Source organism: Corythoichthys intestinalis, chromosome 14 (genome assembly GCF_030265065.1).
Source record: "Corythoichthys intestinalis isolate RoL2023-P3 chromosome 14, ASM3026506v1, whole genome shotgun sequence".
NCBI lineage: Eukaryota > Metazoa > Chordata > Actinopteri > Syngnathiformes > Syngnathidae > Corythoichthys > Corythoichthys intestinalis.
In genome coordinates, this window is record NC_080408.1 from 14,646,765 (window position 1) to 14,718,853 (window position 72,089).

The 72,089-nt window shown below is 39.6% G+C and overlaps 1 protein-coding gene across 2 annotated transcripts; it reads right to left on the minus strand.

Moving 5' to 3' along the window:
* Window positions 1–6,445: 6,445 nt before the first annotated feature.
* Window positions 6,446–53,779, minus strand: LOC130929344 (neurturin). Of its 2 annotated transcripts, XM_057856439.1 has the most exons (3): window positions 53,469–53,779; window positions 17,456–17,741; window positions 6,446–7,565 (listed from the first exon to the last, which is right to left on the minus strand). In XM_057856439.1, exons 2-3 carry the CDS (start codon window positions 17,712–17,714, stop codon window positions 7,135–7,137), a joined length of 690 nt encoding a protein of 229 aa, XP_057712422.1. In that variant the 5' UTR covers window positions 17,715–17,741; window positions 53,469–53,779; the 3' UTR covers window positions 6,446–7,134. The 2 variants fall into 2 exon arrangements, with proteins under 2 accessions (XP_057712422.1, XP_057712421.1); XM_057856438.1 differs by lacking the exon at window positions 53,469–53,779 and having other exon boundaries at window positions 17,456–17,862.
* Window positions 53,780–72,089: the final 18,310 nt, after the last annotated feature.

The window sequence follows — 72,089 nt, forward strand, 5'->3', positions numbered from 1 at the left end:
CAGAAAACGGATCCTGTTTCGAGAAACCAGCCATGAAGAACGTAAATTCTGCTATGCCTTGTAGCAATGAGATGACCATAACATTTCTGAACTGTAGTTGACCTCAAGTCACGGATAGAAAAATTCCTTTCTAGCACTTTCAAAATGCTGCTTTAGTGTCAATTGGTGAGATGATTGCAATGAAATGGTTTGCCCTCAAAAACTGCAAAGCCCACACTGTCAAATGATTGGCTCGTGTCTGTCAGAATCATACCAGGAAATAAAATAGAAGTAACTTTTGGGACCCTTGTATATACAGTGGGGCAAATAAGTATTTAGTCAACCACCAATTGTGCAAGTTCTCCTAATTGAAAAGATTAGAGAGGCCTGTAATTGTCAACATGGGTAAACCTCAACCATGAGAGACAGAATGTGGAAAAAAAAAACAGAAAATCACATTGTTTGATTTTTAAAGAATATATTTCCAAATTAGAGTGGAAAACAAGTATTTGGTCAACTACAAACAAGCAAGATTTCTGGCTGTCAACGAGGTCTAACGAGGCTCCACTCGTTACCTGTATTAACGGCACCTGTTTTAACTCATTATCGGTATAAAAGACACCTGTCCATAATCTCAGTCAGTCACACTCCAAACTTCACTATGGCCAAGACCAAAGAGCTGTCGAAGGACACCAGAGACAAAATTATAGACCTGCACCAGCCTGGGAAGACTGAATCTTCAATAGGTAAAACTCTTGGTGTAAAGAAATCAACTGTGGGAGCAATTATTAGAAAATGGAAGACATACAAGACCACTGATAATCTCCTTTGATCTGGGGCTCATGCAAGATCTCACCCCGTGGCGTCAAAATGATAAGAACAGTGAGCAAAAATCCCAGAACCACACGGGGGGACCTAGTGAATGACCTACAGAGAGGTGGGACCACATTAACAAAGGCTAATATCAGTAACACAATGCGCCGCCAGGGACTCAAATCCTGCACTGCCAGACGTGTCCCCCTGCTGAAGCCAGTACACGTCCAGGCCCGTCTGCGGTTCGCTAGAGAGCATTTGGATGATCCAGGAGAGGACCGGGAGAATGTGTTATGGTCAGATGAAACCGTAGAAACATAGGTTCTCGTGTTTGGAAGAGAAAGAATACTGAATTGCATCCGGATAACACCATACCCACTGTGAAGCATGGGGGTGGAAACATCATGCTTTGGGGCTGTTTTTCCACCATGATTTGCAAATAAATTCTTTAAAAATCAAACAATGTGATTTTCTGTTTTTTTCCCCCCACATTCTGTCTCTCATGGTTGAGGTTTACCCATGTTGACAACTACAGGCCTCTCTAATATTTTCAAGTGGGATTACTTGCACACTTAGTGGTTGACTAAATACTTATTTGCCCCACTGTATACTGTATCGTAATTACTCTAATTCATACAGTTTACCATTCAGTGGCAAGTCAAATCTTGAATCGCCCTGAGTGGCTGACCGTCAGCTCATCAATGGGTATTTTTTTGTCAACTTCAGACATGTTACGGCGGTTTTAAAATTTGTAATTAACGTTAGGATTGATATTTGGATTAGGACTAGGATTGTAATATTGTAACAAAAACAAAAAAAATAACGTTCCACATCCCTTCTTTGTGTATGTGAATGCATGCGAGGAAGTGGAAGCAAAGCCTCATAGTCATCTAAACGAAACATAATAAATAACAGTGTAATCAAGTTGAATATAGCTATGGAATTCATCAATAATACACGTTTTTCCCTGTGTAATAACACTGCAGTCAGCATTATGCATGCAACAAAGCAATGAACAATACATTTACCCATTGAACCTAACAACGGTTTACAATTAACCAATTTGATAACTTATAAGGTGACTTAGCGTCCATGTTGTGTTTATGTAATCTGGAGGACTGCAGTCCACAGAGGTCTGATGCAGACACAATGGGAACGTCGACAGAATTCCCGTAACAAAAAAGAACCGCAACAATTCCCGACAGTACAGCAGGGCTCGGGAGAACATGCGGCAAATTGGGACAAAACAAACCAAAGTAAACACAAGTCGTTTGCTGAAGGAGAGACCAACAAGTCTGGACAGCATCTTTCCTGCAGTCTTCCTCTCGTTTTTTTAGTGTTTTCTTTTAATTGATGCCAAGCGAATGAGTCACGCACTTGTAACGATGAGGCGCCAATCGTTTTAATTGTTTCTTCCGCGCATTCCTTCAATGTCATCTACACTCCACGCTCGATGTGTCAAAAAACACAACTCGCTTGTACCAGCATGATGTTCTCTTCCAAGTACTACTTGTGTACATAAGGTAGAAATAATATTTGGAATCGTTTGAGGAATACGAGGTGACATGAAATATGTGATTTTGTTATTTTTGGATTCTTGCACCGAAAAGGAAGTGAAATAGTTTGACAAATGAGCAGTGATGAGTAATAGGTGACTAAATTTCTTTTAGAATGTTGTGTATACTGGATTGACTATGACTCAAAAGAGACATTTGCTTGCTTGGCCACAGTAATAAAACAGCAGTAAAAACAAACCAAAAAAACCCCTTTAAACTCAACATATACTGATTCCAATACCATTCAAAATAGTAAATTTTAATTAAATAGCATAATTTAAGCAGTCTACCACAGTCCCTGACAAAAGTCTTGTCGCTTATCCATTTTGTAGAAACAATTGCTAATAACTAGGGCTGTCAAAATTATCGCGTTAACAGGAGGTAATTAATTTTTAAAAACTAATCACGTTAAAATATTTGACGCAATTAACGCACATGCCCCGCTCAAACAGATTAAAATGACAGTACAGTGTAATGCCCGCTTGTTCCTTGTTTTTTGTTTTTTGGCGCCCTCTGCTGGCGCTTGGGTCTAACTGATTTTATGGGTTAGTACCATTAGTGAGCATGGTATAATTATTGACATCAACAATGGCGAGCTACTAGTTTATTTTTTGATTGAAAATTTTACAAATATTAATAAAACGAAAACATTAAGAGGGGTTTTAATATAAAATTTCTATAACATGTACTAACATTTATCTTTTAAGAACTACAAGTCTCTCTATCCATGGATCACTTTAAGAGAATGTTAATAATGTTAATGCCATCTTGTTGATTAATTGTTATAATAAACAAATACAGTACTTATGTACCGTATGTTGAATGTATATATCCGTCTTGTGTCTTATCTTTCCATTCCAAAAATAATTTACAGAAAAATATGGCATAGCTCATAGATGGTTTGAATTGCGATTAATTATGATTAAATTTTAAGCTGTAATTAACTGGATTAAAATTTTTAATCGTTTGACAGCCTTACTAATAACCTGACATTTAATTATGCAACTGGTTTCAGAAATGGCTCATATGGAAGCTAAGACCCTCCCAAATGATGTTGAATGTACAAAAATATATTTGTTTTACTGAAAAAAGATTTATCATTTAATGAAGACATAAAGGTCAAATTTTGGCAAGACAAAAGTTTTGTCGCCGACTAAAAGTAGTGTGAAAATTGAACAAAAAATGTACTTCAAGTACAAAAATATGTTACATAAGCGAATTAGTTAGTGGTGCTGTGAGATCCAAATTTCATATTTTGTATGACTTCCATGGGCTTCGGCAAGGATTCATACACTTTATTGATGAAGTCATCAGGAGCATCAAAGAAAGCAGTCTTGCATGCCTCCCAGAGTTCATCAACATTCTTGGGTTTCGTCTTCCATGCTTCCTCTTTCATCCTGTTCATGTCTGGTGACTGGGCTGGCCAGTCCTGGAGGATCTTGACCTTCTTTGCCTTGAGAAACTTTGAGGTAGAGATTGAAGTATGCAATGGCGCACCATCCTGCTGCAGAATTTGTCCCTTTTTATGGTTAGGAATGTAAGAGGCAGCGAAGAGTTTTCAGACTATTTATGTTGCCTTCCACCCTGCAGATCTCTCGCACACCCCCATACTGGTTGTAACCCCAGACCATGATTTTGCCACCACCAAACTTCACTGTTTTCTGAGTGAATCTCTGATCCATGCGAGCTCCAGTGGGTCTCCTGCAATATTTGCGGCGACTGTGGTGTAATTCAATGGAAGATTCATCTGAAAAATCCACCTTTTGCCACTTTTCCAGCGTCCATCCTTTTGACAGGCTGTGGGCCTTGGCAAATGCCACGCGATTTTTTTAAGTGTCTGCACCCTGAGAGATATGCAGGCTGCCTCTTACATTCCTAACCATAAAAAGGGACAAATTCTGCAGCAGGATGGTGCTCTACCGCATACCTCAATCGCTACCTCAAAGTTCCTCAAGGCAAAGAAGATCAAGATCCTCCAGGACTAGCCAGCCCGGTCACCAGACATGAACATTATTGAGCATGTCTGGGGTAGGATGAAAGAGGAAGCATGGAAGACGAAACCCTGAACTCTCGGAAGCATGCAAGACTGCTTTCTTTGATGTTCCTGATGACTTCATCAATACATTGTTAGGAATCCTTGCCGAAACCCAAAGAAGTTATACAAAATATTAAATTTGGATCTCACAGCATAAGCGACAAGACTTTTGTCAGGGACTGTAGGCCTAAGGCATGGTTTACAGTGATCCCTCATATCTCGCGGTTAATGGGGACCGCCACCCACCACGCGATAATCAAAATCCGCGAAGGAGAGGTGTAGCTTTTTTACATTGCAAAACAATTTTTTTTGTGTGTGTGTGTGTGTTCAATGTATAATTCAGATTTAGCATTGGAAAGAGATACATATAAGACATGTTTTTTCCCTTTTTCCCCAAAGAATAATATGTATATTTTTTATTTTCTTTTTTTAATTTATAATAATTATTTATTAGTAAATGCTCCATCAGCCCTTTCCACACAAATATCCAGGGAAATTCTTGTGTAAGGTGACGCGGGATTTACTCGCGTCATTACTTTCACGCCAGTAGAGATGTCCCGAGAATGACGCGGGTTAGACACTTTCACAGACTTGTCCCTTGTTGCCCACTGGCGCTCTCTGTGCGGGGAGGGCTGCTGGCGCGATTTTATAACCCGGACATTACGTCATTTTTGGTCGGTATCGGCTACCACAATGTTGGTCAAATCGTGTTTTGTTCCAGAGGGAGCGTTCCCGACGTCGTAACGGCAGTCAATTCAAGATAATCAAGACTATTTAAGCCAAGGCGATCCAAGAGAAGGGTATCAAGATATTAACTTGCTGGGCGCCATTTGACACCTCTGCCTCCCTTGTTTTGATATCCCCTACGTTGTGCTGGTATTTGATATTGGCTCTCTGCCTACCGTTTAGGTTAGTGTTATTGATCCCCGTCGACCTACTGTTACAGACCCATTGTGTTATTCCCTCTTTTCCGCGATCGCGTGTATTTTTGTTTGTTTGTATTAAATAAACCCTTGAACGCTTCCCTCTGTTGTTTTCTGATTTGAAGTACAACCTTGTTTCCGCAGTAGTGGACCCTAACATCGGCAACAAAATAAACCACACATTTTCTAAAGATGGACGATGGACTCCCTTCCTCGGCTCTACTGTCTCGGACCCATTGTGTTATTCCCCATTTTCTGCGATCGTGTATATTTTTGTCTGTTTTTAATAAACCCTTTTAACGCATCCCTCCGTTGTTTTCTGCTTTGAAGTACAATCTTGTTTCCGCAGTAACGGACCCTAACATCGGCAACAAAATAAACCACACATTTTCTAAAGATGGACGGTGGACTATCTCCCTCGGCTGTACGATCCTGTAGCAATTTGATTTAATTATGTTTTCAGTTTAATTTAGCTATTTCCAGCTTGTTATGTTGATACCGCTTTTTGTCTTACTGCGAAGAAAGAGGAAGTGACGATCGGCCATTGTGTTATGACCCGGAAATTTAACGCCTGGTTTAACGCACAATGCTTCCCAGGAAAGTCCCGAACACTATACTAGGAGGCAACCCATGAAACGTCTGCGTAATTTCCGTGTCAGTCGACCCTGGAAATTGTGTTCACATACAACTGCTCCACGTTTAAAAGATTTCCCCGGTATTTCGGCGTGTGTGAAAGGGGCTATGGAGTGAGTCCTCTCATATCAACTCATGCTGCTTAGAGCAGCACACAACACAACACAATGAGTTGCCATAGCACACTACAGCCAATGTTTAGAAGGTTAAACAAGTCGGCGCCTTTGAAATTTTGCTTCTCTGGCAAGTTCAAAGCAGCTCCCTTGTCACTCATGGTTAAATTTAACAAGCTGCAGCTGCCTGGTGAGAAAGAAAAGCACCAGGAGGGAGAGTGAGAGGCTGTATGTGATCAGATGGGACATTTCTATACAACCCTGCATTTTTTTTAATTGAAAAAAAATTCGCAATAGACTAAGGGTGCAATGTTTGAAGCGCGAAGTAGCGAGGGATCACTGTACACGCATTACACTCCAACCACACTCATTAGCATTTTTTCCCACCCAATTAAAAAACGCTGAATAGTTTTAATAATTGTAATAACATGTGAATGTATCTTTTCATAGTGGAGGTGTATCGGAAAATATTTGAGAGGCACTAAGTTAGAGGTCTGAGCACTAATTTGACTTTGGCTGGCATTACGTTTTTATTGTTAGGGTCTGTGGTTTGCAATGGTATCGGACAGGTATTACGACAGGTTTTAGAGTTTGGATTGAAATATGAATTAGGGACGTGGTTATGATTGATTTTTGCTAAATAAGCAATCCGTAGTCTAATATTCTCTCGTGGATCTTTTCAATGTGCTATACACTATGTTTAGCCTGAATTTGCCGCCAGTTCTCCTCCTGCTTGGGGTCAAAAATGTTGCCAAAGATATTTGGGCTGCGGTCAGAGCGCGAGTTGTCGTGACATTATGAGACTACTTGGGCTGTGACTCACCATTAGTCACAGTTACACGGTACTACGACAACACATTGCACGTGTAATGACACTACTTAGTTGTGACACCATATTTATACAGTGTTACTACGCAGATAGAAAAGAACATACAAAAATGCATTATAGTTATTTCCTGCCCGTGTCTGTTGTTTGTATCCTTCTGAATGTATTCCTGATCTTGAGTTTGTATTCCACAGTTTTCCATGTTGAAGGAGCTTAGAGCAGCATAATCGAGTATTTTTTTTTCTCCCAGGCGGGGTCATACACAACCACAGTTCTTAGCTGAAATGTTCTGTATGGTGTGGTAGCGGCTTCGGTTGTCCAGGAATGAAAAGTCCTTCTCGAAGGCGATGGGCCGGCAGCAGGGGCCGTTGCCGACCTTGTCCTTACGTCCCTTCTTCCGGAAGCCTGTCCGCATCATGTGCTCCATCGTGATGTCGTAGTTGCGCCTCTGTGCCGTGCATTTACCACTGCAATATCGCAGCATCACCGTCTCGTCGCTATCATAGCCAAGGCCCAGCTCGCTCACCGTCAGCTCCAGCTCCCTCACCGAGCAAGGCTTAGCCCGCCGGGCTCTTTTAGTCCTTCGGGTCTGGCTTTGATCATGGCTTTTCCGCCTCTTCCTGTCCAGTAAAGTCCCCACCACATGCTGAAGCTCGCCATCTGTGAAGCTCTGGAACATCATGGACACTGGAGAGAAAATGCCAGAACAACAGGTGAGTTGATGTGTCAGAAGTGTGTGCAAAAAGAACATTCCTGCTAGAGGTTAGGGGTTGATACGGGTTCAATTTGGGGATATGATTGTATGATGGTGTTAGCTATAAGGTTTGGGTATAGCTGGGTTTTAGTTGTTTTTAATCGTTAGAAGAGTCCTATTCTGCTGCTCGTTCTGTTATTTTTCTGTTACATAGCCCAGGTGTGTTGCAGTGGGCTGCACTCCCTGTTTCACACCTTCGTGCAATCTCATCAGCAGAGTATTTAATGTCTGGCAATCCAAAGGCCCTTTCAGACATATGCTGATCTCTGGTTAAATCCAAGGATTTAAACGGATAGCCCTTATGTCTGAAAACAATTTCCTGGGTCGACTGACATGGAGATGACATGGACATTAACCGGGTCGCGTCCTAGTATAATGTCCAGGATTAGGGTTAGGATTTGGGTTTAGGGTTAGAATTTAGGGGTTAGGGTTAGGGCCACATGACATGAGCTCAGCTGCATATGTGAAAGCAGCCATTTAGTTCGCCGGTAAACAAACATCGCAATTATCAACATGGCAAACTGGGGAGATAGCAAAATTAAACTGGAAACATCACGAAATTAAAATCTCGCCGTCTGCCTTCCCCGCACAGAGAGCACCGAGTCACCAACACGGGACAAGTCTGAAAGCGTCCAACCCGGGTAAGTGGCTCAAGGTCTTCGCCAATTTGCAATCTTGTCACCTTTGCTGCTATTCTTGCTATATGCACGTTGGTCATGCTTCGGATTTACTTATTGCAGCTCTTGTTTGGAATCCTCTACCTTGTGCAGGTATTTGAGTGTTGGTTTGCTTGGAATCCTCTACCTTGTGCAGGTATTTGAGTGTTGGTTTGCTTTCAGCCCTTCTGGTGTGGCACTGCCCATCGCTGTGGTTACCCTGCGGTTTGTTTTGTGATCCCCATCGACCTTTTGTCACGGACCCTTTTTGTTATCTCACTTTTCGCGATCGCATGTTTTTTGTGTTAGATAATTTTGTTTTGTCTGCTTTAGAGTCCTACCTTGCTATCTGCAAATCGTAAGAAGAGGTTGCTGGTAATTAGGGTTTTGCATTGTTGTGATGCTCAAATCCTTGTCTGGAACTCGACAAAACATTCTGTAGGTCCTGGTCCATTCTCTGTTTAAACTTATTAAAGTCATTGTCTTGTATCAGAATGGCCGAAACGCCAGACGCTTTGATATGCTATTCTTCATCTTTTTTAATTTGACACTTGGTAAAGCATCAAATGTTTTCAGTTTGATGTTCATAACCTTGCATCGCCCTTTTGAAGGGAAAGACTAGGGTTTTCTCACGTGCATCCCTGTGGAAAGAATTTGCTTTGTGAATTGATAACAAAAAAAATCCTGCCGCGTCACAGTGGAGAAAAAGGTTAATGAAAGTCAGGAAGTGGCAACCCGACATGGAGGCAAACATTTTGTCCATAGAGGTAGTATTTTAGCAAATCAAATGTAACTACAGAATTCCTAATCACCCTTTCTCATCATGTCATTAACACCAGAGTTCTCGATAAAAGCATTTTAAAAATGATAGCGGATAATATCGACTTCGGTTTTTCATGATCGGTTTTGGGCCAATATGCATGTTGCCGTCAACGTGAATGCGAAGCCTTCTGCCATTTGTTACAGCTTAGCACAGCAGTTATGCTTATTGACCAATAGATGTCTCCAAACTAAGATGCTTAGGATTTGTTTTATGAGCAGACCATTTGCATTCATGGTGCAAAAATTGAATGAAAAAAAAAAAAAGCACTGTGTGAGCCATACAGTATGTGCTATGATAGTGCCTTATTGGCAGTTTGCACTTGCACTTGATCAAAAATAAAAAAAAGAAAAGTGGTGGGCCGCTGGGGGTCCCACAACGTGCTGTGCCGGTTGGGGTGCTGCGGCTGTGGCTTGTGGGCCAGGTGGGCGGACTGGGTGGGGGGTGTGGGGTTGGAGGTGCGTCCCCTCTTCCCATCCCTGAGGGCCGGTTGATGGGAGCGCGGGTGGCCCGGGGACCACCCTGGATCCCGGGATTGGCTGTGCTGAGCCCCCCCGACCGGCGCCCTCTCTGGGCTGGCTGGATGGGGGCCATGGGTTGGCGCCTGTGCGGTGTCTCCGCTCGTCTGCGTGGCTGTCACATGTTTGATGGGACTCGTGTGCGGCTGGATGTGATTGGGCGCGCTCGTGTGGAAGGTCCCGGTGCCGGGACTGGCGGTGGGGCGGCGTAGGGTCGGCTGCCAACGGGCTTACGCTCATAAGGGATTCACATGATTACTGGGTTCTAGATCACAGAGCTGATTTGTGTACACTTTTCCGCTGCCAATCACTTAGCTTATAGACTTCCCCACCGCCTCCCCTTTTTTCCCTGGTCAACTGCCCCCCCACATGGTGTCAACCGGGAATACATCTAGCTAACGATAGCACCAACATATTAATAGTGTAGGCGTTCAATGTATTTCTTGTTGTTGTTTGTGTTTCTTTTCTTTCTTTTCTTGTGTTTCTTTTCTTCTCACCCCTTCCTGTTCGCTGCTTTGTCATAATAAACGACATATGTTGAATGATCACAATGGGAGTAAGTCATACTCTCAATGTGAAACATTAAAACTGTTCAGACCAACCGTACGACTTCCATTCTCCGTGTCAAACAGCAGAACAGGACAGGTTTAAGAAAAAAAGAAAAAGAAAAAGTGATGTTTTCACTATTTTGATTTCAACAATAAATATAGTGGTGCAATATAACATTTTTCTTATGATTTCATTTGAGGTTGTTCTTATTTTTCACAGAATGCTTTTTTGGAAAACCTTGAAGTTGTTACATTTATCATTAATAAATCATTCAGTGGGGCACCACAATACAAGTCGCCATATTAAGTCCACAACCGCGTATACTGGTATGGGTTTTGATTTCGGAAGTAGAGTTGGACAATATCGGGATATCAGTTAACAGGTCATTATCAGACGCTGGAGTCTATTAGTCTAGGTTCATACCACAGGTCTCAATGCACAAATCAGATTTTTTTCATGTTTTTCTGACTCAAGTCAGGCATTAACTTGACGGTCTGAACGGGACAGGTCGCATAAAAGCGGACCATTTAAATCCGATCTCGGTCACTTTCAAATGTGGTTAAAATCCGATCTGGGCCAGCAATTACATCAGCAAAGAGCGAGACGCACGGAGGACAGCAGCGATGGAGCTGTACATTAGCGTTAGAGCCTAGCTTAAACTGTACTTTTAGGTAAGAGGCGGGCTTTGCAACAGTCATAAATAAAATAAAATGGGCCGGGGGGTGGATAAGCCTGAGAATACTTGGTTTTCTTTCTGTGCGCCAAACGAGCAGTACAGTGTGTCAATATTGCTGACATGGCGGAGAGTCAGGGCAAAAACTAGAGATGTCCTTTTCAAAGTATCGGAATCAGCAAAAAAAAAATATCGGCCAAAAATGTATCACGTTAAAATATTTAACGCAATTAATGCATGCACTGCACGACCCACTCACACATTGTTGTGCTCAATCTGTAATGGCGCCGTTTTACCTATATAGTGAGATAAAAGGCTGCGTAAAATGAGTAGAGTGAATTTTGGCAGCCTTTGGAGCCTTTTTTTAATTGGCCTTAATTTGCCTTTAAAAGCCTTACAATCCCTCTCCCCACGATTAGAAATATCATGAGAAGCAATGTGGGGAAGCAAGGTAGCAATTGATCTTTTTCTTAACATCTTATGTTATTTCCCAAAGCAGAGAAGATATATCATTTGGTAGCACTATGCACAGACATGGTTCCACTTCCCATCATGCATTTGGGCATGGCTACAGTATCATTTACTGAAAGCTCAACAAATACACTAGATGGCAATATTTAGACACAATATACAAAGTCACAAGTCTTTCTATCCGTGGATCCCTCTCACAGAATGTTAATAATGTAAATGCCATCTTGAGGATTTATTGTCATAATAAACAAATATTATGTACTGTATGTTGAATGTATATATTCGTCCGAGTTTTATTCATTTTTTTCTTGATGCATTGCCAAAATGTATATGATCGGGAAAAATTAGCGGGAATGATTGGAATTGGATCGGGAGCAAAAAAAAAAGCAATCGGATCGGGAAATATCGGGATCGGCAGATACTCAAGCTAAAACAATCGTGATCGGATCGGGAGCAAAAAAACATGATCGGAACAACCCTAATTTAAACTTTAAATATAAACTAAACAGGGATTATTTATGTCTGTTATTTGTGTCCTCTTTTGGGAAATCAAAATATGATCACCATAGAATGACGTACAGCCAGCATGTGTAGTCATTTGTTTTGATGCTTCTGGGCATGCGGGTCAGTTTGCTGAGCGCATGTCAGACTGCGAGTTGGTGCGCATGCGTAATGCTTGAACGGGCTAAATGGACAAAGGCAGTCCGAACGGGCACGACAAAAAAATAAATATGACAAAAAAATCGGAATTGTGCAGTAAGACCTGCGATATGAACCTAGCGTTAGTGTGCATGTGCGTGGGTATAATTGACATAACAGAATGACTGCACCCAAAGCTGTAATTTTTTTGTGTTTAAACTAGGGCTGTCAAAATTATCGCGTTAACGCGCGGTAATTAATTGTTTAAATTAATCACGTTAAAATATTTGGCACAATTAACGCACATGTCCCGCTCAGACAGTATTCTGCCTTTTGGTAAGTTTTACAGCAAGGCTTTTTGTGCTGTCTAACAGCGAACTCTTGTGGTCGCTTTGCGACATGGTTTATTTTTTTCTTGCCCATTCAATATGGCTGCACAACGTCTCGGGCTGACGCCTATGTTGTAATGTTGTGCTTATATGATCCTTGGACAAGATTTGTCCGTAAGTATGGTTGTTGTAAAGAATGTACATATTATGTTAGTAAGCGAAATGTTCTATTTTTTGTATGAGACGCTTTTTGTTTATGTTTAGTGAACCTGTATAGCGTGCTAAGCTAACGTTCTTGCTAATGCAATGCTTGTGTACTTTTTTTTGTAGTTTTACGATGGTCTAAAGAGGACAATGGTTTGAGGCCATTTTATTAATAAATCAGATGAAAAAGGAAGAAGTCTGATTATTAAGGCGTCGTTTGCTAGCTGTCTAGCTTTGGAAAAAGTACACGCTTCGGAGTGAGAACAGCATAGACACATTTAAATGACAGTAGAGTGAAATGCCCACTACAGTCCTTATGTACCGTATGTTGAATGTATATATCCATCTTGTGTCTTATCTTTCCATTCCAACAATTTATTTTACAGAATATATATATAATTTACAAAAAAATATGGCATATTTTATAGATGGTTTGAATTGCGATTAATTACGATTGATTAATTTTTAAGCTGTAATTAACTCGATTAAAAATTTTAATCGTTTGACAGCCCTAGTTTAAACATTTATTATTTTATTAGAAGTCTAGGATATTTGCATACTTTGAGCAACTGTCTTTTCCTTGTCTTTCCCTTTAAATGCTGCAATCCCAAAATGTATGAGGTTTAAGGCTACATTTAAGGTTTTGGGTACATATACAGCATATTCTCAACGTCATGCCTCAATTGGATCTTTTCAAATTATAACTACCCTCAGGCATCAAATTGGCCAAATTCTTACGGTGTGACCCATCGCTAAGGCACAAAATTCATTTCCCTTAAGAGTGCCACTTTGGTGTTGACTGAGATTTCATTTTTGTACCCTGCAGTGTGAAAAGCTAGTTATAAAAAACACCCTGCAGAGTTAGTGAAGATAGTATAAGATGCAAACTATGGCATTAATCGCCTGCAGATTATTGTGGAACATTAAAACCTGCTCTAACGTGCTGCGGAGACTGCTTGTAGGGTGATGTCATGTAGCATAGCTTTCACATGTTTATTTGCCTCATCTGATCAAGTAGGGTAAGGTTTAGAGATACTCTGGGTAGGAATTAACCTGACGGTCTGAACTGGACAAGTCGCATAGAAGTGGACCGTTTCAAATCCGATATAGGTCACTTTCATATGATTTAAAATCCGATCTGGGCCACATTTTTGATGAATTTGGCTGTGGTTTAAACTCTCAATTCTCCTAAATCGGAATTCGGGTGACTGCTGATGATGTTAATTTTTATTGCTTAGCAAGGGTCAATTCGCAAGATGAAGTAGCGCAGGAAATAAAAACAAACGAAGGGCGGAATGAACGGTGGTGTGCCAATACATCGATTATTAGATTCATTGAGATTTGACACTTGACGATTCGATGACATAAATGTTCAAAAACAATGATTTTCCCGAATAACTTAATGACAGCCGCTGCTAGCGGAACGAAATTCAAGACATCTTAAGGGATGCACAAGGATAGGATGGCTGCAGCGGAAGTTACTGAGCGGGAGATTTACTTCTGTTTAAAAGAGAATAAATTTGTGTATGAGACAGGCAAGAACTGGGTCGTGCTTTTAGTCCTCTTCCGTGCGCAAGTTATGTATTAGAGCGAGAGGGGAACAGTGATAGTTCGTTGCCTTTTAGTTGTCCAGCTTTGGGTTCAAAACGTGTTATTTGGAAAACGTCCATAGTGTGTTGCTAAGTCCCTTATGCGTTTATAAGAGGTGAGTAGACGAACCCTCTTGTACTGTTTAGCCTTAATTGTTGTTTTTGAGATATTACTAGCTAGCGCTGTGCTAATTAGCAAATTCGCCAACGTGTATTTCCATGTCCATTTGTGCGTTTTTTGAAAATGTGGAGTTCATTCCACCAGTGTAATTTTTTTTGTATTGTTGAGAGAAATAAGTACTGCTTTTGAAACAACTAATGTTTTTGCTAAGGCTTTAAAATCTATTGTGTTAACGGGCGGTAATTAATGTTTTTTTAATTAATCACGTTAAAATATTTGAAGAAACTAACGTATGGACCGCGCCTTTTATTGGCCTAAGCTTTGGCAGTCACTAACAGTTATGGTTGCCCAATTTCCCATCATACATTTGGGCGGAGCAAGAGACGATCTTTTTCTGAACACGCTTAATTGAACACAACGCAGAACATATTGTATACCATTTGCAGCCACTACTGACAGTCATGGTTGCCCAACTTCCCATCATGCATTTGGGTGAAGCAGGAGACGTTCTTTTTCTTAACACGCCTAATTGAACACAACGCAGAACGTACTGTATACCATTTGCAGCCACTACTGACAGTCATGGTTGCCCAACTTCCTATCATGCAATTGGGCGGAGCAGGAGAAGTTCTTTTTCATAACACGCCTAATTAAACACGACATAGAACATACTGTATACCATTTGCAACCACCACTGACAGTCATGGTTGCCCAACTTCCTATCATGCATTAGTGAAAAAATAATATTCCTATCTCTCAAAAAATAATTTTCACAAAAAGAAAAGCGCTCAATGCAAAGAGAACTGGCATTCACAATCAAATAGCTATGCAAAATACACATAAATGTGAATAATGTTAATGGCATCTTGTGGATTTATTGTTATAATAAACAAATACAGTACGAATGTACAGTATGTTGAATGTTTATGTCCGTCTTGTGTCTTATCTTTCCATTCCAACAATAATTTACAGGAAAATATGGCATATTTCAGAGATGGTTTGAATTGCGATTAATTACGATTAATTAATTTTTAATCTGTGATTAACTCGACTAAAAATTTTAATCGTTTGACAGCCCTAGTTTTTGCACGTAATTGTGAAAAAGAGCAGCTTAAGGTCAGCTTTGTGTTGTATAGGCATGTTGGGCATAAGTACTGCCTTTAAAATGGTTAATGTTTTTGCACATTCTTGTACAAACATAAAACAAAAAAAGCATCTTAACAGCAGCTTTTTGTTGTAAGGGCTTGTTTCCATTGTTCCTGTTGAATCATTCGGATAATTTAAATAAATAATGGAGATTAATTTGTTTGGCTACTTTATTTATTTATAATGTACAATGCATCGATAATCGTGATCATTGTCAAACAACCGTGATCGTCGTTCAATGATCGAATTGTAGCACCCTGAATCATAATCGAATTAAATCGCAGGGTGTCTTAGATGGCACACCCTTAGAGGGAGAGTGAAGCAGGCATTCGGCTACTTCCATCACTCAATAGTTTCAATATAAATCCATGGACAGCAAGTTCACAGACCTCCGGGTAAATTATGTTAGCATAAATTGGCGCTTCTTTGTTGTGATGTATTTTTCTACATCTGCGCATGTGGGTCACTTTACTCCGTGCAATTTTGTGATGTGTCTATTATTGGTCTTCTACACATCCGCGACACTTTTCGGGCCGTGATTGAAAATGGTAGTCTGAACAGGCATTGAAAAAGACAAAAAAATGGATTTGTGCAATAAGATCTGCGGTATGAACCTAGCGTTAGGTTAGGTTTTGAGTTTCTGAATTGTGATCAAGGGTTAGGTTCCAGTTTAGCTTGGGTTGAACACTTTTATATACAGTGGGGCAAATAAGTATTTAGTCAACCACCAATTGTGCAAGTTCTCCTATTTGAAAAGATTAGAGAGGCATGTAATTGTCAACATGGGTAAACCTCAACCATGAGAGACAGAATGTGGATTTTTTAATTGATTTCCAAATTAGAGTGGAAAATAAGTATTTGGTCACCTACAAACAAGCAAGATTTCTGGCTGTCAAAGAGGTCTAACGTCTTCTAACGAGGCTCCACTCGTTACCTGTATTAATGCCACCTGTTTTAACTCATTATTGATATAAAAGTCACTCACACTCCAAACTCCACTATGGCCAAGACCAAAGAGCTGTCGAAGGACACCAGACACAAAATTGTAGACCTGCACCAGGCTGGGAAGACTGAATCTGCAATAGGTAAAACACTTGGCGTAAAGAAATCAACTGTGGGAGCAATTATTAGAAAATGGAAGACATACAAGACCGCCAGGGACTCAAATCCTGCACTGCCAGATGTGTCCCCCTGCTGAAGCTAGTACATGTCCAGGCCCGTCTGCGGTTCGCCAGGGAGCATTTGGATGATCCAGAAGAGGACTGGGAGAATATGTTATGGTCAGATGAAACCAAAATAGAACTTTTTGGTAGAAACACAGGTTCTTGTGTTTGGAGGAGAAAGAATACTGAATTGCATCCGAAGATCACCATACCCACTGTGAAGCATGGGGGTGGGAACATCATGCTTTGGGGCTGTTTTTCTGCAAAGGGACCAGGACGACTGATCTGTGTAAAGGAAAGAATGAATGGGGCCATTTACCGAGAGATTTTGAGTGAAAATCTCCTTCCATCAGCAAGGGCATTGAAGATGAGACGTGGCTAGGTCTTTCAGCATGACAATGATCCCAAACACACAGCCAAGGCAACAAAGGAGTGGCTTCGTAAGAAGCATTTCAAGGTCCTGGAGTGGCCTAGCCAGTCTCCAGATCTCAACTCCATAGAAAATCTGTGGAGGGAGTTGAAAGTATGTGTTGCCCAACGACAGCCCCAAAACATCACTGCTTTAGAGGAGATCTGCATGGAGGAATGGGCCAAAATACCAGCAACTGTGTGTGAAAAGCTTGTGAAGAGTTACAGAAAACGTTTGGCCTCTGTTATTGCCAACAAAGAGTACATAACAAAGTATTGAGATGAACTTTTGGTATTGACCAAATACTTATTTTCCACCATGATTTTCAAATAAATTCTTTAAAAATCAAACAATGTGATCTTCTGTTTTTTTCCCCCACATTCTGTCTCTCATGGTTGAGGTTTACCCATGTTGACAATTACAAGCCTCTCTAATATTTTCAAATGGGAGAACTTGCACAATTTGTACTTGACTAAATACTTATTTGCCCCACTGTATATTAACAGTATGATTGAGATGATGAAAGTGGATCTTACACTCTGAAAGTAGGGAGTTCATGTTGTCTGTTGAGCGTGTCCTCCGATGAAGACCCCCAGTCCAGGTCGCTGTCCGCGAGAGGGATGATGATCTTAAAGATGAAGGATGCTGTGAGTATGACCAGGAAGAGGAAGTTTGGTGTTTGGTCTTTGGTTTTGGGGGACCGGCGGTGGTGGGGGCCATGTTTCTAATGAGGATGATAGACAGGGCGGCGCCACAGAGCATGAAGGCAAAAGTAGCACTTTTCCATAACTTCATCTTAGAACGTGTAGGAGCATTGAGACACTGGTGAGAAAAGAAGGAAAAAATGTCAAACATTACTTAAACAAACAAAATAAATATGTAAATTGAGGTCTCACGGAGATTTGGGTGAAGTTAAGAGTTGGAAGTAAGCTGGGGTTTGGGTCATAATTTGGGTAAGGGTTACGGTTGCTAAATCAAGATATTGGGACACACTTGCATGGTATGGTTTTGTTGAGTGATTTATAACTTTTTTCCCCCTTTTTTTACAACCAGCTCTCAGCAAGCAGAAAGCAACATCTGGATTTTAACCTGGAGGATTTGATCACAAAAAGACAGAATTGAGTCAGTTTTACGAGCCCTATCAGTTACAACAAAGTGTATGCACAGCAAAGACCCCCACAACTTACCACCCACTGAAAAGGCTCCTACTTAGACCTCAAAACATTTTTTTCATCTGTGTTTTTGTATTCTGTTTTCCTTTTACCTTATCCTATTCAGGACATGTTGGGCATAAAGTGGCTTTCCGCTTTCAAAGGAAAACTCAACTTTTTACTAATCATGTCCAAAACATCATGCAAGCTGAATTTCTGTTAGTTTTCCGTAAGTATTGACCTGGGTTGGGTTTTAGATGACTTTCGGGTTGTCTTAGAGATGATGGTTAGAGAAGAGTTGGTGTCATGGTATGTGCAGAATTAAGGTTTTTCATATGGTCTGGTAAGGATTAAGATTTTTGCTTAAAGGTTACTGTTGTCAAGATATCAAAATTTTGTTCTCCAAAAATACGATACTACATATGAAAAACTCAAAATTATTATTAGAGATGTCCCGATCGATCGGGTCCGATCACGTCATTTTCAAAGTATTGGAATCGGCAAAAAAATATCGGCCATGCCTTTTTAAATATATATATATATATTTTAATTAAATCGTTTTCTAATTGTATTTAACGTCACAGACATAATATGTTACACTCATCCAGAGTCTTTAGTTTAGGCTTAAGGTAGAGTTATCAAATTTATCCCGATAACGGCGGCAATTAATTTTTATTAAAAAATGTGTCACGTATTATTTAACGTCATATTTAACGCAATTAATGCATGCGCTGCATGACCCTCTCACTCATTGTCGCGCTCAATCTGTAATGACGCCGTTTTACCTATATAGAGAGATGAAAGGCAGCGCAAAATGAGTAGAGTGAATTTTGGCAGCCTTTAAAGCCTTTTTTAATTGGCTAAAATAATGGCAATCCCTCTCCCTGTGATTTGAAATATCATGGGAAGCAATGTGGGGAAGCAAGGTTGCAATTGACCATTGTCTTATCACCTTAAGTTATTTCCCAACGCAGAGAAGATATAGCAATTGGTAGCACGTTGCACAGTAATAGTTCCACTTCCCATCATGCAATTGGGATGGCCACAGTATCATTTACTGAAAGGTCAACAAATACACTAGATGGCAATATTTAGTCACAATGTAGAAAGTCACAAGTCTTTCTATCTGTGGATCCCTCTCACAGAAAGAATGTTAATAATGTAAATGCCATCTTGAGGATTTATTGTCATAATAAACAAATACAGTACTTATGTACTGTATGTTGAATGTATATATTCGTCCGAGTTGTATTCATTTTTTTCTTAATGCATTGCCAAAATGTATATGATCGGGAAAAATTATCGGGAATGATTGGAATTGAATCGGGAGCAAAAAAAAGCAATCGGATCGGGAAATATCGGGATCGGCAGATACTCCAACTAAAACGATCGGGATCGGATCGGGAGCAAAAAAACATGATCGGAACAACCCTAATGTTTTTTATTAAGGCCACGTTTACACAACAATGATCCCATGCAAAAACGCAAAAGTGGTGTTTTGCCGTTATTTTAATTCCGTGTTTACATGACCTTCTTGTGTGTGGATAACTGCATGTACGCGGACGTGCAAAGTGCTTGAAACCTGCGATTTGCCAATGTGTAGGTGGCAGCACCACCAAAATTTGATTCCTGTGTGTAACCCTTCTCTTCTGCTGTTTCCTCTTTTGTCCTGGTCAAATGACAACATGGCAAAATGCATAAGGCAAAGAAATTTTGTGTGGACTGACGAAGAGATCTTGAATAATGTTGAACGCAGTTAGGAGTGTACAAGGTTGCGACTTTTCATACACTGTCGAACTGATCGCGTGTACTCACGTCATCAGTACCGTAATATAAGATGGCCCTGATTGTAAGACGACACCCTGTTTTTCAAGACTCAAGTTTCAAAAAAGATTTTTTGAACACCAAATTAATTTTTATACAGAAAATACTTACAGTACATCCGAAAAAAAATGATTATAACAATATATTTGAGACAAAAAGCATGTTATTTTGCCTCATTCAAATCTTAATATCTGAACATTTAAATATGTAAACTAAAGTGCAATCACATTCGTAAATGAATGGCTTCTGGTTTTTGAAATGTAAATAAACCAATCTATTGTGATAAAACAACAAAATTGAAATAACTGCATTAACCATCAAAGTGAAGTCCAACTGTAACTGGAGTCTTGAAACAAATCTGAATAAGGAATAACATTGCAATAAAATAATGCAAACTGGTTAAACTTGAGAGTAGCTGGGATCTGTCATGACAGAACATCGCTTCAATGATATCTGGCGCCATCTAGCGTCGTGAATGGGTAAAATGTCTAGATCGCAAATATAAGACGACCCTCTTTTTCAGTCTTATTTCAATGCAAAAAAACACCGTCTTATATTCAGGCCAATACGGAATATTCACCCCGTTCTCTGACGAATATATTGGTGCATTATCGCTTCCTACTGTTCCGGAGTATGGAAGTCAGTTCTCACCCAAAAACCTTTTGCCTTGTCAACTGTTTGGACGCCGATAGCATGGGGGAGTTTTTCAAGATTTCCAGGTGTTTTCAGCCCCCTAAAACTCTCTGGAAAGGTTTTTGTATTGTTACCCCCTATTGTTACCCCCTACCGGATAGAGGGTAACAATGGTGTCGGCAACCCAAAATGTTGAAAGAGCCATACTGGACCAAAAAAACCCCCAAAACACTCCATGTATTATCCTGAATCAGATGCACTTGCTTGAGGTCGATAAAGACACCTGTCCACCCCATACAATCAGTAAGACTCAAATTTGTAACATGGTCAAGACCAAAAAGCTGTCCAAAGACACCAGAGACAAAATTGTTGACCTCCACAAAGCTGGAAAGGGCTACGGAGCAATTGCCAAGCAGCTTGGTGAAAAAAGGTACACTGTTGGAGCAATCATTTGAAAATGGGAGAAGCTTAATATGACGGTCTATCTCCATTTCAGTGGAGCCCCATGTACGATATCACCTCGTGGAGTCTCAATGATTCTAAGAGAAGTGAGGAATCAGTCCAGCACTACACGACAGGAGTTGGTCAATGACCTGAAAAGAGCTGGGACCACCGTAAGCAAGGTAACTGTTGGTAATTAGGAGTGGGAACCTCTTGGTATCTCGCGATACAATATGATTTGCCAGACCCGTGCCGCCCATAAGGCGAGCTAGGCAATCGCCTAAGGGCGCAGCAGCGTCCAAAAGGGCGTCAAGAAACATATTAAAATAATATTTGATGATAGCGGTATTCAAAAAATTATACAAAACAATAAAACAAAAGAACAACAAAACCGTTCGTAGTAAGTCTTCAAATAATAATGAAATCATTTTTCTAGTGTGCCTTCTGCCCGTTTCACTTTTTCCTGTGATGCGATAATTTCACCAAAGACCCTAGTTTCACCACCCAGCAGACCAGCGAGCTACCTGAAGGTGCTATTTTTAGCCCCCGCAACTGAGCGACGTTACGGTGACAAGTCAACTTCATGAAAAGACAAAAGCCCTCCGGGTCAGAAGAAAAAGAAAGAAGAGAGCATAAAGGTGAAGAAAAACAGAGGTTTGTTGTGATGATTTTTTCAACAGCATAAGCACGTATACGTAGCGCAACTGCAAGCTAGCAGTATTTTACATAGAGTTTATATGACTTACTGCTAAAGCTAAATTATACTGTATCATCAGGCAGACTGTTGTTTTAGAAATATTTTCAGTATTCAGCCAGCAGTGGATTAGTTTCAGTTAAACTTACTCCCCCTTCCATTTTAGAGAAATTTGGACAAAGTGTATTGGGGCTAAAATTGTCTTGCTTATTTTCATGTGATGTGAACCACTTTTACCTTGTGTTAAATTGTGCTTTTCAAATAAATTTGCCTCGCCTAAAAGTGCCAAGGTTAATTAAATAAATACACCATTAAATATGCAATTAATAATTTCAAAGTTCTGTGGTATGGGGGACTAAAAGTGCCACGGATTAAAATGCAAACATTTGTTATTAAATGTGTCATTAATTCATTAGAATGGCGATCACGTTCATGTAAAAAAAAAATTCAAATTTAAAAAAAAACTTTTTGTTATCATATATTATTTTATTCATTATTATTGGATAGTCCTGTGTAGTTGCAGTGCTTCAAGAATTTATTTTCTTTTAACTACGCCCATCAAAGATAGTGGCCGGATCCAATAGACAGGTACAGTAGGCTGCAAGAATTTAGGCGCTATTATGGTTATGTCATGCTGGTTTCACAATTGACAGCTATTTGACTAATATAATGTAACATTCCACTTTCTTCTCTTTGTAGATGCTCTTCTGAAACATTTTCCTTCTATCTCTGTACATCCTGGGCCATCTTTTACAGCGAACTTATCCACATCAGCACTAAGTCCAAGCCCACCAAGTCCAGGAAAGAAGTGCACCTTCCAAAACAACTGTCATATGAAAGTGCAATAGATGATTTTGAATCAGTGAAGACAAGGTGAGTAAAGTTATAGGTCAAGGTGAAAAAAAAAGTTGCATTTTATAGTGTTCAGTGTGTCTTTATATAGGTTTGGGTGGGCGTTAATCATATTGTAATAATAATTATAATTCATTAGTTTTTTAAGTGTTTTTTAATTGGTGCTTTTGAATAGTTATTAGAGCTTTTCTCTTTTAATTTCTGCCCTTGTTCGGTGTTATCTTTTTTTTTTAATATATATAATAAATTACAAAGAGATAATGTGCTTTTTCAGTGTGTGTTTAAATATATGTGGTGAAAATGGTGGTGGTGGTGGGGGGGTCGCCAACAAATATGATGCCTAGGGTACCAAACTGGTCAGGAACGGCCCTGCGATTTGCGATACAAAGCTCACGATAACGATGATCTGCCGATATGATTACCGATACATTGGTCACGAAATCATTCTAGGATATTCTACAAACAACTAATAAACAGAAAAACAAGCTTCTGCTGTGAATTGGAATGAGTTTATCATTAGTAGACATCCAATCCATTTGAACTGGGAGGGTGGCAGCGAATGAACGAATTCATTCCCTGCCATCCCTCCCACTTCAAACGGATTGAACGTCTATGGCCGGTAGTGGCAGCCAATGCCAGGCAATGAGGTAATTTTGGGCCATTTAAGGTCATTTACCTGTTCATTTTCAGTTACTTCCTGTTGATTTTGGAGTATTTTTTGGGTCTCTTCCTGTTTATTTTGAGCTACAGAACAGGAAATGACCTGGGAATCACCCAAATGAATAGGCAGTGACTCAAACTCAACAGAAAATGACCTGTAAATGCCCTAAAATGAACAGCAAGGGACCTGTAAATACCCTGAAAATCGGACAGAATGACTGTGAATGTCTTGTTTCGAATGAACAAATGTTCCCAGTCTAAATGGATTGGGCGTTGAGCACTGTCAATGTAGCCTTAGATTTAACTGAGACACTATTATGGTGGAAAATTTTTGGTAGCAACTTGTTGGTTCATTTTTTTATTTTATTTTTTTAGACATTGACACCTTTTCAAAACGATATCTCGATTCTTGGCAGGAGCATATCAATAACCTTTTGGGATACGATATATTACCATTTCGATATTTTGTCACACCCCTATTGGTAATACACTAGTCAGATGAGAGTAAAATAGAACATTTTGGTCATAATTCTACTAACAATGTTTGGAGGAAAAAGAATGATGAGTACTTTCTCGAGAACACCATCCCTTCTGTGAATCATGGGGGTGGTAGCATCTTGGTAGTGACGTATGTGAATGCTGACATCATCGCAGCATTCCATTCATATAGTTGCGGCGCAATCCCCGCAATCGAATTGTTCGGCTTTTGAGGCCAATTCAAACGTTTAAGTCTTCACCCTCCGTTTTCGCCGTCACCGTGTAAAGGCGAGGCCATTCCGCAACACAATCGCTGCGTCTTGGTGTTACAGCCCAGTCCAAATGTATGATTCCACGGCTACTACCTCGTTTCCTCCTCAATCTCACTTGGTGACACCTGGGAATGCAGAGAGAACATCTCCAAGCATTTCAGTCATGCCAAAGTCAGAGGAAGAGGGGGAAAATGCATAGGTAGAATGGTTGAATGTTTTGTAAACCTTTAAGCCCCAAGGCCTTATAAGTACATAAACATCAAACGGGGACATTTTTTGGTTGTTTTTTTTAATGTACTTTCCAAGAAAAATGTGCCTAAAAGCAAAAGCACATAAAACCTCTCCCTTTCAGACTTGTTCAGCCCCCCTTTCATTATCTCCACCCCTCATGTACTTTTTGCGCACTTCACATTTTTCTTATCATGTCACATGCAAAAAAAAACCAAAAAAAATCATTTCCCGCGAGTCGGAAATAAGTAACTGTCTGTCAAGAGTCTAACAGCAAATCCAGACTGGCCCTTAAAGTGTTTTGCCAGATTGGATTGTGTCCACACATGTCTATGTAGAACACACTGAAACATACATGCCCAAGGTTGCCATTAAAATATGAAAATAATGTGAGCGCTTCCCCATCATGGTAATTCTGCACTAGTGAACAGGCAGAAAAATAAGCATCTCTGTCGTTGCCTTGGAAACCTCAGTGCATCTATTTTTGCCGCTCTGTTATTGGTGGAGCAGCCAGGACACTTTTGTCAATGTGATTTCAATAAATAAAGTGTCTTAATTTTTTTTTTTTACAAACAGTAAAAAAAGTTTTAGTTTTATGTTTTGATTAAAATTAATATCAAATTACTGTAATTTTTGGACTATAAGACGCTACTTTTTTCCTTCATTTTGAATCCTGCAGCTTATTGTCCAGTGTGGCTTATTTATCGATTTATTTGGGTTAAAAGGTAACACTTCATTTGACAGTGGCGTCATAAGACGGTCATAAGACCGTCAAAACTATGACATGACACTCTCATGGGCATTATGGAATGCTTATGACAGATGTCATTAAGTATCATCTGGCAAATTATGTCACTAACTCCATTTACAGTGGGGCAAATAAGTATTTAGTCAACCACTAATTGTGCAAGTTCTCCTACTTGAAAAGATTAGAGAGGCCTGTAATTGTCAACAAGGGTAAACCTCAACCATGAAAGACAAAACGTGGGAAAAAAAGAAGAAAATCACATTGTTTGATTTTTAAAGAATTTATTTCCAAATTAGAGTGGAAATAAGAATTTGGTCACCTACAAACAAGTAAGATTTCTGGCTGTCAAAGAGGTCTAACTTCTTCTAACGAGGTTTAACGAGGCTCCGCTCGTTACCTGTATTAATGGCACCTATTTTAACTCATTATCGATATAAAAGACACCTGTCCACAACCTCAGTCAGTCACACTCCAAACTCTTGAGCTGTCGAAGGACACCAGAGACAAAATTGTAGACCTGCACCAGGCTGGGAGGACTGAATCTGCAAAGGGAAAAACGCTTGGTGTAAAGAAATCAACTGGGGGAGCAAATATTAGAAAATGAAAGACATACAAGACCACTGATAATCTCCCTCGATCTGGGGCTCTATGCAAGATCTCGTGTCCCCCTGCTGAAGCTAGTACACGTCCAGGCCCGTCTGTGGTTCGCTAGAGAGCATATGGATGATCCAGAAGAGGGCTGGGAGAATGTGTTATGGTCAGAAGAAACCAAAATAGAACTTTTTGGTAGAAACAAAGGTTCTCGTGTTTGGAGGAGAAAGAATACTGAATTACATCCGAAGAACACCATACCCACTGTGACGTATGGGGCTGGAAACATCATGCTTTGGGGCTGTTTTTCTGCAAAGGGACCAGGACGACTAATCTGTGTAAAGGAAAGAATGAATGGGGCCATGTATCGAGATATTTTGAGTAAAAATCTCCTTCCATCAGCAAGGGCATTGAAGATGAGAAGTGGCCGGGTCTTTCAGCATGACAATGATCCCAAACATACAGCCAGGGCAACAAAGGAGTGGCTTCGTAAGAAGCATTCCAAGGTCCTGGAGTGGCCTAGCCAGTTTCCACATCTCAACCCCATAAAAAAATCTGTGGAGCGAGTTCAAAGTCTGTGTTGCCCAACGACAGCCCCAAAACATCACCGCTCTAGAGGAGATCTGCATGGAGAAATGGGCCAAAATACCAGCAACAGTGTGTGAAAATCTTGTGAAGAGTTACAGAAAACGTTTGGCCTCCGTTATTGCCAACAAAGGGTACATAACAAAGTACTGAGATGAACTTTTGGTATTGACCAAATACTTATTTTCCACCATGATTTGCAAATAATTTTTTAAAAAAATCAAACAATGTGATTTTCTGTCCCCCCCCCCCCACATTCTGTCCCTCGTTAGAAGTTAGACCTCTTTGACAGCCAGAAATCTTGCTTGTTTGTAGGTGACCAAATGCTTATTTTCCACTCTAATTTGTAAATAAATTCTTTAAAAATCAAAACAATGCCGTTTTTTTCCCCACATTCTGTCTCTCATGGTTGAGGTTTACCCATGATGACAATTACAGGCCTCTCTAATATTTTCAAGTGAACTTGCACAATTAGTGGTTGACTAAATACTTATTTGCCCCACTGTAATTTTTGGCACCATGAATGCAAATAGTAATAAAATAATGCTCACATAGCAAATCCCAAGCATCTTAGTTTAGAGACGTCTAATGGTCAATAAGCATTACTGCTGTGCTAAGCTGTGACCAGCCCTTGTACCAATGCAGAAGGCAAGAATCTAAATAAACTTTGAAGGCAACATGCATATAAAGGCTTTTCCCCATCATGTGAATTGTGACGTGTTTCCGCCCAGATGTAAACATTCCTCCATCGTTTCCCACACGCAAAAATGGAAATTTCTTAAAAAAAAATACAACAATTGCCAATTATAAATCGTGACAGGACATTATGTTAGTTTTCGAGCTGCCACATTTACTGTAGATTACTCGGACATACTGTATATAATTACCTGATAAACATGAGTAGTACTTACACCCACCATACTTTAAAAGCCTACAAATGCCTTGAGGGCTAGAAATACATCGTAGCAGGATTCGTCATGGAGCTTCTATTGGCGAAAGACACGTCAGATGTTTACATCGTCGTGAGTCAGCTGAGTGAATTTTTCATGTACACTGCCCACACGAAGATTACTTTCAAGCAGACCTGTCACTAGACGGGAAACAAGAAATGCATGCAGACTTGTCGCCTGATAGGCAATATGAAATGCATGAGATGGCACAAGAAATACTCCTCTCTGTCTCGTCTACACATTATTTTGAATTGTTCCAGTTTATGCCACTAGAAACGATCATAAAAATACACTATTTATTTACCATTCAATTACTTTTTAATCTGTATATGGCAGAAAACACAGACAAGACTGAAAAAGCAGTTTCTGCTCTTGGACTCCTCTTTAAAAGAAACTGCTGTATTTTAAACCAAAACAACTGTTGTGTTTGATAGAACAATATGTCTATATGCTGCCATAGCAGATTCATGGTGCATGAAGCCCCCCAACTATTTTTAATTTGCTCGTTTTACTCTGAAAACCCCTGTTTACAGACGTCGCGCAACCGCTTTTGTTTCAACCCTAGCTATAAAAAGAAGGTAAGTAATGATATTTATTATTGAAAATGTCCGTCATTTTTAGCTTAGAATCATTAATTTATGTCTTAAAAAAAGAAAACGACTTTAAAAAGTTATTCACACGCACATTTTAAACTTCTAAATAAATTATGTCACAATGAAAATTTGGCGTCTGTGAAAAATTCACGGCACGGTGGCTGAGTGGTTCAATCCCAGGCTTCGGCCTTCCTGTGTGGAGTTTGCATGTTCTCCACGTTCCTGCGTGGGTTTCCTCCCAAAAACATGCATGGTAGGCTGATTGAACACTCTAAATCAGACATGTCCAAAGTCGGGCCCGGGGGCCAAATGTGGCCCGTGGTCAAATTTCATCCGGCCCCAGCCTCTGTCATAAAATCAATAACGTCTGGCCCGAACACAGACTTAATGAATTGGTCAGCATTACTGCAAACAGCATATGAAGTAGCTTGCACACAAAATGCTGCCCCTCATTTACCCACTAAAAAGCACCAGCACTTTAACCCTTTATTGCCAAATGTATCAAATTTGATACAACTAAAATTTCATGATTTTGAGACTAATTTAATTTTGACATTTCTTTTTGAAAAAAAAAGTGATGGATGCAAGTCAACACATGCATCTGCAGGTTCCATTAGAAAAAAAACACATGATTTAGGATGGGTTATAGATATAGAGCGCTTATTACACATATTCATTTTGACTTTTCTTTTTACAAATTTGAAAAAAGGTTTCATTAGGACCTTATTTTTCAAATTTAGGGATTCTTTGATAATTGCTTCATGTTGGAGGTATTTAAGGGCTAAGCAACATTACTCCGTGTGACCCATTACTTCCATTTTCTCAAATTGTGACAATCAACAAAAAAAAGAAAGTTGACTGTGACGGCCGACGCTTCAAGGATAGGTGGAAATTAGACAATTTCTTCACTAAAATATGCAAAAACTGTGTCTGCCTCATTTGCAAAGAGATGTCGCTGTTTTTAAACATTTCAATGTGAGGCGATATTACCAAACAGGAGACGCTGACATGTACGACAAGATTACAGGGAAGATACGCAGAGAGATATTGAAGCAACTTGAAGCTAGTTTAATGTCACAGCAGCAGTATTTCGCAAAAGCCCGAAAGTTGAAAGAGAAAAAAATAATTAAGCAAATGTGAAACACTGAATGGCTTGCTAAAATTTGCTTAAATATACTGTTCTACGTAAAGGACGTCAGCCAAGGTCGACCCCTCACATTTTTACCACACCAAATCTGGCCCCCTTTGCAAAAAGTTTGGACATCCCTGCTCTAAATTGTCCGTAGGTATGAGTGTGCGCGTAAATGGTTGTATGTCTCCTTGTGCCCTACAATTGGCTGGCAACCAGTTCAGGGTGTACCCTGCCTACTGCCCATAGTTAGCTGGGATAGGCTCCAGCACCTCCGCGACCCTTGTGAGGAAAAGCGGCATGGAAAATGAATGAATGAATAAAAAATTCACGGATATCTACCTCATAACTATTGCTTAATTGTATTTTTTATTATTATTATTATTTTTTGTTACTTTCGCTTTTTCCCCGATTATTAGATGATAAATAATCGATCCAAACAAAGAAAAATTGAAAAATAATGTTTAAAAGGGTAACTATATGAAAAAGAACATCTCCACGACTCCTTGTTGTCTGCGATTTCTGCATCGTGACTCTTGTTATATCACTATGTTTCAGCAATTAAAAAAAAAAAAAAATGTGGCCATTCACAGCTGTGTCTTGACGCCCAGTGATACATGCTACATGGAGTTTTTGGATCGAAGCAAGGTAGGTATGCGATAATATCTCATTAAAATAGTGGCGTCTTTAATTCTGCTCTCGCGTTTTCTCGCCTCAACTTAGGGTTTTGCTGTTTTTAAAAAAAATTGTTTTTTTTTTAAATGCCCTCCTGTTCAAAATTTTTCTTCCCCAGAAAATGGAGATTTTAAGATTTCCAATGATGTATCACACATGCATATCGGACAATTTTGAAATTTGGACTAATTGGGGGTCTCAGAGCGGAACTTCAAGTCACCTGAGTGTTTTCCGCCATATACTATTATTTCCTATCGTGTTATTTATTAGAACGGGAATTACTTTAATTTTGCATGAGATTACTTCTACTATAAGTCTAGCTCTAAGCGCTAAAGTAAAATCATAAATCCCCAGTTTCCAGTTTTTAAATCCCCACTAGTCTCAATATATAGCACAGCCACAAAATCAAATGAGTTCTTATACAAAATTGTACACTGCTGGCCAAAAGTATTGACCGCTGCAATTCTGTCCGATAATGCTCAGTTTCTCCTAGAAAATGATTGCATTACAAATGCTTTGGTAGTAATATCTTCATTGATTTAGCTTGCAATGAAAAAACCCAAAAGAGAATGGGAAGAAAAAATTAAATCATGATCATTTTACACAAAACTCCAAAAATGGGCCGGACAAAATTATTGGCACCCTTTGAAAACTCATGTGATGCCTCTCTAATTTGTGTAATTAACAGCATTTGTTACTTACCTGTGGCACATAACAAATGGTGGCAATAACTAAATCACACTTGCAGCCAGTTAAAAGGGATTAAAGTTGACTCAACCTCTGTCCCGTGTCCTCGTATGTACCACATTGAGCATGGAAAAAAGAAAGACGACCAATGAACTGTCTGATGACTTGAGAAGCAACATTATGAGGAAGCATGGGCAATCTCAAGGCTACAAGTCCATCTCCAAAGACCTGAATGTTCCTGTGTCTACCTTGTGCAGTGTCATCAATAAGTGTAAAGCCCATGGCACTGTGGCTAACTTCCATAGATGTGGACGGAAAATAAAAATTGACGAAAGATTTCAACGAAAGACTGCGGATGGTGGATAAAGAACCGCGTCTAACATCCAAACAAGTTCAAGCTGTCCTGCAGTCCGAGGGTACAACAGTGTCAACCCCTACAAAGCCAGGCCGAAGTTTGCCAAAATTTACCTGAGAAATCCAAAAACGTTTAGAAAAAATGTTCTCTGGTCAGATGAGACAAAAGTAGAGCTTTTTGGGAAAATGCATCAACATGTTTACAGGGGGAAAAATGAGGCCTTCAAAGAAAAGACGGTCCCCACAGTCAAACATGGCGGAAGTTCCCTGAAGTTTTGGGGTTGCTTTGCTACCTTTGGCACTGGACTACTTGACCATGTGCATGGCATTATGAAGTCTGAAGACTACCAACACATTTTGCAGCATAATGCAGGGCCAAGTGTGAGAAAGATGGGTCTTACTAAGCTGGGTCTCTTAAGATATTACCACCAGCGCATTTGTAATTGCAATCATTTTCTGGGAGAAATTGAGCATTATCTGACAGAATTGCAGGGTTGCCAACACTTTTGGGCAGCAGTGTAAATGTTCAGACATGTGCTTAATTAATCAGGATATTACAAATCATTGCCGTTGGACATGCTGCAACTCTGAGCCAAGGGTAGGTGTACATAATGCTGAACGAGAGATGACAGAAAACGACACAGATGAACGCTCGGCTTCCGACGCTGATGTCAGCCAACGCACCGGCCAGGAGCAAGAGGAAGGAGGAGCCCCGGGAGAAGAAGGAGAGGAAGCAGAAGGAAAAATCATTGAAAGCAAAAATAAAAGGGGCCGGCCAGGCACTCAAAACTAAACAAATGCGGGAAAATGGGGAAGAAGGAGTTCTTTCTGAGTGTGTGTTTAACTTCGGGCCACATGTGCGGAGCCACTGACAGTCTCCGAGGATTATTTAGCGTGCCTGAGGCTGACCGTGAAAGTGCTGCCAAGCATCATCAGAATGTTAATACTATTCTCGCCCATGTCGTCGGACTATAAATATGTCAAATGCTTTAAAAAAGCCAAGTCATTTTTACATTTTTTTGTACCAGGACTGACTTTCAAACAATGGCATCACAGGAAGGTCTTTTCTTGCATTAGCATAATAAAATCTTTTTTAAAAATATATTTTGATATCTAGATCTACCCGTAATTTTCGGACTATAAGCCGCTACTTTTTTCCTTCATTTTAAATCGTGCGGCTTATAGTCCAGTGCGGCTTATTTGTTGATTAATTTGGGTTAATAGGTAACACTTCATTTGACAGCGGCATCATAAGATTGTCATAATCATGACATGACACTATCATGGGCATTCCTGAATGCTTGTGTCATTAAGTGTCATCCAGCAAATTATGTCACTAACCCCATTTATGTCCGGCTTGGATCTTTTACATCCATTCAAAACTGAAATAATTTGCTAGATAACACTAAATGACATCTGTTATAAGCATTCATTAATACACATGACATTTTCATGTCATAATTATGATTGTCTTATGACAGTCTTATGGCACCACTGTCAAATAAAGTGTTACCAAATACTATAAATAGCAGTTAATGAAACAAGCGGAACAGTAACTGAAAAAATAATTACCACAGAACACGAATTTGATTGTTATTTACATCTATAGCGCTGCAATGCATGCTAGGAGGCATGTTGGACAACAACAGTGTTGACAGCAGATGGGAGAAGAGGTTGACTGTCTACCCCAAGGGAGCAGTGATGGCCATATGAAGCGTCTTGAAGCAATAAAGCTTTGCAGCCAATTGGTTCAAAGCTTCATGGTGGTTCATTTGGTCTTACGACGGTCATATGATGCCGCTGTCAAATAGTGTTACCGGTTAATATATTTTGGTGTAAATATCCCATAATACACTGAGGACAGCTGCGGCTTAAAGTCCAGTCCGTCTTATCTATGAAAAAATGCAGTTTTCGTGCCAAATTTGGTGGGTGGCGGCTTATAGTCAGGTGCGCCTTATAGTGCGAAAATTATGGTATATAGATATACTATATACTAGTTTATATATATCTATATAGATATATATACTAGTATATATCTGTCAAACGATTACAATTTTTAATCGAGTTAATCACAGCTTAAAAATGAATTAATCGTAATTAATCGCAATTCAAACCATCTCTAAAATATGCCAAAATTTTCCGTAAATTATTGTTGGAATGGAAAGATAAGACACAAGACGGACATAAACATTCAACATACTGTGCATAAGTACTGTATTTGTTTATAATAACAATAAATCCACAAGATGGCATTAACACTATTAACATTCTTTCTGTTAAAGGGATGCATGGATAGAAAGACTTGTAGTTCTTAAGATACATTTGAGTACAAGTTATAGTAATTTTATATTAAAACCCCTCTTAATGTTTTCGTTTCAATAAAATCTGTAAAATTTTCAAACAAAAAATAAACTAGTAGCTCGCCATTGTTAGGTCGCCGAGCGGTGACGTCACATCGGGCTCCCTGCCGTTCTTCCACAGTGTCTTTAACTACGTAGGGTGAAATACACCACAAAATGTCAATGGCAAGTTTTAAATTAATTAGAGATCTAACCAAGGCAAAGCCTGAGTAAGTTTTATGTGTATTTTGCATAGTTATTTTGATTGGGAATACCAGTTCTTTTGCATGGAGTGCTATTCTTTTTGTGAACATTATTTTTTTGAGAGAATATTATTTTTGTTGTGCCTTCACTGAATGATACTGTTGCGACTTGACTGTTCTGCCCAAATGCATGATGGGAAGTTGGGCAACCATGACCGTCAGTGGTGACTGCAAATGGTATACAGTATGTTCTGCTTTGTGTTCAATTAGGCGTGTTAAGAAAAAGAACCTCTCCTGCTCCGAAATGCATGATGGAAAGATGGGCAACCATGGCTGTCAGTGGTGGTTGCAAATGGTATATAGTATGTTCTGTGTTGTGTTCAATTAGGCGTGTTAAGAAACAGAACGTCTCCTGCTCTGCTCAAAAGCATGATGGGAAATTGGGCAGCCATTACTGCCAGTGGTGGCTGCAAATGACATACAATATGTTCTGCATTGTGTTCAATTAGGAGTGTTAAGAAAACCATCATCTCTTGCTCGGCCCAAATGCATGATGGGAAGTTGGACAACCATGACAGTCAGTAGTGGCTGCAAATGGTATACAATATGTTCTGCGTTGTGTTCAATTAAGCGTGTTATGAAAATGATTGTCTCATGCTCCGCCCAAATGCAATGAACGCCTGTGTCCACTCGCATTTCTCTGCCTTTTCGCTCTCAGTGTGCTAAAACGGCGTCATTGTAAATTGAACAGGTCATTCCAAGCATGCATTAATTGCGTCAAATATTTTAACGTGATTAATTAAAAAAATTAATTACCGCCCGTTAACGCGATAAATTTGACAGACCTAATATATATATATATATATATATATATATATATATATATATATATATATATATACATACATACACATTACATACACATATACACATACAGTATACATATACACACACAGTATATACTGTAATGTACTGTATATATAAAATGTATGCAAATTTTCATACAAAAATGCTTGGGATTTGTAATATTTCCAAGGAACTTGATTACAAAAACACAATGCTTTTAGTGAAGGGAAAAAGTTTTTCTTTTTGTAATGTTTAAGCCTTTTTAACACTAAAATGTTGAGGAAATTTGTTCTTTATATTTCTAATATATGTTTAAAAACAATTATTACATTATTTAAAAAAACAAACAAACAAAAAAACAAACAAACAAAAAAAAAAACAATATCGATACATTTTCCTAGGGTAAAAATCAGAGAAGATTTTTTTTTTTTTTTTTGCTGCCCAGCAGAAAAAATGTGGGTCTAAAGAGATTCATGTTAAATTAATAAATAATTGTACTATATTAAAAGGTATACTCATTCATTTGGCTGTCTTCTGAGCCATTTATCCTCACAAGTGTCGCGGGGGTGCTGGAGCCTATCCGAGCTAACAACTTGCAGGAGATAGGTTAGACCGTGGAATGGTTACCAGCCAGTCGCAGGGCAAGGTATTTTTTTGCATGACAAAATGTAAAATCCCTACTAGGCCTGTCGCGATAACAAATTTTAGTGGGCGATAAATTATCTAAAAAATTATTGCGATATGCGATATTATTGCACCCCCCCCCCCCCAATTTTTTCCCCCTACCAATTTACAATAACACAGTAAGAATACAGTATATATTAATAATACTAAGTGATATTAAGTACACCCATTTAAACGCAATAAACGTTTACTCTTAAATTCAAAAATACTTTTTAAGAAATCCAAACTAAAAACAATAGACCATGCCTCATTTAAGTAAAAGACAACAATATCAATACCGCACAGAAACACAGAATAAATAAAATGTCATTTTCAAGGAAAGATAAAATTGCACTTCAATTACGTAAGCATTTAGGCACAGATGTATAAAGTTGTACTTGAACAAACAATTGCACTTCAACAACAACAGAGAAAAATCGATTAATTAAGTAGCAGTAACAAAAATTTGGCTTCACTAAGGCTAGGTTCATACTGCAGGTCTTAATGCACAAATCCAATTTTTTTGTCATGACTGTTTTTTTGGCGTGTCCATTCAGACTGCCTTTGTCCATGGAGCACGTTCAAGTATCACGCATACGCACTAATTCGCAGTCCGAGATGCGCTCAGCAAAATGACCGCATGTGCAGAAGCATCAAAACAAATTACAAATGCTAGCTGTATGTCATTCCAAGGTGATCATATTTTGTTTTCCAAAAAGATGACACAAATAACAGACATTAATAATCCCCGTTTAGTCATTTATTCAAAGTTTATATGGACTGATAGCACGCATGCACGGACGCACATAAGCCTTGACTTGTGTGCGTGACATGACGTGGGTGTGTCAATTTGCCACATCTAGGCCATGTAAGCAATACTGAAATATTGCTCATTCGGTGCATAGAATTAAAATAGAAAATTGTAAGAGTTATCCTTTTCTTAATTTATTTTTTTATGACCGTGTTGAAGCCTGCTTTGTGCATAAAAGCAGAGTTCAAGCTAGAGGCTAATGCACAGCTACATCACTCCCGTCCTGCCTGCCGCTTTCGCTTTGCTGCATGAATTCCAATTCGGGAAACTTCAAAGTTCAGACCGCCAGCCACATTCTGGAAAAATGTGGCCCAGATCAGATTTAGATCACATACGAAAGTGACCCAGATCGGATTTGAAAAGGTCCAGTTATATGCGACTTGTCACGTTCAGACCGTCAAGTTAATGCCTCACTCGAGTCGGGGAAAAACACGAAAAAACTGGATTCATGCATTAAGACCTGTAGTATGAACGTAGCCTTAGGCTAGGTTCAAATGTGTAAAACGAACATACCTAGAAGTCAATAAAACAGAGTGAATCCTCATCACAGCATATTGCGCTGTTGGTAACAAGGAAGCCGAACTTTTAACAACACGACCGCCGCACATCTGCTGTGCGCACGCATGTACGCGCGCACGTGAGGCGATAAATCGCAGCCGGAAAATTATCTCCTTCATTTTCATTTACCGTGCGATAAATGGAATTATTGCATATTGCGACAGGCTTAATCCCTACTTTTAACAAATACATTCAAAAGATCATAATTAAAATAAACATATAAATGTATGTACAGTGTATACCCTGTATACAGTGCCTTGCAAAAGTATTCGGCCCCCTTGAATCTTGCAACCTTTCGCCACATTTCAGGCTTCAAACATAAAGATATGAAATTTAATTTTTTTGTCAAGAATCAACAACAAGTGGGACACAATCGTGAAGTGGAACAACATTTATTGGATAATTTAAACTTTTTTAACAAATAAAAAACTGAAAAGTGGGGCGTGCAATATTATTTGGCCCCTTTACTTTCAGTGCAGCAAACTCACTCCAGAAGTTCAGTGAGGATCTCTGAATGATCCAATGTTGTCCTAAATGACCGATGATGATAAATAGAATCCGCCTGTGTGTAATCAAGTCTCCGTATAAATGCACCTGCTCTGTGATAGTCTCAGGGTTCTGTTTAAAGTGCAGAGAGCATTATGAAAACCAAGGAACACACCAGGCAGGTCCGAGATACTGTTGTGGAGAAGTTTAAAGCCGGATTTGGATACAAAAAGATTTCCCAAGCTTTAAACATCTCAAGGAGCACTGTGCAAGCCATCATATTGAAATGGAAGGAGCATCAGACCACTGCAAATCTACCAAGACCCGGCCGTCCTTCCAAACTTTCTTCTCAAACAAGGAGAAAACTGATCAGAGATGCAGCCAAGAGGCCCATGATCACTCTGGATGAACTGCAGAGATCTACAGCTGAGGTGGGAGAGTCTGTCCATAGGACAACAATCAGTCGTACACTGCACAAATCTGGCCTTTATGGAAGAGTGGCAAGAAGAAAGCCATTTCTCAAAGATATCCATAAAAAGTCTCGTTTAAAGTTTGCCACAAGCCACCTGGGAGACACACCAAACATGTGGAAGAAGGTGCTCTGGTCAGATGAAACCAAAATTGAACTTTTTGGCCACAATGCAAAACGATATGTTTGGCGTAAAAGCAACACAGCTCATCACCCTGAACACACCATCCCCACTGTCAAACATAACATGGTGGTGGCAGCATCATGGTTTGGGCCTGCTTTTCTTCAGCAGGGACAGGGAAGATGGTTAAAATTGACGGGAAGATGGATGCAGCCAAATACAGGAACATTCTGGAAGAAAACCTGTTGGTATCTGCACAAGACCTGAGACTGGGACAGAGATTTATCTTCCAACAGGACAATGATCCAAAACATAAAGCCAAATCTACAATGGAATGGTTAAAAAATAAACGTATCCAGGTGTTAGAATGGCCAAGTCAAAGTCCAGACCTGAATCCAATCGAGAATCTGTGGAAAGAGCTGAAGACTGCTGTTCACAAACACTCTCCATCCAACCTCACTGAGCTCGAGCTGTTTTGCAAGGAAGAATGGGCAAGAATGTCAGTCTCTCGATGTGCAAAACTGATAGAAACATACCCCAAGCGACTTGCAGCTGTAATTGGAGCAAAAGGTGGCGCTAGAAAGTATTAACGCAAGGGGGCCGAATAATATTGCACGCCCCACTTTTCAGTTTTTTATTTGTTAAAAAAGTTTAAATTATCCAATAAATTTTGTTCCACTTCACGATTGTGTTCCACTTGTTGTTGATTCTTGACAAAAAATTAAAATTTTATATCTTTATGTTTGAAGCCTGAAATGTGGCGAAAGGTTGCAAGGTTCAAGGGGGCTGAATACTTTTGCTTGCTTTCTTGTTTGGATCAATTATTTATCATCTAACACAGGGGTGCCCAAGTCCGGTCCTCGAGAGCCCCTATCCAGCTTTTTTTTCCATGTCTCCCTCCTCCAACACACCTGAATCAAATAATGAGGATCGTTGTCAGGGGCAGTTTACATGGCGACTTTGCGACATGAAGACGCAATGACTGAGTAGCGGAATTGCCTTGCGTGCATATGGTGTCGGCGAAGACGAAAGGCAAAAACGAAAAATTCTGAATCCTGCCTCCCAAGTGGAAGAATTCGATGACGGTGGTCGCAGCGCATTCATATGCACGGAAACCGCTTTCGCTTCGATGACGTAAGCACTCGCGCACGTCACATGGGTGTGCGCAGCGTTGCTATTAAACATTAAAAACGGCAAATGGCGGAACGTCGGCTTTAATTTACTGTTTTCATAATGTTTTAACTTAAATATGTTGAATGTTTTCATTGTTGTGCCTTTTTGAACAAAAGAAAATGCCATTACTTGGAGAGGGCGGGCATGTTGTCTTTCGGGCTGAGGAGGTCAAAGTGCATCATTCGCTGTCGCCTTGTAAATCTTCACTGCCGCCTAGGGCCTTGCATGAATACTACATCGTTTTCATGCGGAATTGCGATATTGTTTGAATGGAAATGGAACCATATAAATGCAAACATGAAATTTTTCATCTTCTCGGAGAGTCGCCATGTAAACTGCCACTCAGGCTCCTGCAAAGCTTGCTGATGAGCTGATCTTTTGATTCTGGTGTGTTAAAGGAGGGAGACATGGAAAACAAGCTGGATAGGGGCTCTCAAGGACCGGACTTGGGCACCCCTGATCTAACATATCGGAGAAAGTGTGACAGTAACAAAAAAAAAAATACAATTAAGCGATAGTTATGAGGTAGATATCCATGACTTTTTTACAGACGCCATTTTTTTCATTGTGACAAAATTTGTTTAAAAGTTTCAAATATGTGAGTGAATGATTTTAAGTTTTTTTAAAAAAATGAAATATGAAAAATCAATGAATGATTCTAAGCTACAAACGACAGACATTTTGAAGAATAAATATAACTGATTACCTTCGTTTTACGGCTGGGTTGAAACAAAAGTGGTTGCGCGATGTCTGTAAACGGGGGTTTTCAGGGTAAAATGGACAAATTAAAAACAGTTTGGGGGCTTAATGTGCCATGAATCTGCTATGGCAGCATATAGACATATTGTTCTATCAAACACAACAGTTGTTTTACCTTAAAATACAGCAGTTTCTTTTAAAGAGGAGTGCAAGAGCAGAAACTGCTTTTTCAGTCTTGTCTGTTTTCCGCCATATATATATAATATCTTCCCCCAAAACCCTTTAATTCCATTTACTTGCTGTAAAACAACGTGACTTGTGGTCATGAGTCATACAGCAAATTGTGGGCGTCTATGTGGAACAGCATTTGATATGAATACACACTGAAACATAGGGCGTGTGCGCAAACCTAAATAAAGTCTTCAATTCATCATTATCTGTTTTGGCTCAGCGACAGCATCTCTCCCCGCTCAAACGCGACTTCCGAAGCTGTCCCATTCTTTGGTGATTTTACCGCCATTCTTGATGCATGAGGCGGATTACGGCACCGTCAATATTGAAGCCCTCCGGGCGTCCTCAACTGGACTCTTGTCGACAGCACTCAAAGCCGCCTTTATTTGTGGGGCGCACAATAAAAGAGGAATATTCGGGTGAACGCCGAGCCGCCCGGAGGGAGATGAGGCACCGAAGTGACACCGAGACACTTGTGAAGGTCGGGTATGAAGCGTCTCTTTGTGCGAAGGAGATAACAGATTTTTTCTTTTACGGCGTTGACCTCCCCGGGTCGTGTGACGTGACCGTAAAGTCAGGGGCCGCACGCTCCTTGTCGCATAACACCTGATAATCCACTTTACATAATGGTTCTTGATATGAGTGCCGCTGAGGTGTTGTGTTTGAACGCGCCGTGGACTTTGAACATCATGAAGATGCGGAAGATTGAGATAGCAAACAAACAATACGGGACGTCGGCACCTACTGTGTGTCGTCAAGTGAAAAAGACATAAAGGGGGTCCCGACAGGAGGCGTGGTCTTGTCTTTGGCCTCTCAAGTCAGCGGCAGGTGGGCCCGCGGCCAGGAGCAGAGTGCTCGCAGAGGTAACAGGGACATATTCCAAAGATCAGGGCGGGATTAGCACTAATGCCTGCAGTCGGCTTTATCTGCTGTCACGTGGGTCAACACCTGGCTGTAACCACCAGGCCTTTCCTTTATACACAGTGTGTCTGCATGCGTGTGTATGCGTGTTAATCCAGCAGACGGCTTCGGAGGGGAGCTCCCAACACCTTGCTGCGAGACCTTTAGACGCCTCAACGGATCTGGAGATGGGGGCGGACAGGCCCTCAGATAAAGCGGATGTGCCGAGACGGGATCAGCTATTCGAAATGAAGCCGCCGAACTGAAATGAAAGCATGACAACGACGGTTCGAGCTGTAATGTATCAGCCAGCCAAGCATTTTCAAGTAGGACTTCGCTGCCTCGACGTGGATGGAGCGCCTAACACTGTTGCATGGTAATTGCTGATGGATTTAGAATTAAATTTAAATTTAAAATCCTCCTTCTTACATTTAAGACCATTAATGGGTTGGGGCCATCTTATCTCACCGATGCTCTGGTTCCATATCGCCCCAACAGAACACTCCGCTCTTAGAATGCAGGTCTACTGGTAGTTCCCAGGGTTTCTAAAAGTACTGTCGGAGCTAGAGCCTTTAGCCACCAAGCCCCTGTTTTATGGAATCAGCTTCCAGCTAATATTAAGGAAGCCGAGACAGTCTGCACATTTAAGATTAGATTAAAAATGTTCCTATTCAACAAAGCTTATGGTCAGGCTAGCTGAAGTCGGAGTAGACTCACAGTTTAGTCTAAGCTGCACTAGAAGCTATAATGCTGGGGGAAGTGCAGAGTTCTATCTCCTTTTTCTCACTCTACCTACCACTTGTCTTACCTTATTTCTATTTTTCAATGTTAATATCTAGTTGTCTAGTCTTTTCATCACTAGTCACCCGGTGTCCCCTTTCCCCCCTCCCCTCTAGGGAGAGGCTATTTTTCAGCTGCGGCCTCCTGACTTTCCGGACCCCACGCTGGATGGACGTCCTCGTTGCTACCTCCGTCTCATCTGGTTAGATGGACCGCTTCTTGTTCCTTCACTCCACTGCATCTTTACGGACTGTAACCGCCTGCTAATTCCCATTAGCGGTCCTGGGGCTTCCTGTCTATCCATCCTGGGAGTGGATCTCTCCTGATTGTGGTACTCCCCAAGGTTTCTCATTTTTCTCCCGAAGACTCTGGAGTTTTTGGAGTTTTTCCTTGCCGACATGGAGGGTCTAAGGATGGGGGAAACCCAGGACTTGAATTTATTTATTCATCTTTGTTGCTTCATTTGCTGTTTCTGATTGTGTATCATATTGCCTCTGCAAAGCCCTTTGAGACAACGTTGTTGTGATCCAGGGCTATACAAATAAAATTGAATTGAATTGAATTGGATTCAAGTTTCCCATCCCAAAATCTCACTTCTCAGCTTCCTACAAGACCCACCTTGATGGGTCTGCAGCCTCTAACTTAAGTGCATTGATTTGTCTAACGTTCAATTGATCCATTTTCAAATCAGGAGAACAAAGAAGTCTAAAAGGGGTCTGGAGTCATCATTTGTGAAAGATTCAACTATAGAACCTATCAAAAGAATGTGCATTTTTGCCTTTCTGCAAGATTTACTTTTTACGAGTGAGGAAACAAGCATGCACAATGACGGGTCTGGAGCTAAGAACTAAGAACTCTAATCGCTTAAAAATTGAAAATAATTACTAAAAAGGCAAATTTCACTTCACTTCAATTTCATTTTTTTGTGTATGTTTAATGTATTTATTCAGATTTAGCATTGGAAAGAGATACATATAAGACATGTTTTTTCACTTTCCTTCTTCAAAGTATAATTAATAAAAAATAATGTTTTTATGTATTTTGATAAATGTTTTTTAAGCACTTCAAATGTGATAATTAGTTTTAAACATGTTACTGTCCCGCCGAATTATTTTTAAACAAGAATAAAGTAGAAAAATGCTTGTCTTTATTAAGTGCTTCACTGAGTGAGTCCACTCAAATCCGCTCAAGCTGCTCACTTACACACAATGAGTTGCCACAGCAACTGTTTAACAAGTTAAACGATGATTCACGCACGCGGTACTTTGTGCCACTTTGTACTCTGTGGCAAGATTAAACTGTCAATCATCGTTAACTTTAATAAGCAACTCTAGTGCACTGCCTGACCAACAAAGAGCAGAAGGCGGGAGAGTGAGACTACGTGATCGGCTCTGGACGGCTCATCTGTATTTTTTATTGATTTTTTAATTGAAAAAAAAAAAAAATCAGCGATGGATTGAGGGCGCGACGTTTGAAGCGTGAAGTAGCAAGGGATCACTGTAGCAACCATCAAGGAACTAATCACTATTCAAACTAGGAATTTTCTCCACCAGAGGGTACTCATGCTCTTTGGACGAATAATGCTTCATTTCTGTCACTGGAATTAAATTTTTTTGTTTTGTTTTATTTAATGTGGTTATGTATTGGGTTATTGTACAGTATCATTATAACAGTTTACAAAGATAACTTTGTGCTGAGAAAAAAAATACCATTGATTTAAAAAAGCATACAAAAATGTAAGCAGTTACTTACAATGTTACTCACTACTTGAGTATTCTTTTCACCAAATACTTTTTTTTACTTGTACTTGAGTACGTTTTGGATGACTACTTTTCCTTTTCCTTGAGTAATATTATTTTGAAGTAACGCTACTCTTATTTGAGTCACATTTTTGGCTACTCTACCCACCTCTGTATAATATGTAATCAAACAATACAGGTATGTATCAGGAGCAGTATATTTATGAAGCACATTGCGAAATGTGTTTGAAGGACATTTTGTCAGCTTCCGAAATGACAAATTTGAAATACGCTTTAAAAAAATAAGCTTTAAATAGCCTTGTTGGAGTGTCCTTTTCTTACATCTAATTGTATAAACATATACTGTATGTTTGCATATGCCATGTATTGCTCACTTTGAATGACGTGTGAGCAGGGGTGAAAGTGGGCTAGGTCAGGAACGCGGTTCCGGTATAAGATTCAGGGCCAGGACGCAGTTCTGGTATTAGATTCAGGGCCGGTATGCCGTGCCGGTACATAGTGCTTTGATTCCGAAAATATGACAGCAACTGTCAAAACACTATGTATAAAAAAAAATGTTTTTTTTTTAAAATGCTAAGCTGCCACACATGCATTTCAGCTTCAAGAAGAATAGAGTCTACCTACATCAGAATTACATACACAAGTGTTAACAACAAGCATAATAAAGTGCTTGTGCAGCATAATCCGTTTCCACCAATATGTATTATTGATCTCATTCCACGGACGGCATGGAGGTTTCCCCAGCTTCTGCAGTTATCGGAGTCTGATGATGATGAGTCACATCAATGTGCGATTGCACGCAGCAAAGCAAAAAGTCTGGACTCATTTATCCGTTAATTCAATTGGCTGACTTACTGACATATGATCAGCAGAGATGGTTAGCTTCGATTGGTTTAAATGTGCAGGTTTTCTGGAACAGCAAAAAAATTAAATAAAAGCTTGTTGAATTGATGCGACAAAAAAAGGGCAATGCAATATAAAATGGATCAAATCTTTAAGAGCAAAGAAAGAGTTAAGGAGGCTTATTTATCATATGCAGTTGTATTTGCTCTGAGGTTCAGAACATCTTAGCTGTCAATGTGCACTTTGGACTTATATTTGTTCATTTATGTTAGGCTACTTATTCATTTCCTTATGATTTAAAAAAGTCAATGTTTGTGCGATCTTCAAAATATATTCCATTTCACTCTGCATAATATAAGTCATTTGTACTTATTTTTCTGAATGTATGTTATTTATATCTTTATTATTTAAAAAAAAAAAAAAAGTAAATGTTTACATTAACTTCAATTTTAATATATATACCCTATGTTCTTAAGTAGTTAAAATTGAGATTTGGCATTTAGTATGTGAGGAAATGAGGGAATATAAAATTTAGGAGATGGAGGTTGGGGTGATTGCTGTTTTTGTTAACTTTTATTTTGCAAATCATTGAAAAAAAAATACAATTTTGAATGAAAAATAAATAAAATTTCTGGCTCCGTGGCGACCTTCACGTCGGGGAGTTCCGGCAAGAAATTCTAGCCACTTTCACCCCTGCGTGTGAGTAAAACTAAACTAAACTAAAATACCTGTACATACGTAATTACCAGTCCCCACAAATACTTTAATTACTAGCAGGATTCATTAAACAGGCTGTGTTGATGACAAAACCCTCAGACTCACTTGCGCTCACTTTTAACACCATATTGCGTGATGTTACTAGAATAATAAAACTCCATCCATATACATTAACAGCTAGCATGTGAGTGAATGCATCCATGAATAAAATCCCTCCCCCTGTACATCATTGTTCATAGGCCTGTACATAATGGATGCACAATACATTCAATGCAGACCCACAACAATGCACATATCCCAAGGAATGTTTTTCATCATATCACTCATGAAATACCACTTGGTACACAAAAAGCATCCGTTAACGTTCGGGAAGGACAATAAATTTTCATACATGATAAAAATGGACATGACGTCAATGTGTGGATGCGTCATTTGGAATCAAGCCACTTAATGCCTTTCTCCTGGTGTAACCCATAATAGTACTGTTGTCCAGTAATGACTTTTTAACCAATATCCCAATATTGTCCAACTCCAAAACTCTGATACCAATATCAAACCAATACTGATATATGCAGTCATGGACATATTGTGGCTACTTTAATTTTCAGACTATAAAGCGCACCTGACTGTAAGCTGCCACCCACCAAATTTGACACAAAAACGGCATTTGTTCTGAGATAAGCCGCACTGGACTATAAGCCACAGCTGTCCTCACTGTATTATGGGATATTTACTCCAAAATTAGGGCTGTCAAAATTATCGCGTTAACGGGCTGTAAGTAATTTTTTAAATTAATCACGTTTAAATATTTGACGCATTTAACGCACATGCCCCGCTCAAACATTAAAATGACAGCACAGTGTCATGTCCACTTGTTACTTGTGGTTTTTTTGTGTTTTGTCGCCCTCTGCTGACGCTTGGGCGCGACTGATTTTATGGGTTTCAGCACCACATGAGCATTGTGTAATTCTTGACATCAAAAATGTTAGTTAATGTTAGTTTATTTTTTTGATTGAAAATTTTACAAATTTTATTAAAACGAAAACATTAAGAGGGGTTTTAATATAAAATTTCTATAACTTGTACTAACATTTATCATTGAAGAACTACAAGTCTTTCTATCCATGGATCGCTGTAACAGAATGCTAATAATGTTAATGCCATCTGGTTGATTTATTGTTATAATAAACAAATACAGTACTTATGTACCGTATGTTGAATGTATATATCCGTTTTGTGTCTTATCTTTCCGTTCCAACAATAATTTACAGAAAAAAATGCCATATTTTAAGATGGTTTGAATTGCGATTAATTACGATTAATTAATTTTTAAGCTGTAATTAACTCAATTAAAAAGTTTTAATCGTTTGACAGCCCTATCCAAAATATATTAACCGGTAACACTTTAACCAAATGAACCACCATGAAGCTTTGAACCAATTAGCTGCAAAGCTTCATTGCTTCGAGAAGCTTCATTTGGCCAGACAGCCAACCTTTGCTGCCACCTGCTGTCAACACTGTTGTCGTCCAACATGCCTCCTAGCATACATTGCAGCGCTACAGATGTAAATATTTAAAATTCATGTTCTGTGCTTTTCAGTTACTTTCCAGTTTTTTCATTAATTGCTGATTACAGTATTTGGTAACACTTAATTTGACAGTGGCACCATAAGACTGTCATAAGACTATCATAATTATGACATGACTCTGCCATGAGTATTAATGAATGCTTATGACAAATGTCATTTTGTGTCATCTGGCAAATCATCTCACCTTTGAATGGATTTAAAAGATCAGAGCTCTGCTTAAATTGAGTTAGTGACATAGTTTGCCAGATGACACTTCATGACATCTGTCATAAGCATTTTTTTTTCTTTTCTTTTAAACCTGTCCTGTTCAGCTGTTTGACACAGAGAATGGAAGCCTAAGTGCCCGGATAGTCTGAACAGTTTTAATGTTTCACATTGAGAGTCTGACATACTCCCATTGTGATCATTCAAAATGCCTTTGTATTATGACAAAACAGCGAACAGGAAGGGATTATGGGGGGACAGAAGAAAAGAAATACAAAAGAAGAAAGAAAAGAAACACATACACAAACAAAACAAGAAATACATTGAACAACTAGACTAGTTACTAATATGCTGGTGCTATCGTCAGCGAGATGTATTTCCGGTTTACACCATATGGGGGCCTATTGGCCAGTGAAAGAGGGGGATGGGGGTGGGGGTGTCTATAAGCCTATAAGCCAAGTGATTGAAAGGGGTAGAGTGTACACAAATCAGTTCTGTGATCTAGAACCCAGTAATCGTGTGAATCTCTTATGAGTGTAAGCCCGTTGGCGACCAACCCTACGCCGCCACATCGCCAATCCCGGCATCAGGACCCCCAACCCGAGCATGCCGAACCACATCCAGCAGCACGCAAGCCCCACCGGGCGCGCGACAGCCACGCGGACGGGCGGAGAAGCTGCGCGGGCGCCAACCCAGGGCCACGGCCCCCACCCAGCCAGCCCGGGGAGGGAGGGCGGGCGGGGGGCCAAGCGCAGCCCATCTCTCCTCCCGCAGCTCAGCAAAGGAGCCCCCCCCCCCCCCCCGGGACCCAGGGTGGTCCCCCGGGCCACCCGCGCACCCATCAACCGGCCTTCAGGGATGGCCGGAGGGGACGCACCACCAACCCCACGCCGACCCCCACCCCCGCCCGCCCACCCGGGCCACGAGCCACAGCCGCAGCCCCCCAACCGGCACAGCACGCCACGGGACCCCCAGCGGCCCACCAAGCTCCAGGCAAGGCAGGGTCCCCCCGCCGGTGCAGGCGACACCCCGCTGATACACCGGCGCCCAGCCAGCGACCCGCGACGGAGCGCAGGGCAGATGCCCAGCCAGAGAAGAGAGGGGGAGGCGGAGGCAGGAGAGCGCCCAGGAACAGCCACGGGGCGATGCAAGATCGGAGCCCCGACCCCCCAACCCACCCTCGCGGCTGGCAGCCCAGGCAGAAGGGAGGCCACACCCCAGGAGCCACGCCATATGGAAAAAGTGTGGGACCCACCTACCACCCTATTACTGTGGCTGCCAGGTTCCCGACTGGCAGCCATCACCCAGCACCGTGATGGGAACGTGAGGGGAGGGTAGTGCAATGTATGCATTAAAATAGGAGAGCTTGGCTTAGGGCAGTGGGACCGCAGCATGGAGTTTCTGCCCAGCCGCCCGTCCCACCGCCCTTTGCCGGAGCTCTTCTGTGGATGTGGTGCATTTAAAAAAGGTGCAGGGATGGCGGGGCCTGTGGTGAGGAGGCAACCGTGAGGTACCCCCCCCAATGGGTCCCAACCATCCCACAACCTTGGTGTGTGGTGCATTAAAAACAGGGGGGAGCCGGGCCGGGACTGTAAAGCCCCGTCCCAACTCTCCCTGGAGAAATGTATGAGCATGTAAGTGCCAGGGTGAAAAATATTTACAGTGCCGAAGTGAGAAGTTTGTGAGTTAAGAGGCAGGCTCCCGCGCGCGTGGCCCCGTCCACCAGAACCACCGGCCGCAGGGCGGAAGAAGCGTCAGGGCCCCGATCAATCCCCACCCCAGACCACCCACGGCGCCTCCGCGACAACCCCACCCACCCACCGAGCACCCACCCCGCACTCCGAGCAGGCGCCACACCAAGCGCCGGCGACCAGGGGACGTCCACCCCACCGGCAAGGGACAGCAAGCCCCACCCAAGGCCCCGCGGGCCCCAAGAGGCCCCGTCATAAGCATTTTTTAATGCCCATGATAGTGTCATGTCATAATTATGACGGTCTTATGACGCTGCTGTCAAATAAAGTGTTACCTATTAATCCAAATAAATTAACGAATATGCCACACTGGACTAAAGATGTCCCGATCGATCGTCCGATCTCGTCATTTTCAAAGTATCGGAATCGGCAAAAAAAAAATCGGCCATGCCTTTTTTTAATATATATTTTTTTAAATTAAATCGTTTTCTAATTGTATTCAATGTTACAAACATAATATGTTACACTCATCCAGAGTCTTTTGTTTAGGCTTAAGGTAGGGTTATCAAATTTATCCCGATAACGGCGGTAAATAATTTAAAAAAAAAATGTATCACATTAAAATATTTAACACAATTAAAGCATGCACTGCATGACCCACTCACGCATTGTCGCGCTCTATCTGTAATGGCACCGTTTTACCTATATAGAGAGATAAAAGGCTGCGTAAAATGAGTAGAGTGAATTTTGGCAGCCTTTGGAGCCTTTTTTGAATTGGCTGAAGCCTTACAATCCCTCTCTCTATGATTAGAAATATCATGGGAAGCAATGTGGGGAAGCAAGGTAGCAATTGATCTGTTTCTTAACACCTTAAGTTATTTCCCAACGCAGAAAAGATATAATAAATTGGTTGCAGTACGCACAGTCATGGTTCCACTTCCCATCATGCATTGGGGCATGGCTACAGTATCATTTACTGAAAGCTAAACAAATACACTAGATGGCAATATTTAGTCACAATATACAAAGTCACAAGTCTTTCTATCCGTGGATCCCTCACACAGAAAGAATGTTAATAATGTAAATGCCATCTTGAGGATTTATTGTCATAATAAACAAATACAGTACTTATGTACTGTATGTTGAATGTATATATTCGTCCGAGTTTTATTCATTTTTTTCTTAATGCATTGCCAAAATGTATATGATCGGGAAAAATTATCGGGAATGATTGGAATTGAATCGGGACCAAAAAAAAGCATTCGGATCGGAAAATATCGGGATCGGCAGATACTCAAACTAAAACGATCGAGATTGGATCGGGAGCAAAAAAACATGATCGGAACAACCCAACACTGGACTATAAGCAGCAGGTTTCAAAATGGCGGGAAAAAGTAGTGGCTAACAGTCTGAAAATTAAATTATATTGTGATGCCCCACCGGATGCTTTAATAACCTTGAAAGGTGGAAAAGCGCTATATAAGTATAACACCATTTACCATTTACCAATAATGATAATGCTCCCATATCAAATCCCAAGCATTTTAGTATGAAGACATCTAATGGTCATTAAGCATAACTGCTGTGCTAAGCTGTGACCAGCCCTTGTACAAAGATGGAAGGATTCTACATTCACTTTGAAGGTAACATTCATATTGGCCCAAAACTGATATTGAAAAAACAATGTTGTTATTACCCGTTATCATTTTAAAATGCTTTTATCAGCTGATACCCGATCATATCGGACAACTCCACATAAAAGTGCAGATTTTCCCATTTATCCTCCCATTTTGTGCACTCAAATGCAACATAATTCTACTCACTGATCCAGTTTTTGGGGGAATAATAAGTTAAAAGCTGCTGAAAATTGTCAAATTTTGAAGAACGACATCAAGGCATAGTATCTGACTTAAGTGCAGCGCCATATATGGCAGACCCAACCTTCAGACCCTTATATTAAATGTTTGAACTCAGGTGAACAGATATGCAAACGCCTCGACATGTCTGAAGCCACACCAACGTTTGTGACTGAGTCAACCAAAACGTTGTATAGTTAGGGTTAGGCTAGCTTTTACTTGACCTTTCTTTTCAAGTTTGGAAAAAAGAAAGCGCGTGCCTCAATGGGTCTAGAGAAAGCACGCGAAGGCATAGGCGGTGCCAATTCTTGAGCCGCCCCCTTTGGCAGCGAGACGAGGCCCTCAAATAAAGTGGATATTTCGGGCATAGATTGGCTGTTCTAAATTAAGACGAACACTTGAGTCAGCGGGATAATTAGAACACGGCTGGAGCTCGTTAGCGAGGGAAAGTTTCTACACAAATGAGGGGAAATGTGCGCTTTTATTGCATAACCCAACAGGAAAAGGGCTTTTGACACACAGGTCCTGGAGACTGACACTGGGTCGAAGTGCCACTGCGAACTCTCACGCATACAAGCAAGCACGGGCAAGCGCAAGCGTAGCAAATATGATGACATTTTGCCTGATCCTAGCTGTAAAAAAAATAACAACACATGGAATGCTGCTGAGGTTCAAGCAAGGAAGCGCTCGCTCCATTTTTTCTTCTCACACTTCAACTTGTCAGCTTTGTGATTTACTGGAAGCGTGATGAAGTATAATTAGTCGTGGATGAATGCAATGACACTCAAACAATCAGCACAATTTCATGGCTTACACTAAAATTGGTTGTCATCCTTTCCCCCTGGTTGAGTGTGACTGATTGAATTTGAGTTAATGGTATACATTACCAAAATATAATCTTTAAATTGCTCGTCTGCCATTTTGCCACCTGCCACGATCTTATGTTTTGCTTTATTTTATTTATATGATGTAGAATAAAGGTTTTTGGATAGTTAGTTTGAGATTTAGGGTGTATTTAAGCGTACTTAAATGGTTAATTTCGACTTATACGGAAATTCAGGTTACGCCGCTAGCATAGGAATGGAACTCCTTCGTATCCCGGGGACTAACTGTATATGCGGGGGTTGGATAGAATAATAGAAACACCTTTAAAAAATCAACGAAAACTAATTATATTTTGGTGTAGGGCCGCCTTTTGCGGCAATTACAGCCTCAATTCTCCTAGGTGTTGAGTCATACAAATTGTGAATTGTTTCCAAAGGAATTTTAAGCAATTTTTCAGTTAGCTAACTCTTTTAGAGACGATGGCGGTGGAAATTACTGTCTTAATTGAATCTCTACAACTGACCTTAAATGCTCAATAATGTTGAGGTCTGGGGATTGTGCCGGCCATACGAGATGATCAACTTCATTAGAATAATCCTCATGCCATTCTTTAGCAATTATGTTCAATGATTATGATGCCAAAATGTTGGCTGTTTCCATTATTTTGTCCAACCCCTGGATACATACTGTAATATATATTTTTCCTTCACTAAAAGTTCTTTCAACTACGTAACACAAATATTTTTCTGCTTCATTAAAATATTGTTAGATAATGAAAATATTTTAAAAGTCTGAAGGCGGAAAACACACACAAGGCTGAAAAAGAAGTTTCTTCTCTTGCACCCCTCTTTAAAATAAACTGTTGTATTTAAAGCCAAAATAACTGTTGTGTTTGATAGAACAATATGTCTATATGCTGCCTTAGCAATTTCATGGCATGTTATGCCCCCGGACTATTTTTAACTTGTCCGTTTTCCCCTGGAGACCCCCATTTACAGACACTTCACAACCGCTTTTGTTTCACCCTAGACATAAAAAGAAGGTAAGTAATTAAATTTAATATTCGAAATGTCTATCATTTTTAGCTTAGAATCATTAATTGATGTGTAATATTTAGTTTAAAAAAAAAAAAAAAACGACTTTAAGAAATCATTCACTCGCATATTTTAAACTTCTAAACAAATAACGTCACAATGAAAAAAATTGCGTCTGTAAATAGGTCACGGATAACTAACTAATAACTATAGCTTAATTGTATTTTTTTGATACTATCGCATTTTCCCCGATATTTTCAATGATAAATAATCGATCCAAACAAAGAAAAATTGAAAAAAACTTTAAAAGGGTAAATATTTGAATAAGAAAACCACGACCACTCCTCCTTGTCTATGACTCACGACCCTTGTTATATTACTGTGTTTCACACATAAAATCCCCACAAAGTCCGGCTGTGGCCATTCACAGCTGTGTCTTGACACTCGGTGAGACACGTTACACAGAGTTTTTGGATCGAAACAAGGTAAGTAAGCGGTAATTTTTGTTAAAATAATGGTGTCTTTAATTATTCTCTATCATGCTCTCACCTCGAGTTAGGGTGTAGTTTTTTGTTTTTTGTTTTTTTAAAATGCCCTCCTGTTCAAACTTTTTCTTCACATATAAAATTGAGATTTTAAGCTTTCCAATGATGTATCTCACATGCATAAAGGACAATTTTGAAATTTGGCCAAATTTGGGGTCTCAGAGCGGAACAAGTCACAAGACTGAAAAAGGAGTTTATGCTCTTGCACCCCTCTTTAAAATAAACTACAGTATTTTAAGCCAAAAAAAGTGTTGTGTTTGATAGAACAACATTTCTATATGCTGCCATTGCAGTTTCACGGCGCATTATGCCCCCAGACTATTTTTAATTTGTCCTTTTACCCTGTAAACCCCAGTTTACAGACACTTCGCAACTGCTTTTGTGTTAACCCAGCCATATAAAGAAGGTAAGTAATTATATTTAATATTCAAAATGTCTATCATTTTTAGCTTCGAATCATTAGAATCATCATAGCGGAACTTCAAGTCACCTGAGTGTTTTCTGCCATATGTACAGTGTATAGACATATATACTGTACAGAAAGAGATTTATACATCACAGCTATGTATGTATAAATTACTGCCATTTGCCATCGTATATTATTTTTATTATTTAATTTTTAGAACTGAAAATAAATGACTGCCATTAAATGCTTGTATATTATTCATTTTATTGTTACAGATTATTCAATACTAATCGATACATTTATAAAAATGTATCTTACTATCTGCTCTCTCTCTCTCTCTCTCTCTCTCTCTCTCTCTCTCTCTCTCTCTCTCTCTCTCTCTCTCTATATATATATATATATATATATACAATATCTAATTGAATGAAATGTAATTTGTTTTTCAGAATTGTCTTTTTTAATCTTTAAAGATGCTTTTTATAATTAATATTCATTCATTCATCACCCATAACGCTTATTCACATGACTGTGGCAGGGGTGCCGTAGCCTATCCTAGCTGACTGTGGCAGGAAGCGGCCAGTTGCAGTATAACTAATACATATGCTTTTTTTTTTTTTTATTATTATATGTTTTATTTGGGAATAAACAAAAAAAAAATGTACAACCCTAAATCTTTTACAGTGTATATAACATTATACCACTGAATGAATACATAAGTTTTATTGCAAAATAGTTGACTTTTATCAACAATTTTCATTCATGCAGCTGTAACTTTGACGTGTATTTGTCATATTGTATAAATATTATGCATTATAAAACCAGAGTAAACTAAAAAATGTATATTTTTGAAGTCACAAAAATTTAGTCTCATTTAATAATTGGTTATAGTGAAAAATTATTTATAGTTTGCAAGATTTCTCTTCACACTTTCTTTAAATGGCTGGGAAGAATCACGTGGTTGTGGCACTTGCGTCTATCCTCGAGCCAAAAATGGTTCCACGCTTATGAGCGTAGCAACAAAATAGTCTTAAAAAAAAAAAGTCTTGAAATAACTTTAAAAAGCAAAAGGGATGCAAGAAAGCAGAGAATTTCATCCAAACATTCCGTGATGGGCGGCAACGCGAGCGTGTAAATTTCCTGCCTTGATTGGAATTAAACCCGGCATGTGCTTCACCGTGCCAGGGCGCAACACCTTAACGCCTCGGCCATAAGCTCGGGCGGCTTAAGAACGACAAAAGGCGATGCTGCGTCCTTACCGTTCGGGCCGGCTAATCCAGATTTAGCTGTGTGGCGTTTGTCTTGGGCTGACCTCCACCAGGAAAGTCCATCACAGCCCTGGTGGGTGAAGAACACGCATCCCGACTCAGCTGCGCCCTCCTGAGAGGGAGCTGTCCAGACTTGATTCAGGTTCTTTTAGCTTCTATTATTGATAATCACTCCTTCCTAAGAAAGATCCAAATCAACATTCCTGGGATTTTCACGGCTCTCCGAGCGGATCCATGCGGGAAAGAAAAGTTTTGAAGGTTGCGGGCATCGCCATCTCCTCTACGGGATGTTCTCCACAGCTGTGAGATGGTGGAAGTGAAGCGGCGAGCGTCTCTTTGCTCGCCTCCCCCCGACCGCTCCAACTGTTGCTCCTCCTCCTCCTCCTCGGATTACCCCTGACATGATAATCTCCCTCCAGGCTGCGGCTCCCGAAGGATGCTTTGGCCCGGCGCGAACAGGGGCTTTACGTTCACCTTCTGCTTCGCGAGAGAGTCTGGCGCGGAGTAGGAGGGGGCGACGGGGTCCGTCTCAATCTTTTAAGGGGAATTAGGAAAGTTCACAATGGGTTTAAACGCCACTAAGACAAGCCTAAACCCACTTAGATGAAATTATCACAGCGGAGGCATTCCGTGATAATGGAATCTGCCAAAGAAAGCGCCTCAAAGGGTGGAATTTTTGGGGGCCCAGATGGTCGGGTGTTTTGTTAGAGGGGCATAAGAAACTAAACGGCGCTAAAGAAGATCGCAACCAGGTGGGCAGGGAAGCCGATAAACAACAATCTCCGGTGTAAACATTCGTGATGGTCCAACAGACTGGCCCAAGATTCACATTGCTTGGCCTTCAGCCAAGCCGGCCATCAAATTTTGTCCAACTGGTATCAATGTGTCTGGTCCGGCTCACTTAATGATAGATTCAACTTTAGCAGGTCCTCAACTTTCTTTAAGCCGAACCTACAAGTCAGATGAGCAAGCTTCTCGATGTTGGCCAAACCCATCAAATCTTCCTGAAAATGCTTAACCAAGCAAGATTGCCCGATGTATTATCTTGTCTGACCTCCTGCTAAATCATCATTTGCCATTAGGGTATCCATTCAACTCTTCGGCCTTCTCAAAGCAAAGAAATAAAAGCATTACCACCTTACTATTTGAGTTAGATTCAATTTATTTGATTTCCCATCAGTTGGCACCAGTGTTGATGCGTACTGTAATCGTTTTCATTTTTCCAAACCCGTAATCTGATTACTAGAACTACCAAGGGTGGATCAGTTGATACAAATCCTTTTTGTATCCAGAGAAGGGTCATCCGACCCTAATCTGACATTCTTGCTCCAGCCTTCACCATGTACAGACGCACTCTCTGAGCTCCTAAAGCACTCTTAACCGATAAGCGCTCAGGGCCAGCAAGCTCGACTCCCAGTATGGCTCCAAAGAATTTGAAACCTGGAGACTTGGATGAAATAAAATCCTCCATACCAGGGGTCGCGTTAACCGAATATTTTCCGTCGTTGACCGGTTTTATACAACGGTGACGGAAAAAACTGAAGTCCATCTGTCATTTTGACAGGTTGCAATTCACACCCCAGACCACAGGGTGGCGAGTGAGCATATTAATTAGCTATTGTCTCTGTTGATGCATGACGTGTTGGCCTTACTCGGAAAAATGTCAAGGCAACCAAGTGTCCGAAGTTTCTTCTAAATGCCCCAAAACGACGATGGTGTTGATAAAAGAGGTGAAAAAAGAGGGAGTGATGCAGTGAAGGATGACAACGAATCAAGTGAATCGCCGGTTCACTCCTCACTGCGGCGAGCAGTTGAAAACGCCGCCAATTACCAAGAAGGGCAGAATTGGTAACACGGTGAAAGCGGCATAAAGCCAAAAAAGCGGACCAGACTAGTCAGAGCCTGAAATTATTTCAAGGAAAATATGGAGGGTGCCACCACTGTGCGTACTCTTTTTGCTAAGCTGAGCTCGCATACCACGGTAGCACGTCGGCCATGAAAGAACACTTGACGCGCCGTCACCCAGTTGTATTTCGGAAGACAACAGGAAACAACAAGCTAGCGGATTGTAAGTCCATACAACTTTCTAACGATTTTTAAAAAATTTTGGAAGTTGCCTTTATGTGCGTCGTATCAACGTGCATTTTTATTTAATAATAATAATTAATAAATAAATAAAATATATATTATATATATATATATATATATATATAATGGAATTATATAATATTTTATTATTATTAAATGTATTAGGATCATGGAAGGTCCCACTTGGGGGGAAAAAAAAAAATATATATATATATATATATAGCCTGTATATACATAATATAATAAAAATATATATGGAAACAGTACTGGCCTGCTTACTGTAATCCATGACTGCACTAATGTTAGTAACTTTATATTATAAAGTATTATTGTATTATTGTGTATATACATATAGTGACTGCATCAAGATATAGTAATTTAAAAAATTTAAGTGACGGGTAAAAATAGATTATGACCGGATTTTTATGACCCTGTCAGTCAAAATAACAGACAACGAAAAATTCTAGCGCAACCTCTGCTCCATACAGAAGTTGGAGGTCTCCTTGACTGGCTTGATTCAAAACCAGAATCAAGAAATCGTCAGAGAGCTCCAGTTAATTCGCGCTGAAAACGAGAAACTCAAGCAGACGGTCGAGGAGAGAGATGTTCGCATCAAGAGGCTGGAAATTTTGGTTGACGATCTCGACCAGTGCCGACGCGCCGAAGATTTTTTTGAATGACAACTTGACTCGCCGAAATGCCGAAATTGCAAGAAAAGCACGTCAACTCAAGAAAGCTGGGAAAATAGCCAACACCTGGGTCTCGGATTGCAGGATCCTTGTCAAGATGCAAGATATGAAGATTAAAGTTATTTCGAGTCTTGACCAGCTGACCTCACTTGAAAATTAATGATGACATCTGAAACCACACTTCTGGACCACAACTTCTACAATAGCTGGATAACTGTAAATACTACACAGCGGACCAGTATAACAACTCGTGATGTTGACGGTAAGCTGAAACTTATCATTGACAGGAGTCTCTACAAGAATCTTGAACACATTAAGGATTATCTACTAAAGATAACAAAGGCTCTGACTTTAATTTGCACGGATATAACATGACACAAATGAATCGGGCATCTAAGGCGGGAGGGGGTGTTGCAATTATGATTGACAATCTCCTGCAATGTATTACAATTGAGCTCCTTATCCCCAATTGTAAAAACATAATTATCTGCTGTGTCTACCGAGCTCCTGATTCAAATGTCTAGTTTACTGAGTATATGGAAAAGATACTGTATAAAATGAATAATAAGCATGTTTTTCGTTGTGGAGACATAAAATATGTCCAACATGTTGTTTGATTTTCCTCATACATTCATGTCTGATGAAACTGGTACAGTGATCTTTGTGTGCGCCAATTGTTGCCACCATGTACACCTTAGCAATGTATCCTTTTAGAGACTTATAAGAAAAGCATTTTGAGTCGCTACTCACACCAGCTGTGATAACACATAATCACTTTTGCCACACACATAGCCAAAACAAAATGTTCCCACAGCAAACAGATGCAAAAATGTCAGGGACATGACAAAGCAATAAGCTTGTACGCCCTGAAATTAATCGAGCTGCTTGACTGGACGCTGAATTACTAAACCCAGATTGTTGATTGTGTTATTGTACAGTTTTGTGGCCATCTGATATATGTACCATGTCTGAATGTGCGTCTTTAGTTGTATGGGGGACGGGAAACTGATAAGCATATGCTTCCTCCCGTCTGCCTTTGTCTTCTTCTTTGGTTCCTTCGGGCAAATCATATCACATTTTGTCAATGATTGTCAATGATACCGATGATGATGACAATAAAATTTCATTTATTCATTCAATCAGCATATCATTTGTGAGCATTGAGGTCCTCATTAGTCATTCCCATTCACACTTGCCAAACCACAGGGTTGGTTTGCCCCAATTAGCATCTTGAGTGTTTGCATGGCAGGGGTGCCTTGGCTTTGTCGGACGGTGGACCGCTCAGGCAGGCCTTTGGGCGGACAACCTTTTTACATACTCCAAAAGCTGCAGTTTGCCTACAGTACAAGCAAGGGTGTAGGTTTGGTCTCAATATTGGTGGGGACGGGAAACTGATAAGCATATGCTTCCTCCCGTCTGCCTTTGTCTTCTTCTTCGGTTCCTTCGGGCAAATCATATCACATTTTGTCAATGATTGTCAATGATACCGATGATGATGACAATAAAATTTCATTTATTCATTCAATCAGCATATCATTTGTGAGCATTGAGGTCCTCATTAGTCATTCCCATTCACACTTGCCAAACCACAGGGTTGGTTTGCCCCAATTAGCATCTTGAGTGTTTGCATGGCAGGGGTGCCTTGGCTTTGTCGGACAGTGGACCGCTCAGGCAGGCATTTGGGCGGACAACCTTTTTACATACTCCAAAAACTGCAGTTTGCCTACAGTACAAGCAAGGGTGTAGGTTTGGTCTCAATATTGGTGGGGACGATATAACAGCATAGCCTGCATGTACACTTTTGCTGGGGATGGGACATTAATAAAACCAAACAGATTGGGTGAACGGGGGTCAGAGCTACATTTCTCACGAATTTGAATTTTTAATTGAAAGGCTAAATGATGAATGCAAAATAAATTTGGATTATTCTAACTTTCACACTGCAAATTTATAACGTCTTAGTCTCATAATTTTCTCCATCTTGTTTTGAGTGTTAAAGACTACTTTCAAGAAATATGAGTAACATTTTCTTGAAGCACTGGAAAATATTTTCACTTATTTCTAGTAGATTTACACTGAAAACAAGGGAATTTAACTACTTTTAAGAAGGTGTGTTTTTGCAGTGCATACGTTTGATTCAAACCTTTGTTTTCAAAACCTACTAAAGAAGAAGTTTTTGAAAACTTCCAGAATAAATGTCTGGATTTTATTAACAAATTTAAATCTCTTGAACATAAATGATATTAACAGACACAATAAATACAAACCTGTTAATAATCTTTTAATTATCCGGTTATGCCAAAAATAAACATTTGTCTTAAGATTTTCAGAAGCAAAATTAGTGGTGTGTTCCCCACCTCCACATCACTGATGTCTTTTTACATTACTTACAGTGGCTGCTGCTGACGGGAAAAAAACTTAATATTCCTCGTCTTTGAAGGGGGCGGAGGAGGCGGCATGTTATATTTGTGTCGGGGCTGAGGCTCCGTGTGTGTGGGAGGCAAGGGGGTCAAGTCATCAACCAATCAAACGTCCGTTTGATAAAAGAAAAATTGACTGGCAGATTCAGCAAGTGATCAACTAAAAATAAATGCATGGTTAAGTTTTTCCATTTCTTGTTCAGTCAGAAGCCCCTGAATTCTGGCTATATTTTTAAAGTGGTAATAAGCAGATTTACTGAGGAACTTTAGATGGCTTTAAAATATTATGTAATTTTTTTAAAATTACACCAATATTTCTGACTTGATTTGTAGCTGTAAGTGAATTTATTGCCAAGGTGAGTGCTGATTTTTGACCTTTCCTTTTTTGGCCCAAAAATGATCACTTCTGTCTTCCCCACATTTATCTGGAGAAAAGTGTAGCACATTGATTTGATGAATGCATTTACTCAGGAAGACTAAGGGACTATAATCCTGCGGGGGACGCGGAGTTGTGTGTCATCTGCATGGGTGTGATAGGAGATTTAATACTGTTCCATATTCTGAGCTAGAGGAAGCATATAGATGTTAAATATAAGTGGTCCTAGAATGGACCCTTGAGGCTCCCCACACATGTGAACTTGGTTCATTCCGACTCATGGTTTCCGATTGACACAAAGAAATCCCTAGCATGTAAATACGATGTGAACCACTAAAGAAAAGTGTCAGTGAGCTCTGTTCCAATCTGCTGAGTAGTATGTCGTGATCGACCGTGTCAAATGTAGCACTGAGATCTAATAGTAGCAGAACAGATGATTTGCCGCCGTCATTATTCTGAAGAATATCATTTGGGACTTTGAATAAATCAATGGGTCTAGAGGCCCTAATGTTTTTACATACCTGTCAAGTTGTACGGTTTCGGCGTAATTTGTACAAGTGAGCACTGATTTTAAAATGTGTACGCTGTACCATTTTTCGTACATTACGGTTTTTTTTCTCCATTCGGATTTTGTCACCGTTTCGGCAATGAGACAATTTGCGTTCGATGCGTTACCACATTGGCTGAATGACGCGAGAAAAGTCAGAGACACTGAGAGAGAAGAGTGTTGTGACGCTGTAGCAAACACGATGCTAGGCTAGGTGGCTCCGATATTTCCTGACTGTAGCCGACAGCCTACAGTCTACGCCTAGATATCAAATGCTTATCGAGCGACATGCAAAAAGACAGACGCCAGCGTTAATCAACAGCCGCCATTTTGAAGCAGTGGACTACTCAGAAAGGCTCTGTTGTAGTGAACCTTCCTAGCGAACTTAAGTAACTTTTTATCTAAAATACTCCTAAATCGACAAAATCTTAGCTTGAATCTATCTTTAAATGATGAAACACTTTTAAAACTTTAACATATCGAAAGTAGGCAGAAGGAACTAATGCAAAAATGGTAGCAATTTTAACAACTTTAACAATTGATTCACAACATTAAACGATTTCCAAACATAGCAAAGGTTACTATGTTTTATTTTATTTTATTTTTTTAACGAAAAAAAAAAACATGAAAGGTAACACCACTTACTTTGCGAAGTAACTAATTACTCTTACCTTCAATTACTTTTTGGGAGAAGCAATTTCTAACTAATTAATTACTTTTTAAAAGTAAGATTAACAACACTGGTCATAAAGATGAAGTCTGCAGAATGAAAGTAAGGAAAGCGAAGATTTCATTCTGCCAATTTGTTGCCGGACACAATATGCCTGCAACTATTGCTGATCACTTCTCAGAATTAGCTAAAAAAATGTTTCCTGACTCAAAGATTGCATCGGTAAGTTAATTTTATCAATTGACCTCTTTAATTTATAATTGGACACACTAACGAACTACCTTCAAGTCAAACTGAATTGCGAGCTGAAGTGCCATGAAGTGTAGCCATGAAGACATGATAGAAATTGCCAAAGTGCTACATACAATTATAACAAAACTGTTAAATTTTAGGAATCATGATGTAGCTGAAGATATTGATTGTTCTTTGATTGCACCAGGTTATATGTGACAATATTACCAATAAATTCATATTATTTTAAAAATTGAGTTTTATTTTTGGTTCATATTGCACGCGTTATAGAACTTTTTAAGATTAGTCACCAATTTGTAAGGGCATACGTAACTATTGTAAGATTCGCAACGGCTCCTGGTTGACAAGTATGTTTTTGGGCATCAGCATTTGTGATAGGCTCAACTTTTTAACCACCTGAACAACTGCTCTTTACTTCCCTTCAAGATTTTTGGGGTTCAGAGTCTGCACCTACGTGTATATATTTTAAACAACATCAATGATGATCATCAGGGTTTGTACATTCAGCCTTTCTATTTTCTCAAAATGTGACGTTTTCAGGTTCCTGAAGGCCTTTTAACACAATGGATTTCAGGATGTTGGCTACAGTAGCGAGGAGCCACGGGTACAATCATGTTCTATTCGGTAGTGCCATCACCGTGATGAAAGCTCCTCCAATTGGACAGGTTCCAGCAGCACTATTAAGCGCTATTTTGACAGTCGAATTTCCAGGTAATGCGCGAGAAAAGGACTGAGTCTTCATCAATGCAGTGTTTTAGTTTCTGGAGCTTTGTGACACAAGCGAGAACGTTTTCAAACTGCTCCCTGCGCAGCCTGAAACATATCTCTTAGCCAGTTTGTTTTTGCCTTTCTCTTTTGCTAAGACGAAAGATCCCAAGTTGTGGTTTACTTCTTGTCATGTAAAAACTTTGCATACGTCCTAGTACTGCTGCCACGTCAACACTTCCAAATATGGGTGCGCTGTTCTCTTACTCAGAACAAGTGCACAGTTACAAAAAGGCTCAACACTTTGTGAGGAAAATTGCATCTGCTGATTAAAATGCCTCTGAGGTTTATGGTAGGGTGCAGTTGATTGTTTTGCATTGCTATATCAGCACACATAAAAAACAAAACAATCCCAAAATGATCTGGAGGCAGCCTAATGAACAACAAACTTCATCTCTAAATAGTGGTTATGGTCCGCCAGACTGTCCAGTGAGTCACCGCGTTGCCTCTGGTCAAGTGGTTTGATAGAATTCTTCCCGACATTAAAAGTTTACAAGCGCCTCGAGCACGGTGGAGGTCGTCACTTTGACGGACCATAAATTCTGGCACTCTGTCGTTCATGTTAACACCCTCAAAAGGAACAACAGGTCAGGTCTGATTATTTGATTTCTGTTTTTGAAGAACAGCTTTTTATTTGAGCCTGAGTGAATGAGCTGCAGTAAAAATAAGCCTATTTGCATCAAGGTCAACGTCCCAAAAGAAGGGACTAGATGGGTATAATCATTTGGTAAATCAGATCACATTTTTGGTTATAAAACCACAGTCAAATTGCGCAAAACAAGAGTTTTGAAAGTGCAATACTTCACTAAGACAGCAGTAGGTGCTGTACTTTTAGGTCTTGTGGCTTTTCTGCATTAATAAACTGTAGAAGGAATCAAAATGAACTATTACTGTAGTCCTTATATTATTTGCAGTGTTGTTAATAACAGCGTTATTTTTTTCACTATTGAGTAATCTCATTAATTTTTCCATCTTTGCAACGCCGTTACGGTTAACAAGCACGTGAAGGGGCGCGTTGCTAAGGTTTGGTTGAATGAAGCCCAAGTTATCTGATTTTGTTAGCAAAGCCCGCAAACAGTTTGCTGATGACATGTCAACAAAGCACATGGATTTCTGGAACCATGTCCTATGGTCTGATGAGACGGGCGGGCTTTATTGTGTACAGTCTTCAGAAGAGGCTTCCTCCTGGGGTGACAGCCATGCACACCAATTTGATGTCGAGTGGGGTGTGTGGTCTGAGCACTAACAGGCTGACCCCCCACCCCTTCAATCTCTGCAGCAATGCTGACAGCGCTCCTGTAACGAGTCACATGACATTTTGGAGGGAAAATGACAAGCAGTACTCAATTTGGACATTTAGGGATGTACGTTTTTTCATAGGAGGTGTACTCAGGGCCGGCCCAGGCCATTTGGGGGCCCTAAGCAAAATAATGCAAAGGGGCCCATATTTTTGGCCCACCATTTCGTCACAGTGTACTGTGAAACCCATACATGCAATCCAAACCATACGTCCATATTTTGTATATTAATCAGATTTTGTTGCACTGCATACTTCAAACTTCTCACCCCAAATGATTGTCAGTACTTACAGTAGACAGCGCCAAACCTTTTTCTAAAAGAGGAAAGAAAAGTTAAGGAAGAACTTTTATTTTTTTAAGCTTGCAATCAAGTATCAAAACTCACAAAAGCCAAATAAAGAAAACTGTAGGAAACAAAATAGAATATAAATTAAACAACTGGCAGATTGGGGGCCCCCTAGTGGTCAGGGGCCCTAAACTGTTGCATAGTCTGCGTATAGGCTGGGCCGGCCCTGGGTGTACTCACTTTTGTTGCCAGGGGTTTAGATATTAATGGCTATATTTTTAGTTATTTTTAGGGGAAAAGAAATGGACTCTATTATATAAGCTGTACACAGACTACTATTCATTGTGTCATTTTGTCAGTGATGTCCCATGAAAAGATATACTTAAATATCTGCAGAAATGCGAGGGGTGTAGCTACTCACTTTTGTGATACACTGTATTTTAGATTGATCATTTAGCCTATTAAGGAATTAGGTTCATATTGGTGACAAATGTAGCCCTAACCCCCGTTTACCCAATCTCTTGGTCTTATTAATGTCTCGTCCCCAGCAAAAAGTGTACCGGTACATGCAGTTGATGCTGTTATATAGTCCCTACCAATGTTGAGACCAAACCTACACCCTTGGTATAACCTGAAAAGTAACGTCAGTTACCTTGCTAAGTAACTAATTATTCTTACAGTGAGGTACCTGAATTACTAACTCAATTACTTTTTGGGAGAAGTATTTTGTAAATGTAACAAATTACCTTTTTAAAGCAAGATTAACAACACTGTGGAAGCCTCTGGTGAGATTACTCTTTGACGGATCTGTGAGGTCGCCAGTTTGAGTCTTGTCCAGCAGAGTGCGCCATTTATCATGATTGAATTTGACATCTTCAGATGATGATGGGTAACAATGAATGAATGAAAGATGATTTATTTTTCGACAAATCTGTTTCCATAAAAGTGTAGCTCTTGTTGTCCATAGCAAAAACTGCCTCTAATTTGCAGAAACCAACTCCAGACTTCTTCTGAGTCTCATTTTCAAGCCAATCCAATAAATTTAAGGATTTTAAAACTAAATCGTTTCAAAGGATTTTTTTTTCTAGCCACTGACCCAACTACAATTCGAAACAAATGGAACAATGTTCCACAGGCGGGCAAAGTTAGCATTCCTTAAATTTCCCAACTGAACATAATGAAGTGCTCATGTTTTCACAATTGCTGTAATATGTTCAAGTGAACCTCAGACAATACAATAACACCGCCCACGGTAACTTTACATTACAAGAGCCTTGTTCTATACAGGGCAATGTTCTTGGCAATGAATAGGCAATGCCCATCAACTTCTGGTATTCAGGTCTTGAAAAGGAAATGACGTTTGACAGGAGCGTCTTTCACATTGCTCGCACATGTCCGAGGGCTTTTTTCTCCTTAAGAAAAAAAAAAAAAGGAGCAGCTGCCGCTAATCCTTAGTTCAAGTTGAGGTGAATATTTTTCAACGTATTTTAAAATGGCCAAACTCACATCAACAATGTCTGAAGCAGTGATCGAGCTCTTCAAGTCAACCTTTGCACATCACAGGATACCTGAAGTGATGTGCTCAGACAACGGTCCACAGTTCTCATCTTTTTTCTGATTTGAGTTTCAGACATCTGGCATCCAGTCCGCATTTTCCACAGAGCAACAACGAGGCTAAGAAAGGTGTAAAGACTATTTAAAGTTGTTCTCAAATCAAGCGACTATATTTTACCTCACTTTTCACTGTTTATTTTTCTCCGCACTCACTCAGGTCCTACACAATCGGGTTATCAGTAACCCATCAGTGGGAGCGTCGCGTTGCCACGTGAAATGCACCAATAGGAGGGTCGTGCTGACGCATCATTGCAGTGATGCTACAATAGTTTTAGGAAGAATGTAATTTCCTGTAGTTATTTTAAAATTAGGGCTGTCAAACGACTAAAATTTTTAATCGAGTTAATTACAGCTTAACAATTAATTAATCTTAATTAATCGCAATTTAAACCATCTATAAAATATGCCGTATTTTTCTGTAAATTATTGTTGGAATGGAAAGATAAGACACAAGACGGATATATACATTCAACATACGGTACATAAGTACTGTATTTGTTTATTATAACAATAAATCAACAAGATGGCATGAACATTATTCACATTCTGTTAAAGCAATCCATGGATAGAAAGACTTGTAGTTCTTAAAAGATAAATGTTAGTACAAGTTATAGAAATTTTATATTAAAACCCTTCTTAATGTTTTCGTTTTATTAAAATTTGTAAAATTTTCAATCAAAAAATAAACTAGTAGCTTGCCATTGTTAATGTCAATAATTACACCATGCTCACTCATGGTACTAACCCATAAAATCAGTTGGACCCAAGCGCTAGCAGAGGGAGCCAAACACCAAAAAACAAGTAACAAGCGGACATTACAATACACTGTCATTTTAGTCTGTTTGAGCGGGGCATGTGCGTTAATTGCGTCAAATATTTTAATGTGATTAATTGGAAAAAAAAAAAAAATTACCGCCCGTTAACGCGAGAATTTTGACAGCCCCATTTAAAATATATTTTATTGTTTGTAGATACACAAGCAATCATGCAAATGACCAATATACATTTTGTTTTGTGTAAATTTTAGGGCTGTCAAACGATTAAAATTTTTAATCGAGTTAATTACAGCTTAAAAATTAATTAATCGTAATTAATCGCAATTAATCGCAATTCAAACCATCTATAAAACATGCCATATTTTTCTGTATTTGTTTATTATAACAATAAATAAACAAGATGGCATTAACATTATTAACATTCTGTTAAAGCGATCCATGGATAGAAATACTTGTAGTTCTTAAAAGATAAATGTTAGTACAAGTTATAGAAATTTTATATTAAAACCCCTCCCAAGGTTTTCGTTTTAATAAAATTTGTAAAATTTTCAATCAAAAAATAAACTTGAAGCCCGCCATTGTTGATGTCAATAATTACTTACACAATGCTCATGGGTGCTGAAGCCTATAAAATCAGTCGCACCCAAGCGCCAGCAGAGGGTGGCAAATCTCCATAAAACACAATTAACAAGTGGGCCTTTCACTGTACTGTCATTTAAATCTGTCTGAGCGGGGCATGTGCGTTAATTGCGTCAAATATTTTAACGTGATTAATTAAAAAATTAATTACCACCTGTTAACGCGATAATTTTGACAGCCCTAGTACTAAATTTCAATCGAATATACTAAAAAATTAGATGCATAATGCTGTACTATTATAAATATTATTTACTTTGAAAGACCGGAAATTGCTGCCCTTCGATTTCCTGTTGGGTGCGTGCTAAAAGGCATGGCTTGATCTTCAGTTTTTGAAATTTTGACGGACCGGAGAGGACGGACTCAGGGGATCAGGATCGGAGCTGTGCGGATCGTGTGGACCACATCGTATTGATTACAATACAAACATATTTGTTGTGTCGTTTGTAACGCAGCTGAGCGCAGCGCAGACGGACCGAGTGCAATTTGGAGGTTAGATGTCTCCAAACTAAGATGCTTGGGATTTGTTATGTGAGCAGAACATTTGCATTCATTGTGCAAAAAATAAATGAACAATAAATAATTGAAAAATAATGAATTATAAACTCATTTTATACCTCATTCGCTGTACTGAAGCTATGTTACTAGTTACCAGAATGAAATAGTCACCAAGAAAACTAGAAATGTAATAAAATACACAATTCGTTTAAAATCCCAGCAAATTGCATCTTTAAAATTGTCATTGCATTGGCATGTCCTATGTTTGCCTGTCTGTATTCATAATGCTTTGGTCTCCCACGAATGGCGCTTTGGGGTAACTAGTGTAAACGTGATTTAATTGTGAACGGTTCCTTTAATTTAATTATGGACATTTTGGCTCATTTAATTTATACTATTTTTATGGGACGTTCATTTTCTATATCTTGAATTGAAGATGTTCTCTTATTTTTCGCAGAATATTTCGAAAACCAAGTTGTTACATTTATCATTATTAAAGCATCCAGTTGGTCATCACAATACAATAAGCCATAATATGTTAAGTCCACGACCGCATGTATCGGTATTGGTTTGATAGAGGCCTCTTGATTTTTGGAGTTATCGGGATATCGGTTAAAAGGTTACTATGGGACAACTTTAATTAAAAACACACAAATTCATTCAGAAGCTATCATTTTTCTAGAAAACTATTAAAAATAAAAGTGATGATAGTACGTGACAACCATCCCCGGTTGGTCACAAATCACTGTTAAAAGAAAAGATTTGAAATGAATGGAATGTCAAATCCAGGCCAAGATATAAAGCTTCCATGTGTAGTAGATACAGCGGTATGAAAAAGTATCTGAAACTTTCGGAATTTCTTACATTTCTGCATAAAATCACCATCAACTATAATCTGATCTTTGTCAAAATCACACAGATATAAAAACTGTCTGCTTTAACTAAAACTACCCAAACATTTATAGGTTTCCATATTTTAATGAGGTTAGTATGCAAACAATGACAGATGGGGGAAAAATAAGTAAGTGAACCATAACAACGCCCCACTACTCCTTTGGCAGCAATAACTTAAACCGGACGCTTCCTGTAGCTGCAGATCAGTCTGGCACATTGATCAAGACTAATCCAGGCCCATTCTTCTCTACAAAACTGCTGTAGTTCAGTCAGATTCCTGGCATGAATCTCTGTCTTTAGGTCATGCCACAGCATCTCAATAGGGTTCAAGTCTGGACTTTGACTTGGCCACTCCAGAACATGTATTTTGTTCTTCTGAAACCATTCTGAAGATGATTTACTTCTGTGTTTTGGATCATTGTCTTGTTGCAGCATCCATCCTCTTTTTAGCTTATACTGTCAAACAGACGGCCTCAGGTTTTCCTGCAAAACATTCTGATAAACCTTCGAATTCATTCTTCCATTAATTTTGTCCAGTCCAGTTTGTAAAGTTGTCCAGGCCATGAGGCAGCAAAACCTCCCAAAATCATGATGCTCCCTCCACCATGCTTCACGGTGGGGATGAGGTGTTGATGTTGGTGAGCCGTTTCACTTTTCCTCCACACATGACGTTGTGCGTTACCCCCAAACAATTCAACTTTGATTTCAGCAGTCCACAAAATATTTTGCCAAAACTTTTGTGGAGTGTCCAAGTGCCTTTTTGCGAACATTAAACGAGCAACAATGTTTTTTTTAGACAGCAGTAGTTTCCCCCGTAGAGTCCTCCTATGAACACCATTCTTGCACCTAATTTGACATATAGTTCATGTGTGCACAGAGATAGTGGACGGTGCCAGAGATTTCTGTGGGTCTTTAGCAGACACTCTATGGTTCTGTTTTATTAACTCTCTGAGTATTCTGCGCTAAAATCTTAGCGTCATCTTTGGTGGACGGCCACTCCTTGGGAGAGAAGCAGGAGTGCCGAACTCTCTCCATTTGAAGACAACTTCTCTGACGATTAATGAACATCCAAAATTTTAGAGATGGTTTTGTATCCTTTCCCAGCTTTACACAAATCAACAAACCTTGATCGCAGGTCTTCAGACAGTTCTTTTGACCGAGCCATGATGAACATCAGACAATGCTTGTCATCAAGACAATTCTTACCAGGTGTGTGTTTTATAATGGGCAGAGCAGCTTTAAACCACTCATCAGTGATTGGTCACACACCTGACTTAAATTATTTGGTAAAAATTGGTTTCAATTGCTCTTTATGTCTCCTTAGGCAGAGGGTTCACATACTTATTTTTCCTCCTTCTGTCATTGTTTTCATGCTATACTTATTAAAATATGAAAACCTATAAATGTTTAGGTGGTTTTAGTTAAAGCAGACACTGTTTTTACATCTGTGTGATTTTGACAAAGACCAGATCACATTTGATGGTTATTTTATGCGGAAATGTGAGGAACTCCAAAAGGTTCAGATACTTTTTCATACCACTGTATATTTACTTATTCCCACCTATTTGTTCATTTCATATAGTCATCCATATTCAATCATTGCAACTATATTACGGACATCTGTGAACTATGACTATTTTTCTTACTACAAGGAAAGAAGTCTGAGGGCCTTCCTCCCAGACCAAGGTTATCGCAATATATACAATTTTTCAGTAATAGCTCTGGTGAATCTCCATTCAGGTGGTTTTTACAGTTTTTTCATGCCATGCCCGGCTGGTGAGCTGGCACTAACTTGCCAATTTGCATAACCATAACAAAGTGTATGATTCAGAAAGTCCTGCTTTTAATTGTTCGTGAATGACTAAATTTATTTAGCTTAGGTGACTATTGCTTTCTTTTTGCTCCTGAATTGTGTGTCGTCATCTCCTGTTTACCTAAGAGAATTAAAAGAACCTGTTAGAAGAGAAAAATCAAGTTGTTTCTTCTTACCTATAATAAATAATTAGTGTCGACTGGAAGAAATTCTGAAAGAGTGAAAAGTGTGACAACCAACTAAGGTTACACTACGCATATACAAAAACAGACAAAAAGTACAATAACAAACACTCGGGATTGGAATGCTGTTCATTGTTTAGGTTCCTGGTGGGAATTTCAAGGGAGGCCTCAATCAGCGTGCATATAAACACGAGAGCCGAGGTGTCATTAGCGACTGGAATTAAAGCATCGGCAAATTGCTTCTTATCCAACTCCGACGTCTCCGTTTAAACACAAGTAATTGGGATCTGGAACAATGAAGGGTTTGTTCTTGGAGGTGCTTTCAAGGTAAGCCAAAGAACAAAATATACAAGATAATTTGCAGCCGACCGCAGAGGTTTGCTGTTAAATCTGAGGTAGCTTTTCAGAGTGCATTTGTGGGATAGAATTTCAGCATTAAAATGTCAGGATTTCCTTATTGGACAACTATGTTAGTTTAGAAACTAGAAAAATAGCGCCACTCGCTGTTGGTAGAAGGGAAATACAGGGACCTAATTAGTGTAACATTTTAAAGACATTCACCCTTTCAAGGACAAGTGACTTTTTTGGTCATTTATAAATATTTAAATATTAGCAATTACTGATAAGTGGGAGATAATGGATGATGGACTGATGGATAATATTAATTAGAAATTAAATTTTATTTTTTCATTATTAAAAAATTATGTAAAAAAATAAAAAACAAATGTACAATAGATAAGGCCCCAAGTAACTAGCCTGGTACACCAGACTCAACGCTGTTCCAGCTATTGAGTCTGGCCACCCTTCCCACGGAAACAATTTCCAGGGCGGAGCAAGCCACAGCATACAGACAGCGGAGTGGACCAATCAGCGACGGGCAGACGTGACGTTAGTAAAATGGCGACTTCAGGATGACGGACTTGCGCGCGGAAGTAAACATACGAAGAGAGCGGAGTTTATTCGACATGGCTAGCGCGAGACAGATTGTTGTCAGTGACTCGTGTCGATGTGTTTTTGGTCATTTAAAACTGATTTTACCGTGGATTGGAACATATTCTCGGCTCTGCCGTTCACCGTCTGTGTTGCTGAAGGGACGACTTTCGACGCGCAAGAGTGACGTTGCTTGTGAAGAACACGTGACGCAAATAAACGAATCTGATTTGTCGATTGATTTTGTATCTGCTCGAAAAGGCCGTTAATGGGAGGGGTTCCAGACTATTTCTCTCAGTGTTTGAAAAATACAGGGAGAATAGTCTGGCAGAGCCAGGCTACCAAGTAACACTCAATGTAGATTTTTTTTCAAAGTACTAAACTCGTGATGTGATGGATGTCAAATACAGTGATGCCTCGTTTTTCGCGGTTAATGGGGACCCTAACCCGCCGCTATAAGTGAAAAACCGTGTAGTAGCACCGCCCCCCCCCCCCAAAATATGTTTTGCTTTTGTGTGCGTTCAATGTATTTATTCAGATTTAGCATTGGAAAGCGATACATATAAGACATGTTTTTTCACTTTTTTCCCCAAAGTATAATTAAAAACTTATGTATATGTATATATTGACCAATGTTTTTAAGTACTTCAAATGTAATAATTTCAAGTTTTAAACATGTTACCCTCCCTCCAAATTATTTTTAAACACGATTAAAGTAGAAAAACTCTTGTCTTTATTAAATGCTTCATTGAGTGACACGACACATAATGAGATGCCACAGCAACTGTTTAACAAGTTAAACAATGATTGACACATGCGGCGCTTTGATGTTTAGGCTTTCAGGGATCTGTGGCAAGATTAAACAGAAGACGTCTATCAATCATCGTTAAATTTAATAAGCACTTCCAGTGCATTGCCAGAACAACAAAGAGCAGGGAGAGGGAGGGAGGGAGGGAAGGTGAGACTACGCGATTGGCTCGGGACAGCTCATCTGTATATATTATATAAAAAACGTTTTAAAAAAAAAGTTTTAATTTGTGCATAAAAAAGTTAAAAATAACGATACAAGACATAGCGCCCGATTTTTTTTTTTTTTTTACGAAATCAACTTAAAAAAATATTTAGTTTGAGGAAAAATACAAGAACTTACATTCTTATAACATGTTTAAAGACATTTTTTAAAGGGATGCATGGATAAAAAGACCTGTAGTTCTTAAAAGACAAACGTTATTATTATTATTATTATATTATTATCATGTTAAAATAATTTGATATTGAAATCCCTCTTGATGTTTTCGTTTTTATACAATTTGTAAAAATTAGTTTAATTAGTAGGTCGCCATTGTTGTTGACGTCACATGGTTACGCTGCTGGGCTTCCAGAGTATGACTCCCGCGACATAAACATGTCATCTGTTCAACCCTTTCAATTTGAACCTGAGAGGGACATTAACTGCACTGTTGATATTGTACAAAACGAGCAGCAAAAGCAAAATGAACAAGAAACACGGGATGAGACGAGAGTAGGAAAAAAAAAGTACTACCCTGCGTTTTCAGCTTGTTTTGTTTGGATGCATACAGACAGAACATACTAAAGATACCTTAAGAAAATATTTAAACGTAGCAATATCAAATAAGGGTGGTTAAATATGCTACGTGACTAATGTGGTCAACAGATCAACAATCTGCTTTAAAGCAACCACAAGAAAACACAATGCTTAAAAGTGTGAGATGGAAGTGAAAAGGTAATAAAAGACTCAATAAAAACACAGATAGTAAGTACTTGCCGCTTTTAACCGATGAGAGCATGTTTTGGACGTCTTGCCGCCCAGAAAGAATTTCAGTAACCTGCTAGTATTCGTCGAGTGACAGTGACAAT

Coding starts and splice junctions, on each gene's coding strand:
- LOC130929344 (XM_057856438.1), bottom strand. CDS start 17,774: ATGTTTGACATTTTTTCCTTCTTTTCTCACCAGTGTCTCAATGCTCCT. Junction 7,566..17,455: donor GAACTCCCTACTTTCAGAGT/GTAAGATCCACT, acceptor TTTTCTCTCCAG/TGTCCATGATGTTCCAGAGC.